This window comes from Clupea harengus, chromosome 6 (assembly GCF_900700415.2).
Source record: "Clupea harengus chromosome 6, Ch_v2.0.2, whole genome shotgun sequence".
Lineage (NCBI taxonomy): Eukaryota > Metazoa > Chordata > Actinopteri > Clupeiformes > Clupeidae > Clupea > Clupea harengus.
In genome coordinates this window covers 29,030,304-29,102,392 of record NC_045157.1, presented here as the reverse complement: position 1 = coordinate 29,102,392, position 72,089 = coordinate 29,030,304, and the positions used below count along the sequence as shown (strand labels likewise).

Sequence of the window (72,089 nt, the reverse complement as noted above, 5' to 3'; positions counted from 1 at the left end):
GACAGGTATATTGCAATGTGCACGTCCTTTCTCTTTAAACAGTCCTCACCTCAGTTCTCAGCTTTCATTTATCGTAACATTTGCAGCATTTGTTAGTTTTGGCAGTTATAGAAATAGAGTGGCAGAAAGTGCGGAATCATCTGGCACTATACCGACCTTATACACTGTGCCTGTGACTAACCGCAGAGGCCTAAGCTGTTTTTGTCAAATGTAATCCTCAACGGGTCTGATCTTCATGAGGTTAAAACACTCACAGCTTTCAATCAAATAGTCAGAACCGTGATTTATTATAAAAAACAATGTTTGGTGCATTCATTGGATCTTGTAATCCAAATGACTATATCAAGGGGGATACCGTGTGTTTGATCACATTTTAAATACTTCAATGGCTTTTATTGTTATGTGAGGATATCTGGTGTCATTAAATTATGCAGTTGTAATCAGGACTTGAAATACATGAAAAATGAAATGTTGGCACTGCGCAAATCTGGTCCTGGTGTGCTTGTTTTGTGAACATGTGTCATTTGGTGAGTGCTTGTGAGCATGCTGTGTGTATCTGGTGTGGAAATGGTGCCTAAGTATTTAGCCCCACGGATAGAGTGTTAGAATCCAGAGCTTAAGCCCTTACATTTCAGTCCACCTGCTGAGTCTGAGACAGGTGCCGCTGGATAGGTGCCGCTGCAATTTCATCTGATTGTTTCATTATAGTAATGGGCGAAGCGTATGCTAGTGTGTTAAAATGGTTTTAACACCAGTATGAGAGTATCTGTCCTAACATACAGGACAATTAGTGTCCCATTTAATCTCCCTGCCTGACGTCACTCATTAACAAAAGCCCTGCGATTTATATCTGTGATGCACCTCTATCTATGCATTTCCATTTGAGGGTTCTGATTAAATCTGCATTCTAAGATAGAAATGCAAATTATATTTGCCCCTATGTGTTCTGAGAGATTATCTATAAGCATCGTGCTTTTGTGACATGCTTTTCTTTTTTCAATGTCAGTCTGACCTGTACGGCGATTTTGTGAATCCACTATATTTTTACATTTAAAGGAGGCCTTAGTGCACCTGCCATCTGAGTCAGTGCACCTGCACACAGAGTGCTCTGGTTTCAGCGCTTGTTTTATGTTGGGCAACTTGTCATTTTCAACTGGGTCAACTGCATCTGTTAGACATCAGTCTTTGTCCAATTATCAATTATACACCCCCTCCTTTATTACAACACCAATGTTTTATTGTGAACTGTCACTAGCTCAGTAGATGTAATCACAATATGAAGTGTCTAGTCCAACAGTGATAAGTGATAATAGCCTTTTCACATTCATTACACTAAAAGCGTAGATACAATGATTTAGATAAATGCTTGAAGTTTTGAGAGTGTCAAGTATTTTGACCGGAGTAAATGCAAACTACTGTCCGTCGAGTTGTAGGGCTAAATCAACATGACTTCATGTGCTGCTGTTTTTACTGCTGTGTAGTACAAATGTACTGGGTGCAGTCTTATCTGATTTTGTGGAATATCCATCTGAACGAAATATCCGCTGTGGCCAAAGGCTCTCATTTAATCTGCTGCTAATGGGTTTAAAACCAACACCTGTGAGACCACACACTTCCTCTCTGGGGGAACATACCATGAAATTGCACAGAAAGCCCCAGTCTTTATGGCCTGATGTTAACTGCGAGGCATGACGTGTAAATATCCATCATTGAGGGGGAGCAGTGTGCTGTCTTTTTGGTGCACTGTTCATCCTGTTTTTGTTGGATCGGTTTTACTCAACAGCATGGATTTGATCGCAGTGTTTCATGAGGTGGAATGTCAAGCACAGGCTTGCTCCCAGCATGTTACCTAATCGTAATTCATTTGCAGTTAAAAGAGGAATGTGGGATTGTGAGAAACATCCAGCTATCAAACTACATTTCCCTCAGAACTAAATAATCTATATTGTAGCCTGCTCCTCTGATTCCTACAAAGTCTCACTGACTGAGTCAAAAGATCTGGGTGGATGCACTTAATGCAGAACAATGCTCTTTCTGGTGGCCAGTATTTCCTCCTGACTTGGAATCAGATTTCAGTGGCAGGGCTCTCGTTTCATGACATCATTGGGGTTTTTTCTGACCTCACTATTTACTTATTTGGACCCATAAAGAGTTTTATTGGTCTTCGACTGTGTTTGTGTAGTTGTTTATAGTAGCTGTAATATTATTGACTGACACATTTATTGCATTAACCCTTATTTTATTTTGTTTTCAGACTGTCTAATTCCAGAGATTTGGAGAGAGAGGAACAGCAGCTGATAAATTATGAATGTTGAACAAGATGACCTCTTACCATTGGAACCAGATGATGAGAGGTTCTAGATGGAAAGGAGCCTTGTCTGACCCCCTCTTCGTGCTGCTGTTGCTGCTCCAGTTGTTGGTGGTGGCCGGGTTGGTCAGAGCCCAGACCTGCCCTTCGGTGTGCTCCTGCAGCAACCAGTTCAGCAAGGTCATCTGCACACGCCGAGGATTGCGAGACGTGCCTGATGGCGTATCCACAAACACTCGTTACCTGAACCTCCAGGACAATCTCATCCAGGTCATCAAAGTGGACAGTTTCAAGCACTTGCGCCACCTCGAGGTCCTGCAGCTCAGCAAGAACCACATCCGAAGCATAGAGATAGGGGCTTTCAATGGACTCGCCAGTCTCAACACACTGGAGCTTTTCGACAATCGCCTTACTACTATTCCCAATGCAGCCTTTGAGTATCTGTCCAAGCTGAAGGAGCTGTGGCTGAGAAACAACCCCATCGAGAGCATCCATGCTTATGCCTTCAATCGACTCCCCTCCCTGCAGAGGCTGGACCTGGGCGAGCTCAAGCGGCTCTCCTACGTCTCTCAGGCGGCTTTTAAAGGCTTGAGCAATCTGCGCTATCTTAACCTGGGCATGTGTAACCTGAAGGAGATCCCCAACACCGTGCCCTTGGAGCGGCTGGAGGAGCTGGAGCTGTCGGGGAACCAGCTCTCGGTGCTCCAGCCAGGCTCCTTCCGGGGGCTCGCCAACCTGAAGAGGCTGTGGATGATGCACGCTCAGATTCAGACCATCGAGAGAAACTCCTTCGATGACCTGCAGTCGCTGATCGAGCTCAACCTGGCCCACAATAACCTCACCCTCCTCCCACACGAGCTCTTCAACCCCCTGCAGCGCTTAGAGCGGGTGCATTTACACCACAATCCTTGGAATTGCAACTGCGACATACTTTGGCTTAGCTGGTGGCTAAAGGAGGTGGCGCCGGCTAATGTTAGCTGCTGTGCCCGCTGCTACTCACCAGTCAACTACAGAGGACGATACATCGGAGACCTTGACCAGAGCTATTTTCAATGTCATGCTCCTATCATAGCAGAGCCACCCTCAGACCTTAATGTGACAGAGGGGATGCCTGCAGAACTTAGATGCGGAACAAATACATGGACCGCAATCACCTGGCAGACACCAAACGGTTCGATAATAAATGTTGGGGCCGTCCCCTCAAGAATCTCCATTCTCAATGACGGGACACTGGTCTTTTCCAATGTTTCACTGTGGGACATAGGGAGGTATACATGCCTAGTTGTCAATATGGCAGGCAACACGTCTGCCTCTGCTTTTCTAAATGTGACGTCCATAGAGAACAGTGGCGTCACCTACTTCACCACGGTCACTGTTGAAACTATCGAGTCACCAAATGATGAGGGCAGGACCCCAGTGCAGCCAGCCAATAGCTGGGCGTCATCCTCCACAACCAGGGGAACTCCAGTGGCGACAGAGAGAGCCTACACAATCCCTGTTACGGACATCGACGCTGAGAGTGTGGATGGCTTGGATGAGGTAATGAAGACTACCAAGATTATTATTGGCTGCTTTGTAGCGATCACTCTCATGGCTGCTGTCATGCTCATCATCTTCTATAAGATGCGGAAGCAGCATCACCTGCAGGATCCCGACGGCCCCACCCAGACCATAGAGATCATAAACGTGGACGATGAGCTAACGGGGATTCCCTCCTTAGAGAACCATCTGACACTGCCCCCTCTAGGGCATGACCACTACAATCATTACAATACCTATAAGACTCCTTATCACCATGGCCATACAATCAGTTCCTTGCATACTTCTGCGCATGAACCTTTACTAATCCAAGCCAGCTCAAAAGACAATGTCCAGGAGACACAAATCTAGTCTGTCTGAGTTGCAAATAAGGGGTGGTGTTGGACTGTGTGTGTTTGGAAGAGGTAGTGGAATCAAATGAAAACAATTACATTTGTAGAAAATTGGTGGTTTCATTTAGATGTCAAGGTGTGGTCCATCTTTAATGGATTACATGAATGTCATTTCAGAGGCGAGATTAGGATCATAAAATGTAGGAATAATCCAAACGATGGACAGAATCCTTCTGTGTGAAACAACAGGTGGACTTGTGATTTGGTGATACGGAGTGATAACATTTATCAATGTCATTGAGAGGATGTATGTACTCTTTAAACAAGTGTCTTTACAAAACGAAAGTTATTTATTTAAAATATATGTAGTGACTGAATCAAGAAAGAAAAAAAAAAACATTTTTCCTTCAGCACTTTCTTCTTTTCGTTTCTATGGGGAAAGAATGGTTTACCTTATATGTCTGCACATCAGTGTTAAACAATGTCACTTTTTAGAAATCAAAAATCATTACATCTGAAAACATGCTTTTCCAAATTTTCGAGACACTGACGCACGCTGCTATTTTTAATAGAAAAAAATGCTGCATCTGTGAAAAAAAATGCTACAAACCTAATAGCATAAATCATAATAACATAACCAGGTTATCACAATACCTCACAATTCTAGATATTTTTTACCTTTTAGAATTTAAGTTGTTCACAGTTTTTCATACAGTACATATACTGTAGTGTTATCTCAGATGAGTCATGTTCGTGCACAGCTGATGGCTGAACATGAAGAACTACCCTCGTCTTCAGGCCAGCTATACCATGACTGTGGGTGATATAAGGAAAAGACATCACTACCTACTCAGTCAGTCTAAATCCCAGCCACTGTATATGCCATAGGTAGTTGAAATTGAGTGCAGATTGAAGATGACACATGGGCATTCAGATGGTAAAACACATATAATTACATATCAGTGTACCGTTTTTTGTTGCAGGCAACCAATCACTTAGTTTTCATGCACTCCAGATATTCCAGCTACGTACCCTTGGATGTGTATTTAATTTGTTTTTACAAAGCCCATCTACTCCATTATGGGATAAAAGCCAGGCCTTCAAATTTAAATTCATCCCCCTCTGTCAAAATGAGTGGATGCTAAGGGATGGTCAAGAATTCAAATAAATGGCAAATTGTACATTTATAAGAGAGCAATACCAAACCAAACACCCATAGAAACAGGGCACGTAACCCTGCGTCTATGTCCAATGCGGTCTGATGTAAAGTTGAGACGGGGTGATAAAAGTCCAATGGTGGATTGCCTTAAATAGCAAGACTGTGTTGGCAATGACTTTCGGGTGAACGGGATAAACAGTCAAAGCTTTTTATCCAATCTAATTTTGTGTAGTTCTGTGTAGAAATGCAGCACTGAACGTTTGCACTGCATTGTAAAAAAACAAAACAAACAAACAAAATGATTCCAAAGCCTCGGTCCTTTAAACGTGTCCTCAGCCGACAGTCACTCCAAAGCCTCGGCCCTTTAAACGTGTCCTCAGCCGACAGTCACTACAAATTGTCCCTTTGCCCCATTTGAGTACTTCAATAATTCATATTTAACGCTTTTGCCCAGAGGGACAGTGTGGAGGCTGCTCTGTAAAAATGTCTCCACTTTGGTGAGGGAGAATATGAATACATATGAATATGACATATATGAATGTCCAATATGAATTTCAAAAAGCCTTGCTCACACGAACGTAGGAATTTTCAAAAACACTTGCTCCTTTTTTTTGGAAGGCCTACATACAATTGCACAGTGCACACTGATGGCTTGAAAAGGCCCAAAAGCAATAATGTAAGAACTCTGTTAATTTGAGTGGAACATGTTTTAAATTTAAAACTGACATGTTCTCCATTAAAATCAGTTCCTTTTGAAATTATTCATTTATTTTAAACAGCAGCATAATTTTAAACATCTGTAAATGGTGCCCTATAGAACAAAACTGGTGCTGAGTGCTCTGTAAATGTAGTGGTTGAGGTGGCTTTTGAGGTGGTCGTGGAGGGAGGTGAATAATGTAGGACTCCTTTAAGTTCTCTCTGAATCACATGCAGTTGATGAGGTCAAGGGGGACCCATTTATACACCAAATTGTCAGAGGTCCCTTTCAAGCCAGAGGAATAACAGTGTGAAATAACGTCTGATGTTAAAGATAAAAATGTTAAGGTAACCATGGAAACTAAACCTATCGTGGTTGGCAGACCTGTTCTAAAAACAGTTCACTGAAGAGAAAATTGAAGAACAATCATCAAATAAATAAATATTTAGAGAAAACAACATTATGTGACATATTTGTATGGCCTTTTTAAAACAATTATTATGCATCAGAAACCTATTTTTACATTCTAATTGAGCACCATTAATACTTTAAAAATATGAATTTTAAAATGACATTGGGCCATGATACTTAGTTGTGTATATTATTTATAATCTTGTATAATTTTAGTTTTTTACCTGATTTCAGCTTTCATGTTGTGTTGCTAACCACTTCCTCACTGTCCTCGCCCCATGAGTTGTCATGTTAACCACCGTGAGTTTTCAGTGTTAACCTGATCTGGTAGAATGTCTTTGTCCTCCTATACATCAGACAGAAGATGATTACATCGTTTTATAATTCGTCCTGTGACCAAGCATTATCATTCCAGACAAACAAACATCATGCCAGCATTAAGAGTTGTGTCAAAAAAGTCTATTTCTCCAACACTTGACCAAGTGGTCTGTAGCTCAAATGTAAACCATTGTTTCCCTTATTCTCTTTTTGATTTTATTTTATTTGTAAAAAATAGGGTATGGGAAGAAAAAATAGAAAACTATTGTTTCCTTTGGTAGTGTAAAATACAGTAGGGTTGGGTGGGTGTGGGTGTGGTTGTTTCCATTTTTTTTTACTTAAAATATGTTGAATGATTTGATACTGGAATCCTTGTCTTGTGTGTTGTTCTGAGGTACATGATCCAGGAACACCTCAGCCTGTCCTTCTCAACCTTGATAATTCATGGCTGTCTATCCAAAAAAAAAAAAAATGAACACTAGACTGCAACATTTATAGGATGAATTGAAAGTGGGGAAATTCAAGGCTGACTGACTAAACTGGCTTTTTAAGACAATGTACTTAACTTGACAGCTCATAAAATAATATTGCTATATCCATGTGCTTTACTGTCACCCTATGAATAATTGAGTCACCAGAGTGTTAAAAAGCTCAACCATGCCTTCTCAAGGCAGGAGCTATTGGGGGAACAATGTCCATTCCGTTAGGCTGCACATGCACCTCTGTTTCCATCTGGTAATTACTCCAGTGCCGAGTGCTTGTTCCGCTGCAACTAGAAGCATTGCTCCGAATGCCCACAGTTGCAGCGGTTATGTGGCATTACACTGACGTAGTTCTTTGCAATCACATGCGTGTATACATGCTATCTAATGACGAGTGTAATTCATCATTGCATCCTCTTTCTCATTTCTTCTTCTTTTGATCTGAAGGACAAGAGATTTCTTTAGTGGTGGACATTTATGGAGTCCTTTGCCCACACCAAATCTTTGTCAGTTTTGATGTCTCATGTGTAAGACCGTTGAATAACAATAAGGTCACTGCTGTGAAATTGTTTCCTTACATTTCCAAAAAAAAAAATCATTTATTAATTCAAGAGATTGTACTGAACTTCATACCCAAATAAAAAATGAATAAAAAAAATGTGTTTTTTACAACTTGTTCGTTCAGTCATTTAGTTGATCAAGACACAGAGGTAACCGAAGTATTGTTGAGGTGCAATCAGAATGGACATAAACCGATATTTCCAATCAGCACTGCTCTCACACTGACAGACAGACAGACAGACAGATAGACAGACAGACAGACAGACAGACAGACAGACAGACACACAGACACACAGACACACAGACACACACACATTCACACACACATTCACACAGACACTTGAATTGTTCAGAGTGTTTTAACATCACGGACACTGAGGAACACTGGTGAGCCAAGTCAAAGCTGCCCTGGAGAAATTCAGACGGGATGTGTGAAGGGAGTGGTTCAGGAAGCATAGGGAAATTTCTCTGTGGTACAATTGCAGGCCTGTTTAAATGAGCATCGCCATGGTGGCTGTTTTATGCTACACCTAATGGCCACTTCTCATATAAAAATATTGTGTTGTGAAGTCAGTTTATTGCATTTGAATGCTATTCAGCTTTAGTGGCTTTGAGCAGAACAGATTAGCTGCAATAAAGTGTGTGATTTCTGGTGGTAAAAAATCACTCAGCTCTCTGTTTCTCCCTGTAGCAAATACAAGTGTAATCCATCTCTGAACAATTCTCACTTGCTGCTTCTTGTATTAATGAACTTGTTTCTTCATTATTGTTTTCGTTCCGTTGAGTGACATCTAATATATATGGGACTTCAATGAAATAGTCAGTGTCACGGGTCACCTTCAAATAAGGTGCCGCATCTCTTAGTAAATTATGGACGTGGCTCTACAGTTGTCTCAGATGAGTTATGGGCAGTCTGACATCTAATTCATGAGATTTAAGCCAAAATCTTGTTCACCTCAGACACTTGTTGTCTTAATTTATGTTGCCAAGTCTCTGACAGAGGGGGGCTGCATCAGTTAATGAATTCTGCCCAGACAATGCTATGTTTCTGTGGAGCTCAAAGAGATGACCAGACACTGAATGATCTAATTCCCCACTGAGATGCATTTCATAATCAATATTGGGCCTATGCATGATAATACTGTAACTGCATGAGCCTGTTTCTCAATAGAATTTCCATAATGTGCCTCAATATTGCTTTCTGTCCCATTTCACAGGTTGGGTTTTCTGACATTGCAAGGACGAAGCCCTGCAAATAAGTTGCACATAAGTTTATGCCACAATGGCGACCTAAATATGAATATGTGGCAGTGCCTGATCATCTTCACCTGCAGGCAAGAGATGATTTACTGCACATCTGAATTAGACAGCTGAAGCACTGTGATCGGTCGAGGAAAAGAATCAATCTTCATAATCCAGCCAACACTGTAACATTTTCAAAACTTTTTTCATCTCCATGGATGAGCGCTAACTACAAACATCAATTTATCTGCTTCTGAACTGTAATTACACATCCCATTTCTCAAAGGGTTGTTCACAGTAATTAGATTCCCTCACGGGGCAATCTACGACATGTGATGCAAGTTCACACTTCTCTAATTATTAGCATGAAAAAAGATTCAGAACTACCGGGGGGGGGGGGGAGTGGGAGTGGTTTATGTGTATTTGTAAGGATATGTGTGTGTGTGTGTAGGTGGATGCATTTCATACGTCATGGTCATTGTATTTTCATAACTGAAATAACTGTGTGTATTTATGATCTATTATTTAATTATGAGTACTTTTAGAATCCCATTTGAAAAATAATCTGTGTATTGACAGGGAACTCTAATGCAATTAGTTGTTTTTCACAGATAACACACAACTTGGCTTTGCCAAACCACTCACACACTATGGGCCCTAGTTTCGTGGCAGAAACTCAGAGGGAAATATTGTAGGTTGGTAGGTTGTCTTACTTAAAAGCTAAATGGATTTTGTATATAGCTGTAGCTGTAGATGTAGTAGATGTAGCAACATATTCTTCTCTGACAAGGAACATTTGCATGAGCGAATCACAAACCATCACTGCCCAAATCTGATGTATCTATCTGGCAAAAAATATCATGTTTCCTTTATTGGATGAGTGGTGCATTATGCCTGTATATTTCTGTATTAGCAAAGAAAGCTGGAGCAAACCTGTGTTAATGCAATCAATCTATCTCAAATAACCTTGAAGAACACATATCTTTGCAGGCTTTAAAAAAGGAATAAAATAATTGTTTTAGATCTACTATGGTGGCCCTGATAGATCCACACACTGCAACTTAATAAAATACCATTCATTCATTTGAACTCAACACACTGCAGCTTAAGAGAACATCTTCAGCAATTTGAACACAGAAATGTTTCCCTAGGACACTTAAAAGCGATGAACACGTCCGGACGTGCTTGCAGTACGCTTGTTGTTGTTGGCATGTCTTGTCCACTGTTGGGAAATTAGCTCAAATGTAAGTGATTGTTTTCAAATTATGATCGCATGGTTCAGATGATTTTAACAGTAGATGTCTGCAATAACATCTGAATCATGCAATCTCAATGTTAAAGCTTCTTCTTCTTCATCTATTTATATGGCGGTTGGCAAACAATGACAAGTATGTCCAGATGTCTTCATCACTTTTAGGTGTCTCTGGGTGTGCTGGAGTGCAGTCACTACTACAGATGAGTATGTGCTCTGACTGCCATACCATCGACCCTGGCTCTTTGGCATTGCGGTCAGGTGCAGGTTTGGTACCTTGTAGACCCAGATTCAAGGCTGGGTGGGGGGACTGCTTTGCTAGATATGGTGGCAGTGGTGGGATCCAGTGTTCCACCAGGGTTGGCACTCAAGAGCGGCGGCAATGTCATAACTGGGACGAATACACTTCAAAGCATGAGGAGGACGACACCACATCCACACACACACAGTCAACAGCCCCAGACGACTGCATGTCTAGGCTGGAGTCTGCATTGACCTCCTTCTTTCAAGTCCAGCAGGACAGGGAGTAGAGAAGTGAGCGAGAGGCACAGCACCGAGACCAGAGATGGAAGCCACTGCAGCAGGAGTGAGCGTGGAGCATCGGGACTGCCGGTCTGCTGCTGGAACAGGAGTGCACCTCTCTGCCTGACCCTCGCCCAAGCACAAGGCAGACTGTGTCACATTCAGTCAGCCCTCTGTTCGAGAGACTACTGCCAGTGAGCTTCGCCCCACCAGTGCACTTCGGATGGAGTCCTCCTAAGTTGGCCCCCTATGTTGAGGATGAGGACATTGAGCACTACTTGACCACATGTGAACGAATCGCACACGCAAATTAGTGGCCAATGGAAAACTAGGCCTTGTATCGCATTCCCTTGTTGTCAGGGAAGGCCCGTGCTACCTATGTGACAATAGACATACTGGATGCCAGAGACTATGTAAAAGTTAAACAGGCCAGGCTGTCAGAATTTGCAGCGTGTTTCTGTAATGTGTAGTGTTGTCTGAATTTGCAGCACATTTGCTAAATGCAGCGCATGTGTTTTGAAATTGATGAAGATGTTTTCTTAAGGGTCTTAATTGTGTTTTGTCTATTTGCATGTGTTTTCTGGGCCACCGTATTAAACCCCTTGAAATACTCAAGTGTCTGGGAAGAGGTAATCTAATTGGTCCAACTTGAATTAAATGAGCAGTCAGCAGTAAACAAATGTTACATGTAAATACACAGTGATACATTTCTTGTTATTTCTGTTTATATAGTGCAGTCCAATTAGACAAAGCAGAAGACGGAATGCAGAAAGACATTGCATTGAGATAGGTCTGGATGATCAAATTCATCAACATAAACAAAGCTCTCAACCTCCCATATCTTATCCATTCCCCATTCATGAAGACTACTGGTCACAGTTGCTCTTGCATTTTACACATGATGAGATTATTTCCCTGTCTCCAGGGATATCCCATATCATCAGTATATAAACACACAGAGTACCTCGTGTCACGGAAAAATGAATACCTTTGCAAGTCCACTCTCTCCCGAAGATCCAGTGTTCAGCTGAACAGGCTTTCCCCCTTCTGTTCAGTTCTACTGGCGTTCTGGATGCATCAACTGCTCCAAAAAGGCTGCAGTTTGTGTTAAGAACGTTGTGATAATGTTGACTACCATAGATACCTTGTAACTATGCCCACTTAGTGCCTTTGCCTACACGTTTACCGGCCTCTCTGAAGCATGTCCTTTCTGTGCAGCAGCGGTGCGCATGTGCTGCTGTTTCTGCCAGCCATTTTCGCCCTCAGACTGGGGCCCTATGGGTTGTAAATCAAGTAGCAGCTGTCTCTGTGCTGACTGACAGAGGGTCTATTAAATCATTGCTGACATTGTTAAGAAGATATATGATTATATGAAGCTGATAAATAAGCAAAAATGTGGCAAGGACTATGTAATGTGTTCAAAAATGATAGTTATTTCACTAGCAAGGTATTTTGTTATGAAGACCGTAATGGGCTGTGTGCATTTCTCTATGCATTTCAGTGACATGTATTTTCTGGTGTAAACATGCTTCAGACATTCAGGATTTTTATTCAGAATAGAACTAAATAACATAGGCAAAATGTAATTGGGATCCATTACTTGAATTGCCATTGACTCTCTGCAATGTTAATGACAGACATGTAGTTTGTGAGGAAACAAACTTGTAGTTAATGAGACAGTTAGCTTTTAGCAAGTTCATACTGTAGCAACAATGAGCTTATCAGAACAAGTCTGTATTCTACATCAGGCAAAAGCAATGCTCTTGCATGTCGGTCAATAGGATCCTTTTGTTTAAAGCTGATGGTCCTTGGAAGAGTTCAGATACAGCATGGAGACGTCAAGTCTGGCCCAAGAAATTTAAGTCTGGCCCGAGAAATTGGCCAGCTAACATCATCACATTCAAGTTGCACCAGAGTTAGAAATAAATGCAAATAAATTACATGTAAGCAAATTTCACATTTATATGATTTTGTGAGAAGTATATGTATGGCTGAAAATTGCACCTGTTCAACTGATTCTATGCAATTATTATTCTGTGAATGTAGGCTACTCTCTCCAGATCACGGTAGCCAGGGACCAAAGAGCTGTGCGGTGAGTAAACTTCACTAGGGTGACCAGATTTGAGTTTTTGAAAAAGAGGACACTTCGTCGCGGGACCCCGCCCCCACACATATTTTTCACAATGCAGATGACCCCGCCCCCTCCCCCTCCCCCGCGTAACACCCAGGTATTTAGCCTCTTTGCTAGCATGCCTGACTCTCATGTTTGAGGCTGTGAAAGTGGCGTAACGTAGTTACGACGGGCCCAGGTGCAGGCTATTACGACGGGCCCTAGTCAGTGGCGTAAGGCAGTGGTTCCCAAACATTTTACAGTCCCCCCTTTTCCCATGTTTGTGAACGCCGTCACGCCCCCTCCCCCCGCGCACATATTCCGCCTTCAGACTATTTAGATTGACGTAGACATGTCTATGGCCCACGACTACGGGCCCCCAATACCCACGGGCCCAGGTGCAACCGCACCTGCTGCACCCCCTATAGTTACGCCCCTGGGCTGTGAGTTTCAGTCTGGTGTGGGACTGTGCTGTTATACAATGCAGATTACATGGGCACAACATAATTTCTGCCTGAGATAACCAAGGTATGATTATAAAGAAGCATCCATAGCAGTCCACAAACAAGTGTACACACTGTATCCTGTAGATTCTAATGAGTCAGTAGCTTCCTATTAAGTGTAGACCTTAGGCTAATTAGGGTTCAGTGACCCCTGCGCTGCAGTGGCACAAACCTGTAGTATTTACAAGATACGCCAGGCAAAGGTGTGCTGCCACATTCACTCCAGACTGAACTGGTAATTGGGTCAGAACAGGGAGGCTAGGTTTTATGAACCCTCCAGGTCCCACTGTAGACACTCAGGGCTTACTGGCAAGACATATATTTCCCTTCTAATAAATCGGCCTTAAGGATGAACAGTAGATACTTTCTTTTTATGAAAACGTGGATTTTGTCAATATTAACGCACTAACATTAATGTGCTTCATCAGAGTACAGTCATGCCATTCAGTTTGCAGACTAAAAACCGATTTAAGGGTGCAGTTAAAGTTTAACATTGACCATTACCATTCTCCTCCACGAGATGGGCGGCCCACCTCCCCCAACCCCTCCCATGAGTGTGAGTCTCATTTTCAATGGCTGATCGAGACTCATCATTCACAGGACTTTACATCCCCTCTCCACAGCCCACTTTTTGCCACTCAATTAGTTGAGTCACAAGAGGTACAGAGAAATGTTATATTCTGATTATTTCACAGCGGTTATGTTTTAAAGCACAAATAAACACGGCCACACATCCGCACACCCCACATACAGGAAGGAATTTGTGTGAATGCAGCCAAAACAGGCATCTTCCTGCCTACTAAACCTAGTCCACACATGCTAAATTAAATTATATTGGTGGGATTTTCAAAGTTTGAATCTGATTCAAATCGTATCCTATCATTTTCCCATTTTGCAGCTTAACCTAGTAACCCCCGTCCCCTAAATAGAATGATGAGCCAACTCTTAGAAAGGAACGTAGCCACACGATCCGGCTCCCTTCAAAGAGCCGTTATTCCGATCACTATTACACTTACAGTAATAGCACAACTGGAGGGGAGGTCACCATTCACACTGACAAACCCATTAACGGTGGCAGGCAGGCAGTATAGCACACAGACAAAATGATAAACAACCACAGACATACTACTATAAGACACAAAAGGCAGCGCAAACTGAATTACAGATGCGATGCAAGAAAATGTAAAGTGTGATTGCTCAACAACAGCAGAGGATCACTAACCCCTTGCCCAGCAAATGACTGATCATACAGCCCTAACACATGAGCATACAACAAACAGTAGGTGTTAAAAAGGCTGCTTCACCAGCTGCATCCAGCTGTGCACCCCCACTGTGCCGGCCACTCACGGGACCTGGGGTCCATGAAAGGTCAGCCTATCAGTTGATCCCAGAGTTCCGTGGGGCTCGTGCACAGTGGAATTTCACTGACCATTTGGCCACTTCAACAGTTTCTAAACGGTTTCAAGGCTCCCCTTCATCTACACTATATAAGGCCGACCCTCCTCCGGCCAAGTTGTGGGTCAAGTCGAGCGGTGTTGGAGAAGTCATCATCAAGGAGCACATCGGACAATATCACGATCAGAGACATTCACTTTCATTCTTGCCGTGCGTCATTGAGAATGTGAGTGTTTGTGATATGTGTCATCTGTATAATTTGTATTTCACTTGTTACCGTCACTTCAATCAGTAACTGTTATTACGGGATAAATGGAATGTTCACCGTTACGCGGCACGGTGTGAAAGGAACATATCCGTAGTTAATCATAGCCGTAATATTCATAGTGTATATACTGTTTCATTCTTGTCGTATTTGATTGTTAATATTTGTATATATTTGTTATATATTATTTTCATAGAAACCACGGATTCTATCAGTCAGTTCACGGATTCATGTGTGTTAGAAGTCCTTTACACGGATAATTCTTCCATTCATTTCACCGTTCAAATCACGGAGTCAGTTCACGGTTCAAACACGGATTCAAATGTGGATATAAGTCCCTTTACACGGGATAATTATATTCACAGGCATCATTCATTCATCAACCACTTCATGTCTTAACTGAGTGTGCGTGTGTGGAAATAAATCAATCATCATTGGAACATTGGCATCCGTTCTTGTTCTAACCGGACAGACCTGTGGCGATTGTCACCTATTTCACAACCAGTAATACAGTCCTTTTGGGTTTCATTCAACTCAACATCCCCCTATTTTATAGTAGGCTTTATGATTCATAAAACAGCATTCAAAAAGTGTCTTCATTTATTCTGTGCAATAAGCTACATAACTCAGATCAAGGCAAAACAATGTAACATCTGTCCATTTATTATGTTCAAGGTCAAAAGTGTAAGACAGCTAAAAGTCGACAGAAAAACACCAGGCTGGAAGGTTTAAGTGTGTCTGAACTTTATGGGACAGAACCATTAGAGTGGTAAATATTTCAGAAAATACGATTAATCTGTCTCCATGAAATTATTAAATGACCTCCAATATTACCAAGGAGTATATAAGCTAGTGGCACAGTATTGGCATGGCACACGAGGACTTAAATGGATGGTTATTGAATGAACAGTTTATTACTACAATAAATGGCAATATTAAATGTTACAAGTACCAATCAAACTGAATGTTGGCAAAAACCAAATTGAAATTCAACTGTAAATAATAACAATTGAATAAACAGGTTGGATGACTATTAAACCAAATACACTCGAATGACCAAATAAACCTGATAAACCATGAATGCGTCAAATGTAAAGAAATGAAACCCAACCTGAATGAGTGAATATGATAAAGAGGTAAGGAGAGATAGAGGGGAAATGAAGAGAAAGAGAGAGAGAGACAGACAGACAGACAGAAAGCATGAGCCACGTAAAGAGTAAAAGCAAGATTAAAAGAAGGGACAAAATACAGGCTAAGCAAGAGAGTAACAATACGAGAGAAAGAGAGTAAGAGGAGGACAGTCAGACAGTAAGATCTAAGCCTAAAATATCTTAAAATGGCTGGTTAAATGCCATAATCTCCATTTCCATACGTTTCCACAAACCAATCCAATGATATTGCTCAGTTTCCCAAGAGAATGACCCTTTGCCCAACTAACACCATGATTGGCTGTCTGGGGCTGTTAGGAAGGCTGATTAGTATGCAAAGCTAAAGTAGTAATACTTAAGATTGTAATGAAAACAGGATCAGACTGCTTCCCTCATCACAAGGATCAAATAATGACCAAACATTGATATACTACATTCACAGTTGTACAGTCACAGATACGGGGCATCCCAGAGCCGTAAAAAAAAAAAGTAATACAAAGTGATGTCATATGCATCATATATGTCATGTGACACTGTAGCATCCAAATGTTCACTTTGTGTTATGTGAGGGCTCCAGGTGAGTTGTGGAGATGACTGGTATAACTAGTGTGATTCCCTGTGAATACAAAAATTATATTATGCTGTAATCACATGAACCAATCTGTGCTAACTAGCTAGCTGGCTAACATCACAAGTTAACGTGGATGTTAGCTTTTTGTATTTATTTAAGAGAACTCTTGTTCACATAGAAGAATCACATATGTTTTATAAGGCTGATTTCAGTTTTGAAACTTTGAAGAGGATGCACAGTCATTTGAAAGCTGAAATGACTCATGGGTGTGTGGGTTGGGGGGAGGTTTATGTATGGCCACAAATAGGGTTTGCAGGCTGGATTACTTGAAGATGATAGGAAAGCTCACAAAAACTCCTATGGTTTGTCATACACAAGCCATATGAGTAGGCCTTGTTCTATTTTACACCATTCTGATGGGTGCTGATGGGCAACACCTAAAACCAGAAAGGGGAGGGGGGGTCAGATTAGACTAGTAACACCTCCTCAAAATGTCCAGGTGGCACCAGGTGGCATCTTTCTTCAGGACCAGGGGCTCAAGGGCTACTGTAGGGCTCGCTTTCTGTTCTGTACTGTTCTTCTGCATCTGTTTAGCAAAGGGCAGGCAACGGGGTGGAGGTGGAGGGTACACGCATTACCAGTGCAGTGCATGCAGTCCTCGTCCCTCGCTGCAAAGATGTCACTGAACAGCTCCAGCAGCTGGTGACGGTGTCGAGTACCACCCTTGGCTGGCGGCAGCCGTGTGGGAGCCCCCTGAGCTGGCCACGGTGTGGAGGACCACCCTAGCTGGCGGATATGGCGTTGCTGACCCTCTGGCTGGCAGCGGCGATGCAAAGGACCCCAGGGGAATGGTATGACGGACCCTGCTGCTGGCAGCACCACTGTAGAGGTCAGTCACAGGCCTTCTCTGCCAGCAGGGTGGAGTGCCACAGCCTCAGCACCTAGGTAGAGCATCGCTCTGGGCACCTCCACTGGGGCCTCCCACCTGGATAGCCTGGCGATGCAAGGGTCCTGTATGTTAGCCGACCAGAACTGATGGACAATGATGTGGCTGGTTAATCATTACCTGCAGTGATCTTCTCCCCCCACATCCTGGCGCGCTCACCAGAGATCGTGGTGATGCAGAGCGTAGTGGATCTCCAACCCTGTGGTCGCTGGCCACCCAACCCAGGCAGGGTTCCTGGGCACACCAGCGAAATGGTGGACCCTGTGTCCCACACACTCTCACTCCGAAGCAAGCCGGAAGTCTTGCTATCCCAACCCCAACATGGTACAATATGTTCACTAAGCCTTAAACTTGTGCGTCGCAAGTAGTAGATTATGGTACATGGAAGTCAATTATAAAACACAGCACCTCTAATGAAAATGAAAGTACTGTGTAGTATTTTGGGGGAGATTTACAGTTATGCTCAATAGAGAAGGTTGTAGTGATTATTTCCAACTTGGAAAAAGATACCTTTTCTGGTAGGCTCACTTTTGCTGTAGCTAAATTGTATATATTTGTTATGGCTGACCTATCCGTTTTTGACCAAATTAATCTGTACTTCAGGCAGCTGATTGGAGCCAGCATCAACATCAGTTCAAGTCAGTTATTGTCATGAAACTGTTTGTTGTGAGGATTATTTCTATTGATGGTTCTTGGACAGAGGGCACATGGTGTGTTAAATTGTAGTGTGGATAAAAAGGCTCTAACGCACATTAAATCAATAAAGCATCAGAACCTAACTGAGGACGTTTTTACAAAGTAAGACCAGTGTTTGAGCATACAAGTCATACAAGAATTTTAGAGAGAATACCTGTCTTTTGGAGATGCTACAAAGAAATCAAGGTTCAATGTGAAGATCTATGAGTGTGTGTTTTTTGCGTTTATTTATCTCCTTGCGTTTATTGACATCCGTATCTATATCCGCAAGACCACATCAGCCAGTACAGAAGAGAGGCCGGTCAGAGAGGATTAGTTAGCCATCCAACTTTATACCTGATTCACTGTGATGCCCAATTCGAACAGTCTTTACTTCCCTGCTCATAATCAGTCACTTGAATCAGGACAGCAAGGCAAAGAGTCCTGGCTGTGAAATGGGCTGACAGCAGCGCTGCTGCTGCTCCTGTCAGCTGCTGTGCTGCAGTGCCACCAGTGAAAGGGGTCGGAAGGCTTTTAAAGAGATGAGGAGACAGGTTGCTGTGACTTGAGTGAACACTCTGTCACAATACTGTGTACAAGGGAGGGTTTGACATCATGGTGGTCTTGTATTCTATGCTTGGGAAATCACGTTGTTGGTATATGGACTTGGCCTTGGCAGATGGTTGGTAGCTGTCAGCAATACATGGCTGTTGTATCATGATTTAGTTGTGGAAAAAGCATAAGACATTCAGGCCAGATGTTAATACTGTTTACTGATACTGTGTACTGTTTTGGGGTGGTGAGGTTCAGAATGGATTGAACAAAGGAGCCAACTGAGACTACATGTGATGAGAGAAAGGAAGGAACCAGCTGAAACCAGATGAAAAAATAAGTATAATAAGTAAGAAACAGGATGCTTATGTCGACATTTTCACTGGTAAAAGCCTTTATGGCTGCGTCTACACTTTTCGTATTAAATGAAGTTAATCCCATCATAATGATTGAGTGATCCAAATACAGTATGGTGAGATGACATGGACCTACACAAGTGTCCAGAGGTTAGAACTTCACTGTTAAGCCTGATAAGCCCATCCTTAATGGTTAAAGGCTATCTTTCTATATAAGTGATCATTTCAAAACTACAGTGTATGATAAGCAGGCAAAATAGCCCAAATTACTTTCAAGGTGGTTCATGTAGAGGACATCTACTCAGTGCTTTAGGTGATGAAGAAGTGGCATTTAATAAGGAATGTATTGGAGCCAGAATATTAGCAAGTGTCATTTCATTCAAAATGGTTGAGTCCTAGTTCAGAGCTATACAACTCCCAGGCCTCTGGTATGAGACCCAAGATTGAGCCACCAGTGTGTGTGTTGAACCTGTTTAAGGGTTAATGTCAGAAGCTCTCAGCACTCCCTGTAGTGATCCAGCCATGATTAATAGGTTGTATATTTCTTCAGGAAGCTTTAGATTAATGAAATACTCATCGCTGTGTATTTCTGACCTACTTAACATTTGCTTTTCACTTGAAAGCCGCATTCTTTGCCTGGTGACTCATGGCTGTACCTGTAGGCCCATGCTACACACACAGGGAAAATAATTATTGAGAATAACACCCAGCTGATATTTTTAAGTGCTTTGGTGTGCAATTTAACATAAAAGGTTTCTGTTGTATTTTGTGTCTTTTATCACATTTGTATCTCCATTTTTACTGACATGTTTGTTATTGACCACTGAACTTTAATGTTTTAGGGTATTTGGTCTCGTGTGAAATAGAGGCTCCACAGTGGCAACTCAATGCAACAAAAGTCAGTCCATTACTGAGATTCAAATCTTTCATTTATACTTCGTATCTCCACCTTTATTTGTAATGACTCAACCCTACTCAGCATGGAGGACACCACCATTGCACACATTTCTGGAAAGATGTTCTGCAATGTTCTTCAGAGACATTTTTTTTTCAGCTGCTCTTTGCTGGAGGCGTTGTGTTGCCCTACCTTTCTTTTTAAATACCCCAAAGGTGTTGTATTGGATTCATGTCAGATGACATATTTGGCTAGATCATAGTTTTCTTCTTTTTTCTTCAACTTATGTGATTTTGGCAGTGTGCTTTGGATTGTTATCAAGCAGGAATAGTCCTCTTCTGCCAAGCTTGGAGACTGGGAATAATCTCGTAAGCCAGTATTTTGGAATATCCACAGGTATTCATGAATCCACCCATAAAGGTCATCTTTTGCACTCACGCAGCCCCATATCAGCACACTCTCACCTCTGTGCTTCACTGTGTTCACTCCTGCCCAGGTTCGTGCCAAACATGCTTGACCCCCATCTGAGCTCAGCAAAGTTATCTTGGTCTCATCTGACCAAAAAATGTGCTCCCAACATTCATTAGTCTTGTTTTCATGTTCTTTAGCAAAGCTAAACCTTGCAGTTTTGTGCTGAAGGGCAAGCAAGGTGCTTTTCTCTTGGATGGCCTCCACAGAGGCTGACAATATCCTTCGCACCATCTGAGTGATCACAGAAACATCCTCCTGCGTGATCAAAAAAACATCCTCCTGCGTGATCACAGACACATCCATTTCCATCGATAACTTCACCATCTGAGTGATCACAGAAACATCCATTTCCATCGATAACTTCTGTGCCAAGGCAGAAGCACTTGTCTGTCTGTTTTTCAGAGCTAGATTGTGCAAGTAGTGCACTGTCCGTGGCGTCATTTTAGGAGGGCGGCCACTGCAGCTCTGATCAGTTGTATGGCTCGTTCTATACCTCCCGGTACCTCCTGTGTTTTGATTTTTTTGTTGGTCACCGATCTTTCTGTATCCTTTCCCATCTTTGTGGAGTCTCACAATCAGATTATTTTGTATTCCTCTGGCAACTGTTTTGCCATGATGCAGGCACGCAGCTGCACAGCCCATAGGTCCACAGTTGAGAAGGTTCTGGTGTTCACAGGTTATTCTATAACTTTCTTAATGCAATTTCATGCAATGGAAATCACAGTTGTACCTAATTTTGTTTCAGTGATCACATGTTTTCTATCTTGTGTGTCAGTGATCACAGGTATATTCACTTTTGTTGCACTGTTGTATGTTCAATATAGACTTTGTTTTTGACTTTTTTTGACTGTACATTTTCATACTGGTCATCTTGAGCAGCGTCTTGTTGAGAGGTGATGCAATTTTGAACACTTAAGTGATATTGCTCAGGGTTGACCTCACCTCTGTTGCATACTGTACATAGTCTTGACAAAATGGATCCTGTTTTATCATTCCTCGATCAATCCTTTTATCATTCCATGTTACATACAGTATGAACAGCAGTGTCATGAAACACTGGTATTGGATCAGCAAGTGGCTCATATCACAAATGCTAAGATCTTTTGCATTCTGCACTTCTGCATTTCCAACAGCGCTCGGGAGGAAGACATGGAGGCCTGACAGGCAGGGACTACTTTGGAGGCCGGGTTAGAGGTTGGTGCCCGAAGGCGCAATCCCTCCAGAGGCCGGACTGGATGCCTCTGTGGTGAACAGGCTTGGCGACGGTCAAACCTAGAGTGGGCTTGACGTCGACTGACTCAGGAGCCAACACAGGATCTGGAGCCAACACGGAATCTGGAGCCAACACAGAATCTGGAGCCAACACGGGATGGGTCCCCTCTTGCAGTCGAGTAGACTGGGAGTCAGTCAGGAGAACTGGAGACTGGGACAGAACAGGAACAGGAACTGTGGGAACAGGGACCTTCTGGGAAACAGGAACCACCGTGTGGGCAGATACCACCTTGTAGACAGGAACCATGGTAACAGGAACCTTCTCGGGGACAGGAACCACCTCAGCACAGGGCTGCGGAACCTCCATGGCGCAAGGCTGCAGAGGTGCCGAATCCAGCCCCATCGTCCCTGTGGTGGCTGGATCAGGAGCCGGTAGCCCCCCGTCAAAAATATCCTAGTCCCAGCGGTGAATAAGAGCTCTTTCATATCTGGCAGGGGGCTGGCCAACTCAGGCATAGTCTCAGGCACAGACTCGGGAACAGGTAGGGCGTCGGCAGCTGCGCTTGCAGTCTGGGAGGCTGACTTGGTGCCAGCAGACTAAGACCATGCGGCAGAACAGGAAGGGTGGCAGAGAAAGAAGTCGCATGGGTAACCGACTTGGTGCCCATATGGTCGGGAAAAACATTCCACCTTAAGAGGGCAACTTCCTGGACAAACTCTGGGTCTCGCTTCCACCTGGCAGCAAGCAAACACTGCTGTCTCCTCGCTTTTAGAAGTCTATTTACTCATGCAAAAACATGTCTATGAAAAGGGCAGGTGGTCCAGGAGCTTGTTGACAAGGTCCATTATGGGTCTGTCAATCTGTCACGCTCGCTATATGGCTACATGGACCCAAATGCACAACGCTTTAGACAAGATTTTTATAAAAAAAAGGATTCTTTACTTACAATGTGGGATTCATGCAAGAACAGGATACAAAGACTAGCATAACGACGTGAAACATGAAGACACAGGTGGGCAGTGAACAATGACAAAGACTTGGCAGCAAGGATAGGGGCGTGAACAGAGGCATGAGGGACAATGAAAACACATGGTAACATAAACAAAGGAGCACATGGTAGACAGGAAATAAATACAAGGAACAGATACACAAGACACGGCAAAATAAGAGTCTGACGACACCGAACACAGTGAAGAGGTGGAAAACTGTGACACAGGGGAACAAAGCATAACATATGTTACCTTATCAAAGGCCTTCGTGACTTCTCATGCTCACTCCTCCAAATTGATTTCCACAGAACACATAATAAAAATGGAACCAAATAGGCTATGTTTTTTTCAAAGTCCCTCAACAGCAGTCATATTGACATTTTTGCATTTCAAAGGCTAGTGTTATTTTTTATGATTTCAACAGCTTGGGGATACACAGTCTGGTTTAGATTCACCACATTCAGATAAATATGAATGAAACCCATTACAGTTCATAAAGTCTTAAAATAAACACAAAACCTCCAAGTGCTCTAGAATAATTTGATTTTATATTTAGGCAAATTGTTATAAATTGTTTTGTTTAAGTGAAATTTACCGTGTACCATTTTATGCTGTTGTTTCTTCTTTAAGTTCTATCCTAGCTGTTGTAGCCTGCAGCAATAGCCACAATATCCTGCTGTAACTAAGTAGTATACCTTTCAGTAATAAAGAATTAACCATATAATGGCAAAGGCCTGATTAATGCTGATTAAATTACATACACATTCAACTCTAATTTACATATAAGCAATTCATACCATGCCAGTAATGCTACTCTGACAACATTGATATAGAAGCTGTATTGTTCCCAGGGAGACCAGTCTGCATTCTACATTGATGTGAAACTAAACCAGTGTAGAGATTCCATCCATGATTTAAATGCAAACTGAACGTTTCATGAGCACTAAAAAGGTGGAATAGAGTATCATAGTAAAAATGTGATTTCAGTAAGTGATTTAGCAGACTTTTTTGAATGCTTTAAATGGTTTTGAGATAAATTCACCACAATACATTTTACCAACACAAAGCCATTAGGCTATAAGCTGTTTGATAGCTGGGTTAAGATGTTTATGATAAGAATCAAGAATCAACTGGTTTACTGAGCAAACTCACTGATGCAAAATATCATATATGTACCCCACAGACATGATTGAATCTAATTTTAACAGAACTGTAAATCAGAAACCAAGCTGATGTGTTTGGCCAAAACATTAATGTCCTTTTCCCTGGTGCCAAACATCAAAGACTTGCAAATGAAGGATTGGATTTGCAGACCTTTTAAATGCAAACCATATCTCCATATCTTGTGGAGAACTACTGCATCATCCGGAATAGAAGGTAATGTCCCTTGCGGTGTTATCTTTGAAAAAAATATTTCAGTAAAAAAGCTGGAATTATGAACAGAAAACCATACTCACTGCGTTTAGTTGTGTTGCAATGGTTATGAAATGGCCATGTTGCTTGTTGTAATACATTGTAGGTATGTCCTGTGATAGACGATGTTCTGAAGGAACCAATTTAAAATTAAAATAGTAAATGTAGATGAGCCATGCGTCTGTTAGGGACATGAAATAGACCATTTGTTAATGCAGGAAAGAGTGGCCTGGAGTGGTTTAGTGCCATGGCATTCAATTTCCTTTGCATCTTATCAGCTGACAATTCATCAAAGGTATTAGTCATCATGTCTATGTCAGGGCTGCTGTACACTGACCTGCCACAGTATTTTGGAGTCACATTGATTAAAAGTGCCTTGACTTCAAGCCTGTGTTTGGGTTCATATTCATTTTATAACTGACTGACATTTTGCAAATTTTGTAAATATTAAACATTTTGAACGGAGTACCATGGGGGGAAAAGCCTCTCAAGCCAAATGCCTTTCCATTTTGATCAGACTGTATTTCTCTCTGTGCTGACAAACGGGTTCCCATTTGACTAGGATCATATAACTTGCTGTGACATTCTAGCAAGAATTACATGATTTCACTGGCTTGGCTTCGGACTATTTTTAGAAATTCTGGTGATTCCTCTACAAATTACATCTGTAATAAGGGGATATTACAGAATTATTAACACGAGTGAAGTATCCTGGGTCTAAGCCATACAATTGCTGTGCTTGCAAGCAAAGGGTTTATTCTTGCTGAACACTCTCACATCATATCTCTTGTGAATGAAGACAGCATATTGAAATACTCTGACAGAAACTAAATCCTCGAAGGGAAACAAATGTTGAACGACACCAAGAGGGAAAACAGCTGGCTGCCTTTCTTATGTATTACTCTGTTACCCTGTCAGTTATTTAAAAAATGTAGACCTTCATCTGCTTGTCTAAGGACTAGAGCAAAAATGTCATTCATTTCAAAGCCCAGAATCACTTCTTTATTTTTTTATGATGTGCGCAATCCAAGCAGTCTTTTTGACTGCCATGACTCTGATGCCTCAGAGAAAGAAAGAATGAAAGGAAAATGTGGCCATGAGAAAAATGATGTTGGGAAATGCCAGCCAGTGAGTTTCAGTTGATGAGATGTCCACGTAGGGGTCAGAAGCTGTCAAGTCATAAGTGCCCTATGTCACAGTGACCCCTACTGGAATGATATGTGTGCTTAAAGGAAAGGTACCGTCATTCTGAAAATAGAGCCTAATCATTCTCCAATGTAGAGTAAGCCTATTTAATAAAGAAGAATGAAGGTCAGTGTATGGAAAGAGACTGGCTTTTTTAACCATATAACATTTCACTTGAAGCTCACTACAAACATTCTAAATTGTATTTGTTCAAGAATATATCCATCAGTAGCCATTGCTCTATACATTTGATGCACGGGCCCGAGCAGCTGGGAATCCGTTTCACTATGATGAGGCACTTCGGCCACACCATTACTGCACACATATACATTCACTGGCGAGGGCCAGCTCTCAGCAAACATCCAGGCGTCTCTGTATTCTCTGTGAGAAAGACAAGCTGCTCTCCGAAGGCTGCTGCAGGAGGCATTGATCTGATTGTTCTTCCCTAATTTAGCACACTCCTACAGGAGACCACCACTTTCTTTCTCTGGCAAGATCAAAAGCCAGCAATTATTCCAAGACAGAAGGACGATGTTGAGGGTGTGGGGGTGTGGGGGTGTGGGGGGGGGTTCTCATACCCTTTTGACTCTCTCAGATCTCTAACAGTCATGCCCACACTGTCACATTGATACGCTTTTCCAAAAATACCTCTGTCTGATACTACTTACGTCGATTCCTATATCTGCGACAAAAGAAGATGCCAGAGGTATGCCTTGTTTGTGGATGGAGAGAGAGTATAAAATGCAATGGAGCACAGAGTCCACACATTTAGCATTTCTTTATTTTTTTTTTAAAACAATGGCACTATCATTTGAGTGTCCAGATTGCCCTGTCCTCACAGGCTCTGTGTAAACAGTGTGGCTGCCTGCGTTCTGGTGAAAGGAGATCTTGGGAATGATGACAGCCATTTGGGAAGATGTGACAGTTTAATAGAAGCGCGTGAGGTGAGAGTGGGGCAGAGACAGCAATTGTGTGGAGAGACGAGGAGTGAAAACCCTCGGGTAGCACAGATTGTCGCTCTCCAGTCCGTTATAAATGTGATGACACTGAGGGGTGAAATTGCTGAAATGGTTGAGAGAAAAAGAGGGGGAAAACTACAATAGAACATGAACGATCAAAATTCATTTCAGAACAGGAGACAATTGCTGCAATTAGCCAATGATAAGCTCTTTCATGATAATGTCTTGGAGCTGCTCTTCCAGTTAAAGGATGGACTACGAACTAATGACCTAAAAGGGGAACTCCGTAATTTGTTTAACCTGGGCCCTGGGTTTTCCCATCTTTTTGGGTCAAAATTTTTACTAGGGACAAAAACAATTGAAATCAGTCCAGTATTGAGCTAAAACACGACATCCGGCAACCACAAAACGTGTTTATCTTTCTCTTCTTCCTGTCTCTTACTTAACACCCTATTCAGTAGCTGTAGCCAATTAGCACAACTCATTTTTTTTTTACTTTTAGATGACATTAAGCTATAGTTTATGTACTCCAACTCTGTATTGTTACTCCACTCTACCCCGGACGGCTAACTCCCACTCACATGTACCCTGGTGTCTTCCTGCAGCAACTCAACTCCCATGAGATTTCAGAGAGAGACTACCACTTATTTGTTAGACACAGGTCTATCTCTGTAGGGATCCTTTCCATGTTGTCAGACACTTATTAAAACATTATGAGCCTATCAGTGGAAAAAACAAGCAGTTTACTTTGATGCAGAAGCTTGCCACATGGGATTACATTGTAGACACGTTTTGCGGTTGCCAGTTATAGCATTCTCAATATTGGACCGATTCCGATAGCTTTTGTCCTTCGTAAAGATCTGGACCCAAAAAGGAGTTCCTCTTTAATGGTGGTTTTAGAAATGATTTAACCTTGTACCCACTTTCTGGCAGGTGCAAGGAACTTCATTTTGTATAGTTATTATTACCACATATTTGATCTGGTCATACAGTATATTCCTATTCACAGTTCCATCATTCCCAGTTCCCTGTGTACCTCTCCTGTCTTGGTTGAGGAGGGCTTTGCCTCTCATGATGCTTTTGACGCTGAGACCCAAGCCAATGTGGTGGCCATGTTATACATTCTGCTACCCAAGCCAATGTGGTGGCCATGTTATACATTCTGCTACCCAAGCCAATGTGGAGGCCATGTTAAACATTCTACCCAAGCCAATGTGGAGGCCATGTTAAACATTCTACCCAAGCCAATGTGGTGGCCATGTTATACATTCTGCTACCCAAGCCAATGTGGAGGCCATGTTAAACATTCTACCCAAGCCAATGTGGTGGCCATGTTATACATTCTGCTACCCAAGCCAATGTGGAGGCCATGTTATACATTCTACCCAAGCCAATGTGGTGGCCATGTTATACATTCTGCATTCTGCTACCCAAGCCAATGTGGAGGTCATGTTATACATTCTGCATTCTTCTACCCAAGCCAATGTGGTGGCCATGTTATACATTCTGCATTCGTATCCCACTTGTTCTGTTGCCCAGCAGGGGCTGGTATTGCAGCAGTGGGGACAACAATGTCAATCCTGCTTGCCTCTCAAACTCAGGTCCTTGTGCTGATGGGCTAGTATTGTGTGTGTAACGGGAGCAAATGTCATTCATTTGAACACATGTTTGGGGGCGGGACAGCCGATATCGTTCTGTATGTTTGCTGTGTCGGTGTTTGTGTGACATCTCTCTACAGGTGTTCCTTATCTGCGGGCTGATTTGACCACCTACGGGATTGGCTGGGTAAAGGCATAAGAACAAACCAAGATCTCCTCTCAAGGCTCGCACCCGACTACGGACGACAACGGTTTCTACACACGGAGGCGAGATCCGGAGCCGGCCGCCCTCTTCCCCGAGTCCTGGATGATCGGTCAGCACGGTGCCTCCAAGCCTCATCAGATTGTTCAACGCACTCAACACCACGCCATAAAGGGAAGTAGCCCCGCTATTGCTTCATGTGTGTAAGAACAACTTCAACCGTGATCATTACATTTTGTTGCGTTTGATTATACACCTCCTGCACTTCCCCAGCACACAGAAGAAGCAGACGCCATCCGCAGTGTGGACGACTACTCCGAGACGAACTATTGTTGGTGTGGATTATAGTTTCCTGCTTCCCCAGCCTGAGCTGGGCTGCTAACGCACGGGGGAACAACGTCAGTGCCTCGTAGGCGTGGCCGACAGGCTTGCATCTGTCCCTCAACCTCCTCCTGGACTTCGGTTGGCTAGGCCGTGGGTTGGGCCGTGAGTACTGTCGAACAGTGATTGGCCTTCGAATCCGTTCCCCCGTTAGAGTAGGGAATTGTGTATTTTAAATTGTGGTTAGACTTTCCACTGGCTGCCCGCAGTGTCACCATATTTATGTTGATTATCTTTCATACCTAGGGCTCTGTGTTATAATACTATGTGGTGATCTTACCTGTTGGCTCAGTTAGCCTCCAGCTGTTTGTATGTTGCACATGCTATTATAGTGCCAGATTGTTTGCATTTTTGCACGTACATTTGCAGTGTCATTGTTTACACGTTTGTACATACAGTTACAGTGTTGACCTTCCTTGTAATTTGCACATAATGACTGCCGTGTTGTAGTGTTTGCATGTTTTGCACAGACTTATCTCAGTGGGGATCACTGCTTAAAGTTTGCACATCTTGACGTTTACCACTATAGGGTTACCACATGGTCGGTTAGATTGCTATAGCCCTCTTTACAGGTTTGCAGATAATATCCATTCCCACTGTCGGCGCCTAGTCTAGCCACCCTGTTCAAATTGTGAATTGATGAGTTGTCTTTTTGTGTTGTTTCCTCTGCTAGTATTTTATAGGATGACAGTCCTGTTTTAAACGTTGTTAATACCAATAAAGCCTTTTCATAAATACATTGTTGGTATTGTTGTGTATTCAAGGGTCTAACGTTTCAACCTGTCCGGTTACATGTGCTCTGCCACTGAAACTAAATGCCTTGTAATGGGTAGTGCCCCTGATATATTGCTCTGCATAGTCAACTTCAGGGAATGATCTTGAACTCGGGGATGGTCTCTTATTGTGCCTGCACTGGGGGAAGGATTATGCAGTCAATTAAGGGGCCGTGCAAGCGTAATTCTCACATACTTGACTGATCCTGCTGTTTGAACCAGTGTGCATAACAAATATGTCTTCCCTTTGTCATTTCCCATTGGTTTCCACTGCTCTGATATCCTGTCTTTCCTCCGAGAAGGGACATATTTTATTGGGACTTAAAACTGTGAAGTTTGAGTTGAAGTTACTTTTAAAAGTAAAAGGCAAGTGATAGATTTATGAATTATGAGACTATGAAATCTGCAAGTTATGGGTATTCTTAGCAACAGTGCCATTTTGCAAAAAGAAGGGGTTTAGATCTCCCCAGCATCTTTGGGCCTGATGCCACCGTAAACCCACAATTTAAGCTCCACTCCAGCTCCTCTGGCTCGATCAATCCATTGTTTATGTTTAAACTGTTCCAGCTGCTCTGCCTTGTAGTTTAGTTCCACTCAAAACTGAATAAACCATCACCATCACCCATTATGCTTGTTAGCATGCAGGCCAAGAAAAGAATGTCTCCACAGAAACAACTAATTATTGGTTCTTTTTCTCAGAAAAGCCAATGAAGAAATTATATCAACAGGCACTCCTATTAGCAGATGATGTAAAAGGTTTGCTATGGAAACAGAGCTGCAGATATGGACACATTCATCTGCTGCAGTAATTAGACCATGGAAACTCTCTGAATCAAGTACAATCACATTCCTATATGATGAAGTGGCTCTGAGGAGGAAGAACCTGTCCACATTCTTCATCACATCACATTATCGGCTTATGAGACATGTCACTTTGTCAAAACACACCACTGCCAATTGCTGAGCTAATTTGTTCCCCACATTTTCAGCCTCTCTTCTCTTCGTCCATGTTGCATTTATAGGAATGATTTCATTCATTAAACCTAACACCATTGGTGTAGTTTCCTATAGCACACAGGGGGAATGTGTGGGCAGAGAAGGAGAATGTGCACCTAGCCATTGTAATTTGCATTGAAATTGCTATAACCCATGACCCCCCCCCCCCACCATCTTATTAGGCTGGTGGTCCACCAAGTGTCTCCTCAGCGACTCTAGCACAGAATAGAGGAGCGCTTGGAAGACCTGATCGCTCAGGCGCTTAGCAAGCCCTTTGGTGACTGCATATGCTCTCAGAGGTGGGGGGCGGTCGTATGTGAAGCCTGTTCTCTGACACTCATCCATATGTGCTTTGGCAATGTCTTCGCTTGAATAATGATCACAACCATTTGAAATGTTGAGGAATATATTTCCCTGTCAGCAATTCAATAAATAAGAGAAATCTTCATAACACTTATTTCGGACATCACTGGAGAAAACTCCACCTTCTCAGGCCATTTGTCAAAAACTCAGATATGTCTGACATTTACAAACAAGTTCATTTTCTGCGAGTCAGCTCCTGTTGTCAAATAAATCATTTTCTCATCAGATTACCTCAAGTATTTCTAAAAAAGATTATTAATTACTGAGACAAAACCATGTTGGCTTGCAGAAGCCAAAGAGAGATCTAGTAAAGTCTGCTAAATGTGTATGTTCCCGAAAGACACAGACAGAATATACTAGCTTGAGTCAACGGCAAATTCTCAAAAGCAGTTTATTTGTGCTTGAATAATTAATTTCTTTTCTTCATCTCTAAAATATACTAAAAGCATTGAGAGAGAACTGATGTGAAGAGGTTATTCAAGGCTCTGTATCCAAACTGATGTATGCATGGGCTTTCCTCCAAAGCCTTTCAATAAAGACAGCTTGAATATTTAAATGGAGTATTTGTCGATAATAGATTACAAGGGAGATTTGAGGTAACCACGAAACCTGACAAATGTAGTTTACTGTTGGCCCAGACCGTATATGTTCCAGGCAGTAGGAGCGAATCAGTGATGACCGAAGTTTCATGTCGAAAACAACAAACCTTTTGACGCTACCTACACTACACACAATAAGAATGAGGCTGCATGTCAACATATTATTTTCGTTCCTTTTTTCCTTTTGTACTTGTTTCCATGACCTCCATCATGTAGGTATGAAACAATGCCTCTCTTGTTGCCATAGAAACACCTTTTGGCTTTCCATCCCACGCATGAATGTATGATGTACGTTTCTGATACAATCTCCCATGCATGTTCTTATACGTACATAGGGTTTGCAGTGTGCTTACGGCTTTGTTGATCAATTACACTGAGCCACGGCACTGTTCTGATGTGTCGCAATCCTTACGGCCATTGGTGTAATGCTGTTCCTGAATATATGCTACCGTTTCAGGGAAACCAAAATCTGCCTTGTGAGGATACAAAGCGAGGGGGCCGATATTACCAAAGTGGCGAGATTCCCTGCCAGCCTGGAGCTTAGCAGAGCAGCTGAAAATGTGGGCTAAATGGCAGATGGGTGGGTGGTTGAAGAACTGGCAGATAAAATCTATGCGTGTGTCTGTATGTGTGTGTGCATGTGTGGGTGTGTGTGTGTGTATGTGGGTGTGGGTGTGTGTGTGTGTGTGTGTGTGTGTGTGGACCCAGTACTTGGCACATTAACAAACAAAACTGGAGAGCACTGAATTTGAGTTGGTTTAAATTAGCACAGCCTTTCATCACACATGCTGTTAAATTATGCGGTGATGATGTCTACTTTGGTCATTTGAACCTGCTTCAAATATGAGTCATCATCAAGGTTGTCTGAAATGGAAAGATGGCCGTCTCAAAATATCCTAATGTTTTAGTTTGTACACATTTGTAGATACACTTAAAGACAAAACGCCTAATGTTTACTTTCAAATACCACTTTTGTTAGACCTCCATGAGCTGTTTGTGAGAGAAATATACAGAAATGTTATTGTTGTTGTTATATATTGTTAATGTTATTGCCATTCTTCATAATTTAAGAATACAAGTTGGATACATCCCGTTGACCAAGACACAACAACACACCAGTGATTATGTTTTGCTAAAAGAATAAATATTTATGACTTTTAATATGAATATTTCACCTACACATCATTGTAGGTGAGAGACGATCAATTATCAATAATTGGCTGATTCCATTTGTCCATAGAGAAAGATGGTCATAATATTCAACAAGCAGGCTAATGGCGGATTATTCTATCACTCAGCTAATGAAACTCTGTCCAGCTCCAAGCAGTGTTGAGAGAGGCTTGAAGGTTGTCCATGTCAATCAAATGCGCCACTGTCTTGTAAGCGATAATTTTGACATGACAGGGCATGGCTATGAAATCCACCTTCTGCTGAACATTTTCTCTGGCTAGAATGAGTGTGTGACAGGCCCTGTGATGTCTTCCATTATCACGCACACTGATATCAGAGCTCTCAGCTCAGTGCTTGCTTATCTGCCACTTGCCTGTCTTCTCTCTAATTATCAGTGGCAAGGAAAGGTCATTTTGCGAGTACATTACCTGCTCCGTATTTGATTATCATTTCTACCTCACGAGTGTGTCAGGAGACTTGCACTTCATTTGGAAATGAATAGTTTTGGAGAGAAACTTACTTAAGCAGTTAGACTGAATGAAGGCGTGAATTTGGATGGCGCACACGTCAGATCGAAATGGGCGGGCAAGCTTAAAACAAGATTGTATTTTGGGGTTTTGCTATGGTTGGTATGACATTCAAATGACATAGAATCCATCTTGCATCAAACATGAAAGTGGGGGGTATCTGAACATGGTAGTTAATGCAATAAATGTTTCACTCTGTGGGTTTTTCTTTCAGCTGATTCACTCTCCTGAGGCCTATATGCCTTACGCTCCAGGTTTTGTGGTTTCATCTTCCAAAGACAGATTTAAGATGATCTATGTGATACAAACTTTAAAAAAGACAGAAATCCGCATCAGGCACTTCAACATGAATAGTCAATCATTTATATTATCTTATTTTGAAACCTTCATACAATAACAGCCCTTTATTTTAAAGCCACCTATTTTATGGTACTAGCCCAACAGGTTATTTTATACCTATACATCATTTTTGTACTAAATCTGTGTGGAAACTATTAGCCAATTGTTATTTATTGTGTAGGCCTACTAGATTGGAACACCTCTCTTCTTGCCCTTGGCCAGGTCATCATCACTTTGAAAATCATCTGTGTCTGAACAACACATCCCACCTGCTATGATAAACCTAAGCAGTTTAGTCATTTTGGCATGCATTTTAAAAATCACACACCAAATGTTCCTTTTCAGTAGCACTTACACAGTGTATCTCTGCCCAGTGGCATGGCACACAGAAGCAGTCCTGTTTACCCAAATTAGAAAGTGTTCATGTTCCCAACATATTTTGTGTTCTACTGAGGTTATAGTGGGTTACAACATCTAGACCAGATTTGTATCTACAATATGGAGAAAATGCACAAATGCACACTGCAGCCTGCTGGGCCTGGGCTAAAGGAACATGTGGAAGAGAGATCTCCCAGCATGCCATGGGGCAACGGGCTGTGTTGTTGTTCAGCCCGTTGTCGTCCGTTTGGGTTTTTCCTTTTTGTGTCTGATAGTGTGTGTGGTTGTTTGTCATTTCATTTGAGTAAGTCTACACCCACCATAAGCGTGACTATCAGTGCGAACGGTTTCTTGTCTTCCTGCCGTCGACATGCTTAAGAATAAAAGGTATTCTGTCAAATCAAGCTGTGCTACTGCCATCATTTCTTGAAAACCCAGATCGCTACAACACCTTGATTAATGACAAAGGGCTCCTTGACTAATTGACTGGCATTGTTGCCTGTACCCATGGTACAAAAACTCTTTTGTCCACTCAAGATAATGAGCTGGCAGGCAATGCATTGCAGCAAAGACAGGGGGGAAGTTTCCCAAATCTAATTGCATGCTATAAGATGTTCACTTATGAAGGTAAAGATGCTATAAGAGATATATTTCTAAAGACTTGACAGTCTGACAGCTATCACGGAAAATTGATGCTGTGAGGAAAATTGTGTCTTCACTCCTGGGCTCTGTAATCAGCAGCTACATTTTCCAAATGTTCTGCCCATATTAACCAATTAGGAAACTCCCAAACAGATGGTATTCTTGCCTGCCAATTGCTTTGCATGGGTGCTACACACTGAAAGGAGGGGTTGGACTCCTTGTTTTGGAAAAGTCTGACAGAAATAAGCAAGGCATGCTAACGTCAGTTATATCACGTTTAATGTTCAAACGATCTGCTTATACAACAAACCACAGAATTAGTCCCCATTAGTAAAACCTCAAAATCAGACTCCTGGGGATTCGAAAACATGGATTACAAAGGGTTAGATGAGAAGTCGATGTGTTTTGACAACTCTTTACTACAAATGATTTGCACTGGAGAAAATACATATAGATCTCACAAAGTTGTCATGTCAAATATGTCTGAATATATCTGGAGCTGTACTCACCATTTCAGATAAAAAATTCAGTGGGTAATTAGCTCATGACCATCAATCTGGAACTAACACTTGTCTAACTTAACATTTTAGTTGAAAGTATGTTGGTTCAGGGCCTGTTGAATAAATAGCAGACATGCGCTTGGGGGACAGCTTTTACTATTTATGAGTGCAGCCTTTTGAGTGTTCTCACCGCCTCTGCAAGATTTATTGATTGCGTCAGAACTAGCCACATACCCTAAATATATCTCTGAAATAAGGCCAAACTTTCCGTTTTTCAGGTTTGACATCACTGCTCAAGATATGTATGTTTTTTTCCCCTAGTGTTTTTAGAGGTTGAAATAAAAGGTGGCTGAAAATTGCATTTGCTCTCATTAGCTGTATCCATCTCTGCTTTGCCATTAAGTTAATGTGTATGCCCCTCCTATTTAGGCAAACTGGATTTGGGCTCCATTAGCTGATTAGGCGTGAAATGACATTATCTCCCACAATGTGAACTTAATGTCAGTAATTTGAAGATGGATTACCCTTTGAGGACTCCATCAGTCACTTCTCATCTAGCCACATGGAGCTTTTCTGCAGACAGAACAATTGGACTTGTGATTCTCCTTTCTTGTGACAAGGTACTGCATGATACTGGTGTTGTGGAATGCACAAAATCTCAAAGTCAAAAATAAAATACAAATATATATCCCAAAAATGTTGGAAATATAATATAATATATTCCACATCCACAATGACTTTAATTTACCCCATGTGATGAGTGTTTTCGAATAAAGGTGTTTTTACTGACAAAGCTATTGTGTCGCTGGTGTCTTACTTACCAAACAGGTGGTGACAGAGTTACTTATGAAATGTTTTTGTAGTAGCAAAACGATACTTGAATGTCAGACGTGTTAACAGCTGACAACAAAGAGACTGTAGTAGCCTACAGACTTACAGGCTGGAACAATGAATATGTGTCTCATTTTCTTTCTTTAAACTGACCACACCATTCATGTCATAGTGTAGTAAATAAATAAACAAATGGAAATCTGTGTGTTGTGTGCACTACAGCCCTCCATTCCAATGCAATACAAACCCTGATACAGTGACAAGTTGGATAGCATGCTTGTTAATAAACTCTAGGGGCATTATTAAATATATGTCTGGGGGCATTAGTTAATATAAGTCTGCGGGCATTAGTAAATATATGTCTGGGGGCATTAGTAAATATATGTCTGAGGGCATTAGTAAATATAAGTCTGGGGGCATAAGTAAATATATGTCTGTGGGCATTAGTTAATATAAGTCTGGGGGCATTAGTTAATATAAGTCTGGGGGCATTAGTAAATATAAGTCTGGGGGCAGTAGGCACACACTGCACCTACAGCTCTTCAGCCACACACATTTATTGTAATATATTCCTCAACAACTTCCCCTTAAGTCACTCTTAAATGGGATGCAAAGTCATTCATTATGTGACGAGGCTGCCTGTCAGTCTGGCCACCCATCTAATTATTGAGATAGTGACATCTAGTCGTTAAGTTCTTCTGAGGGAGAGCGTGGGCTTTGTTATTTGTGTTAGTAAAGTCTTTAAATCAAACAATCTTGTTTGCAATATGCTCGGTTTGTTTGCTATGTTCCGGAGGGCTAATTTATTTGTGCTAATGAATGTAGATGCATGTATTTCTTATTTTGTTGCTTTTCCCAGTAGTGTAAGAAGTCATCACGCTGTGGCTTCATGATTTCATTGTGTGTGGGGAAATTCTAATGGGAGCTGACTGGATAATCATGGAGAATAATGAAAGGAGAAGAACGAAGACTTCTTGTCTGCCTGTGCACAGTGCTACCGTGACAGAACCTCTGGAATGTATTGCTGTAGACCGGAGATTTCAAATGTGCTAACCTGAATGTCACATTAACATTTTATATTGAACAGTCCACCTAAACCTGAATAGGCTGATCACTCTGAGAAAAAAAGTCTGTAAATTCAAATGCATAATTTCCTCTCTCCCTTCCCCACTGTGTATTAGACTACATCTAATGTGCACTTCCAGGTAATGGAACTGCCATTCACTGTTACTTGGGTTGTTGAGTTAATAAAGAACTTTGTGAACAATAGCATCAATCCCTCTGCATAGAACCGGGCTGGAACTAATAAAGAGCCAGTGCATAGGTGTCATTGATGTTCTATCAGTGAGAAGTATTCAGAGTGACCATAGGCAATATGAGCATGGGCCTGTGACATTTATGGCATGTACTAATATCTTTCTTTCGGATGGAAATTTTATAAGTGAATTATTACTTGTAATCATATTGATCTACAATTCCCAATAAAGATTGTTATGACTGCTTGTGATGGGCAATGCATAATGAATGAAGTAGATTATGAATGCTCCTTCTGTCCTGGAGAACAGGGCTCAGGAGAATATCAAGTCAATGAGACATTTCAACCAATATGACTGGGGGAGAGACCTTCCAAAAAAGCAAGAAGAAACTCTCCGATTAACACACCGATTTGTCAAACTGTTCTGTTAGGTGGATTGGTAAAAGCGCCATCTTTGTGAAAGGCATACAAGACTCTTCAATAAATGGAGCTTAATGTCCAACTGGACACATCAATGAGCACTTTGAAAACTCAAATGCTGCATTGTGTTTGACTAGTGTAAGCTTGAGGTGAGCATGGGAAAGATACCTGCGGGGGAGGCATAGGCAGACGTCCAAGAAAAGAACTACATTCGTTTCTTTTTCACGGCACAGCAGAACAAATGAAGGTGGAGTCCAGAGCGCCAGGCGGCCAGCACAAAGAGCAGCCAAATGAACTCCAAGGGCCACTAACACTCTTACTGGAATGCCATGGCAAAGAGCAAAATGAAGTGTGAACACCATCCAAAACTGAATCCTCAAAGACATCGAGAATATCTGGAGCATCTCAAATGATTTGATTGGATATGTGCTTCCAAGACTGCCACTGAGGGATTGTTTCATGCCTAAAGCACCTGAACACATGCCCATGCCAGTCTGAACACATGCCCATGTCAGTCTGAACACATGCCCATGCCAGTCTGAACACATGCCCATGCCAGTCTGAACACATGCCCATGCCAGTCTGAACACATGCCCATGCCAGTCTGAACACATGCCCATGTCAGTCTGAACACATGCCCATGTCAGTCTGAACACATGCCCATGCCAGTCTGAACACATGCCCATGCCAGTCTGAACACATGCCCATGTCAGTCTGAACACATGCCCATGTCAGTCTGAACATGTGTGTATTTGCCAAGGTTACAAAAATGAATCGGTCGGGGGGAAAAAAGCTTCCTTCAGTAGTTTAGTAGTCGCGAGTCAAATTGATTAATACCTTTAAGATGCAATCACCTTCAAATACTGCAGTGGAGCCACCAGACTGGAAAGGAAAGGAATGACTAATCACGGACAGCCTGAAAAACAGAAAGGTGTTTGTCTTCGCCTCGTGTGCCATATCAATTTCATATTTTCAGCAAACACAATCCTGTCACAGTGGGAAAATGATTACCTTGTATTGTATTAAAAACAGAGGAACTTCATTTTGAATCATTAAGGACCAGCTCTCACAACAAAATGGCACAGGCCTCCTGTTTCCTCATTAATAACAATGGCATCACGTGACACAAAAATGATTCATCTATAACCAGTAGTTTTCTGACTCGGAATTGGCCTACATTGCCCTGTTTCTCAGGCCTCTTGAACCATCTGGAATTTGTCAAGTCTTATATTCATTGGCTAACAGCAGGTACAGTATATGCTACTCCTAAGAAGACATCCTTGCAGACACACTAAATACTTACCTTCACAGAATTCAATCTGCTTGTCAGGCAATATGACTTGAAAATGGCGCTCTCCAATAACTACAGATCTTTCAGCGCAATGGCTGCATCGTTCCTGGCAAAAGTGCTGATATCTTTGTGGTCCCTTAGGGCTGCGAGGCTGTTTTGTGAGCAGCTTAAAGTCAGCCCACAGACAGGGTGTAAGAGCAGTGGCAGGAGCAGCCATATTTCACAGCCAGAGATTTGAGCGCAGGAGACGCTGACGTGCACAAACTGTTTTCTGTCACAGCGGTGCACTGGGCCCTACCTGACTTTCACTCCCAAAGCGAGGCCTCGTCACAGCAATGCAACAGTGACACCACATGGAGCAGTGCTCATGAGAACTCACAAGGCCTGGATACAACCTTTCATAGAATAGATAATGCATGAAAGAGCATCAAAAAATGATAAGAAAAGTACAACGATATAATCAATGTGAGTTTGTATAATTCAAAAGTGTGATCACTGAAAAAAAAAAAAAAAAACATTTTGGCAAGGCAAGTTCCATGATTGCACGATAGTGGCTCATCCTTGAAGCAACAATATAATCATCTGCAACATGATAATCAAGTCTATATATAATGAGACAGCGAGAGAGGATGTCTTGGGGTTTAAAAGGAATCAGAGATCAGAGAGAAAGACCAAGGCAAGCAGAGGTTTTCAGAAGTTAAAAGTCAGTCATTGGAGCTCGGACTTTAAGAAGAATTTGTCAACAGTAAAGAGAATGCAATACGAGGTCAAGGTCTGTATTCAAAAAGCATCTTGCAGTCTAAACTGTCATGAGATCCCACTAGAAAGCTTCTTATCTTCACCTGCAGTGTTCTGTGAAAAAACTCCACTCTAAATCAAACACTTTATGAACACGGGCTCGGGTCCAAACTCTGAGCTCTAAAAGGAGAGGCCAAAGCTTTTGACCAGGAGACTACATTTAATATTACCTTTGTCAGCTATATCTAATATATCAGACAATTCTGTCTCTAGGAAGCATGCCATGGAGAATAGATGGTTTTCAAGGATATAGTGTGCCAAGATGATTTTATGCAATTGGCAGCGCTTCTAAATTTGATTCAGCTGGAGGTAAATATTTGTTAGCCTTCCCCATTTCATGTCAGTGTTGAATGAGATGATCGCATTGATCTCATAAGTAATGCTTTACATGTGTTGCATCCCTTTACACTTGATAATGGCTTTTTAAATCAGGCTTTTGGTTGTAAGACCAAGCATTTATATGGGGTTCCTGGACGTAGATGAAAACATCCGAACTGAAAATGAAAGTAGTAAATGATTGCGTGAAGATTGTCTCTGTATGCTCCTTTGATAAGGCACGGCACTGTGAGCACGGCCTCTCTCAAAGGTCTCGGGAATGTCACCATCAAATGATCAGAGAATTGGCTAAGACATTTGTTCGGTGGCCAAGTCTGTCTCAGAGGATCTGGAAAACAAACAACCTCCGTATGCTTTCTGACTGATACTCAGGAAGGACACACAATATTGAGATTAAAAGGAATCCGTGAATGCATTTGTTTTCTTTAGATTTATTTTTTATTCAAACACTAAAAGACAAAAGAGATTGATTGTTAAAAAAAAATCCTAAAGCAGTTTGCATGCCAGAAATTGCAAACAATATTTTTGATCAAAAGCAATGTGTGACATTCAGTATTTGGCAAGATATAAATCATCACATCAAAATATGTAATGCTGCATAACATTTTCCCTCTCAAAAACAGGCTTCAATGGCAGTGTTTTAGTATATGCACAGAGGAACTACTCTACGCCGAGAATGGCTGCGTAGACCAGACCAGACCAGACCAGAGCAGAGCAGAACTCCCGCTCCGGAGGTCTGGCTTGGCGTTTGAAGCAGGTGCATGAGTGGTGCGTTCCCATATGGCAGCTCCCGCTAAACTGAGTCTGAGTCGCTGGAGTCCAGGCTGACCTGTGTAGGTGTGCGGCCACCGAACTGGCACTCCTGCCAGTAGCGCCACTGCGTGCCCCTGCACAGGCTCACCAGGCTCTGCTGGAAGGAGCGGCGCGCTCTCCCCTCCTCCAGGTTAGAAACCCCCCCCCCCCTCCTCCTCCTCCTCCTCCTCCTCCTCAGGTATGCCGGCGCAGGTGAAGTGGGTCTCCTGGTGCCAATTAAAGGCCTTGGGCACGAGCGAGCGCTGGGGGAATTCCTCCATGGCTAGAGCCGTCAGGCGAGCAGGCAGCGCGTTTAACCTGGCCGTCGCCATCGATGATGAATAGATCCTGAAGTGTTTTAACCTAGATTTTTTTGGGGGGTTCTCCAGAGGGGCAAGATGCACCGAAACCCCAATTTCTCCCTCTCCCAGAAGATTAAAAGCAGAAACAAGGAGGTGGTCCCCTAGGTCCAGTTGCAGTCCTCGCTGTGTCTGATCCTCCCGCCAGAAAGTGCTCTTACAGCTGCTGTCTCTCCAGCACAGGAGGTCTGTAGGTCTTTTCAGGTCTGTAGTAGCTGCTCTTTCTCTTTTGCATGCACTCACAGTTCTTTGTCAGGAGCAGCGAGTGCTTTTCGAAGTGCTCTACTCTAGCCTGGATTTATATAGGCCTCAGCTTCCCACTCAGCCTCGCTGCCATTGGCAGGCTCCTCCTCTCAACACACTGTCACAGTTCCGGCTTCCATTCTCATCCTCCGGAATCGGGGCCCGGAAATAGACATGCATGGACCAGGCGAAAAGCAGGGGGATGCGCTGGGGAGCTTTCTTGGCAACAGCAGAAACTATGGAGCTGGATTAGAAAACACAGAAGCGCTCTAACAAAGAGAAGAGAGGCATCACAGGGCTTCCTGAGATGATAATGAGAATGATGCGTCTGATTCTTATAAAACAAGAGGAACCAACATCCCCCGCCCACACAGACACAAACATGCACATTTGCCCAAACAGCCGGGGGGCCATGTGTGGGTGATCTGTAGATCCAGTCCTATTTTGGAGCCATGGTACAGATGGCCCCTGGCTGCAGGGGGGAGGGAAGGCTGTCACGGAGTAACAGCAGTGAGAGGATGGTTAGGAAAAAATGAGGAGGAACAATTATGGAAACTCTCATGTAATGCAATAAGGCATCGAATTAAGGGAGTCCTGGCAACTATGTGCACAAGGAGGATTTCCCATTGTCAGTACATCTACTGTAATGGACAGACCACCACGGAGCACTGAGACACTGACCTCAGGTCAGGAGAGATGAAACAGTGCTGTGTTTCAATAAGTAAATATGTAGGTCAGAAAAATCTATGAACAAGCTTAAGGCGGTGCTTTAAAGTGAAGTAACCAAAGTATTTGTGTACACTTGGCTCAGATGAGCTTCCTGCAGGGTCTCCATATGCCAATTACAGAGAAGTGCACACGCAGCATTTCAGCTGTCTCCCTGGGACAGTGGTTGTGAAGCAGGATTCTTTGAATCGGTGCCAGCAACAGAAGAAACACTTGAAGCAGAGGGAGAGGATGATGATGCATGCTACTGTGGTTCTATGACATGTTGGAGGACCAGCAGGTGGCGCTCTAGATGCTTGGAGATGGGGGCTCTCTAGTCCCTTCTTCCCAGGGACCACGGATATCAAATTCTGCCTCTTCATGAGCACCTGACATGGATGAGGTGTCTACGCTCGCTGATGTACAGCACACACACTGAGGCAGACCTGAGTGATCAGACGACAAGGCGGCCCTCCCACACGTCACACAGCAAATGTTGAAATGTTGAACTATCACTAGAACTTTCCCCTGATCTGTTTTCCTGTCAACAGAATGATAGACTTGCGGTTTTAAAGACAAATTCCAAATTTCTCACAAAGTCCACAAACCAGAGAAGTGGGGTAGTGCCATCTAGCTTCAGGTACAGAGGTGGTCTAGTTACATGGAATCAGGGCATGACTACTTCATGTGAGCCCCAGTCCCAACAAAACTACAAGCAATGCCATCAGATAACATGACATTTCACTGGGGCTATGCAATGAAAGTGTGAAACTGAAAAACGTCAAAATCAGTAGACCGTAGCTTTGAGAAGTATTTCCACTTGATGGCCCAGAGAAGCAGTCGCATTCTACACCCTAAATTATGGGTTGTCAGTAGTGACGGCAAGTATAACAGACCTTATTTCGGATACAGAATACATTGTGCTACAAAATGCATTGTAAATATTTTATATTTCAAAACCATGTAACACCAAAATGCATTTTGTCCATAAAAAACACAAATATGTCCTTCATGCACAGAAAAAAAATGATACATGTTGTGGACTAAAATGACTGTTGCCAATGGATGTTCATTTTGTCCACTTATTAATGGAAGTATGATGTGCACGAAATAAATTTGGTCCAATACAGAAAGCAGTCCGTCCACAAAAGCAAAGGCTGCTTGAACTTTCGTAGATGTCATTGTTTTGTTAAGTTCAAAATGAATTATGTCCATAAGTGGACAAAATGAACATGTGATAGCACAGAATGCTAATAGTGTAGCACTGTGTGCATTCCCAATGGATTAAGGGTCAAGACAGGCACAAGCCAATAGAATCTGTGGCTGCCATTGGAAAAAATAAATGGTAAAAATGCCATATGACCAGGGTGGGACGTGTTCTCTATTTCCAAGTCTCACTGCACTCCTGTTCAGCTGAGGAGACAGAGTTTGCATTTTGTGGCCAATTTTAGTTACAGGAAAATACAATTATCTGCCAGAGCAACGTGTTGGAGCAGCTTTTACAATTATTGCCACTGGTTTTGGGTCACGGAATTAGAAAACAGGTATAGGCCTGCGGTGTTTAAAACATTGAGACTGTTTAACCATAAGGGCAAATGATAAGCACAGAACGGTGTAATTGTGCAATATCAATAGGCTGCTTAGCCATAAAAATACATAACAATCTCGAGTATAGAACAGTTTTCTGTGTTAGCCAAGTCGTGTTCTTTTTCATGAACCTGAAACCCAGCATATGTAAATCTCAGAGAAAGCATCAACCTCTCGGGGGGCTTCTGTTCCATCAGTTCCACCCATGGAATGGTGCTCTGTGGCTTTCACCGTGGAGAAAACCCCTTGGCAAAACTTTGAATCTTCAATGCTTGAAATGTTTCAATCTGGGAGCTACCTCAAGGGTCCCCCCCCAGCCTTGGGTCCTTGGCCCTTAGGGTGACAGGCAGAAGAATGCAGGCAACCTTTCATGAAAAACCTGCGACGGTGATTTGGTTTGGTGCACATTGTATTATTCTCTTCAAACAATGGACCAGCCAGTACCACATACATCATCTTATGAAGCAGCAGTTCCACAGAGGTCAACTAAATGTCAGACATTTCCTTACGTTGGGCTCTGACTCAAGTGCATTGTTTACCTTATGTCAGCAATTCATTACATGACTGCACTGCATAACAATCACAATATGTGCATACATAATGCGTACACACTTTCTATTGCTTGCAACATAGATTTGCATGCATATCAAATTCTGACACTCCCAATAAATGGCACATGAAACAGACATTACTTTCAAAGCATTTTAATCACCATTATAAATGCATGAGCAATGGGTTCTGTTATGGTCTAGAAAAATTCTCTAATTGACTCCACAATTGACACAGTATAGAAGCATCATATGGATGAAACTCCATATCCGAAAGTCGGTTTCAAGCAAAATACGTATTTGTCTACCCGTCACCCGTGCTGCAGCAACATGCTGCTGTAGTCCTGGAGCTTATAAATGGTGGTGCTGCTCAAAGGAAGCCCTTACTAATGGCCATCCATTGTGACTCATTTGAGCCATTACAGTGTTTCCATTGGACAGTTTTGGAATGAATGGGCATCTGTCAACTGTTCACGGGGAAAATTGTTGTCCCTATTATATTACAAATGTGCCTCACCACTTGGGAAAACACTACAATCATACTTTAACTGACAGAACAAATACAAGACTCAAATTTCTGTGAAATACACCAGCATCCCTTTTAAACACATGTAGTGGGAACTCAGATAAGTATATGTCTCTATGAGAACAATCAGTTCAAACTGGGACTGATAACACCATGTGGTGATAAAATGTCCTGCATATAACAGCAGGAGAGTGTATTATGCAATCCGACTGGAGACTGAAATATTTAAAACCTCACATTATAGCATTCCAAACTTAACAAAGAAACCTATATGACGTCTTCCAAACTGTACGAATATGCTGGGGGGAAAAGGCATGTTTTGGAATATACTTCAAAGACAGATGGAAGACATTTTGATTTTATTTTTTAACAGCCGAATGCCCATTTGCAGGTATTTAAGTGTCAAGTCAATTTGAGTTGCTGTCATTCAAATACTTTTCTGTTTCCATCTACATGAATTTAACACTGAACCGTCTTCACATTCTAACAAAAAAATGCTAAACCAAAAGTGAACTCTCACTGACCGAACAAAACAAAACACGCTCAACACATTCAATGGACAGTATATATTTTTACACAGATTTCTAAGACATCTGCTTATTGACAGAGGAGTCGTTTTAGTTTTTTTCACCGACTCATGTGCTCACGCATTAAGAAGTAACTTGCTTACAGCAAATGTTTTCTGCAGTTTAGTTTGCCTGGTAATGGGAACACACATATTTTTTCCCTAGTATAGTAAGTCAAGCAAGCAACCAAATAAGTGCTATCCCTTCTGTGAAGCAAAAGGGTCGGCTGCCAAGCATTAATTCTTTTAGCAGTAGTCATTTCTTTAAAAAAAAAAATGTAAATTTATTTAGTGCATTAACTGATGCAAACCTCATGACAAAAACAAATACTGATAAACCCTCAGGAATGCAGGAATCACATTTCAATGACACGTTCACACAAACCTCATATGATCCCGGACTTTAGTAAGACTGATATGGACATGCCTGTCCTTGGTCCCTCTAGGGAGAGAGGAGGAGAGAAGGGGGAAGTGTGGAGGTGATGGTGATGGTGATGGTGTTCCTTCCCTTCCCCAGGGTGCAGTAGACTCTCCTCCCTCAGCTTGCCTTGCCTCTGTGGGCTCTAGCCTTGCTTCTGCTTCTTGAGGTAGCGTGCGCGCTGGGACAGGCCCATGCTCATCACGTGGTGGTTGAGCAGTTTGGCAGGGAGCAGCGAGGTGGTTACCCAGCCCTGGGGCAGGCAAGAGAGAACAAACACACAGTCACATCAACACACTGCTGGCTGCAAGCAGCCCTACAGTAAATAAAGCTGACTCTAAGTCATTTCACCAGTCCCAGGAGAGTTGTTCATTTTTCATTAACACACACAGACATGTAGGTCTACAAATATGCGTACGTGTGTACACACACACACACACACACACATACACACACACTGACCTACGCACGCACACACACACACACACACACACAAACATACTCAAACACACACACTGACCTACACACACACACACACACACACACAAACACACAAACACACTCAAACACACACACTGACCTACACACACACACAAACACACACACACACACACTCAAACACACACACTGACCTACACACACACACACACAAACACACAAACACAAACACACTCAAACACACACACTGACCTACACACACACACACACACACACACACACAAACACACAAACACACAAACACACTCAAACACACACACTGACCTACACACACACACACACACACACACACACACACACACACACACACACACACACACACACAAACACACTCAAACACACACACTGACCTACACACACACACACACACACACACACACACACACACACACACTTCTTTCAAGGTGTAAAGCGGTTCTCATCACTCACCATGATGGCGTGGGGCAGGTAGCCATTGGTCTGATTCTCCAGGCCTACAGTACCGAGCTCGGCAGCCACATAGCGCTCAGGAGTGGGCTTGTCCAGGGTAGCTCTCCTGATCTTACTCAACTTGGTCGCCACAAAGAACGGCAGCACACTCTGAGGAGGACCAGACACCAGGCACAAACGGATGATACGGTACTAAAATGGCCCATCAGTACGACTCTATACTATGCATCAGGCAGAACATCTCTAGGGGTGACAGAGATACGTTTTCACATTACAGTGTATGAGAGTATAAAAGGTCAAACCAAGGTCACTCTATTTGAATTCATGAAAAGCTAGATGGGACACACCACTGTGACTTCCCCACTCTGAGAGACTGACACACACGTTTTTGGAAGTTTCTTTGAAATTCATTATTATTGTTACACTGTGTATGTCATACTCACTCTGGTCAACTCTTTGTCTGAGCATGCTGTTTAAAGGTCTTAAGCTAAACCTCTGGAGTATACTACACTGCCTTAACTGAGTCTACTAAACCTCTGGGATATACTACACTGCCTTAACTGAGTCTCACTGCGCCTGTCTCTGTATCTGTGGTGTGTGTACAAGGCACTGCTACGGAGTACCACCTTAGGAAACACAGAGTCACCTAACGGCCCCTGACATGCAGATCAAGGTTATTTTCAATCTGCAACACCAGAGATTTACAAATTGTAATTTACAAATAAGAGATTACGATACACCTATTGTAGAGGGCATGTATCATTTCAGAAGTGTCCAAGTACACCGAGAAGCAACTCTATGTAAATCTTCCTTGAGGGGAAGAGAGACTGTAGCACAGCATATGTCTGACATGCTGACACGAGGTAGAGCCAGCGCATCACTCAGTTTAATACTACTGTATTAAAGACGTACAGTATGCGAAAGGTCATCGTGCTGTCAGTTTGATCCATCAGGGCTCAAAGAAGACGCCTGCATTTATCCTACCTGAATGATGATGCCTTTCTTCTTATACTCAGCATCAAGCCCACGAGAGAAGTAATCCACAAAGGCCTAAGAGAGACAGGAGGCATCTTAGAGGAGATCAACAGCATCTTCACATATTACGTAAATAGCAGCCGAGGACAGTCAGGCGGAGTGGGCAGTTTGCTTTGTCATGAGCTCAACACAATTCTATGCTTGAATGCATAGAAAAGGTCCCTGATGCGCTAAAAGGTCAGACAATTATAATTTTGTTGCTGATGACATCTGCAACATTTCAAATATCCAAATACTTAGTTTTCCCTCAGAAAACCAATAATATGACAAATCTTCTATGTGTGAGACATGTTTATGATCTTGGTTTTGTGCTGTTCTGTGTCTGGATACCTACAAAGAAGCCAGGGTTACTTCCCCTGCCAATCCCTCAACCCTGTTTGGGATTGTGTCCCCAGCACCCAACCCCATCCCTTGTGAGGCCAGTAACCATGGGGAGGTGTGACTCACGTTTAGATGGCAGCTAAAGCACTGACATACTCTGACCAGTGCCAAACCCTGAGTGTCTTCTCTTCAAGGAACAATATGTCAGTCTGGCTAGCTGTCAGCTAGTAAGCCAAATGATTGTGGGCTTATGCCTTGACAGCACCCTTGCTTTAACTTTCTGTTTTCGCTACAGAGACTCTTAAGGTATTAAGGTATTTCTTCACATTCTACTGCTATTCCTAGCTCATTTGAATTTGAATGTTTTAAACTAAATTTCTTACATATAGTACCTTCAAGGTATAGGTGTAAGTAGATTAAGTGTAAGCAGCATCTTAACCTCTTATCTTATTGTGTATTATTTAAGAATATTGGTCATTAAAACATTACTACACACATACACTTACGTGAAAGGTCTCGGATCATGAATTATTGCTATCCTACCCCAAACCCTTTCCCTTGGTCTCCAGTCTAAACCCTTCCCCTAGTCCAGGCCTGGTCTCCAGTCTAAACCCTTCCCCTAGTCCAGGCCTGATCTCCAGTCTAAACCCTTCCCCTAGTCCAGGCCTGATCTCCAGTCTAAACCCTCCCCCTAGTCCAGGCCTGGTCTCCAGTCTAAACCCTTCCCCTAGTCCAGGCCTGGTCTCCAGTCTAAACCCTTCCCCTAGTCCAGGCCTGGTCTCCAGTCTAAACCCTTCCCCTAGTCCAGGCCTGTCCTGTCCTGTCCTCCTGAACAACCCAATCAAAATCATCACAGGCAAACAAGTCTCACACGGTACTACTTTGTTGAAACGTACCTTGGTTGCAGAGTAAATAGTGAGAAGTGGGACAGGGTACATGCCACTGGCTGATGAGATATTTAAAACCACCCCTCTCGACCTGGAAAACAGCCAAAGACCACATTAGAGGTTATTTCCATGTAAAAACATCCCCACAAATTTCCCCTTGAAAGTTCTGTCTTCCTGCAAATTGGGAACGTCAATAGGATTCACTCATTATTTAATAGAAAACAGGAACAAATATAATTTCTGCATCGTGGCGGAACAAATGATCCAGTGTGAGTTTAGAACACAGTGTCCCCAGATAACATGAGGATGTGTATAGTGTCTGCAGAGCTTCCTTAAGCTTTCTCTCTTGCCAGGTGAACATCATCTCTGAACATAAATATAGAAGGAGCTATTACAAGCTTCTACTATACCTGTTGCCATGGAAGCTCAAACTAAGCATCCACAGAACGGTGGAATCTGACTATGACTTTTGCCCTATCACATGAAGCTGCACCAATCGTGTCTTACACTGTGGAACAGTAACTACAGTTAAGTGTGTGGAGCATAACAGTTTAAAAGAGGATACGTATTTACACACATACTTATATACTGTTAATGATAAGTGACAGCAAGTACACGAGAGGACCAACATCAGCAGAACTGAAGACAGATTTACAAATGGCAACTTGTCTTGTCTTGGGAGCTAACCTAACGGTCACTTAGACAGGAAACTATGCATCTCTACAAGCGCGCGCGCGCACACACACACACACACACACACACACACACACACACACACACACACACACACACTTTTGTGTATGCTCCTGTAACTAACAGGTGAAGCATAGCACTAGCAGTTACAAGTTAGAGAACTACAAGCTAAGCAAGCTAAGCTACAAGCACATCTCACCTTTCTACCATCACGGGCAGCACGATCCGAGTCATCTAGAAAGCAAAACAGAGCTTTAAAGTCAGGTCAAGTACACATGACATGCATAAACTTCAGCATGTAGAGTATTGGTTGTACAAAGAGTGCTTCTTTTTGTACTTGGGAGTTTTGTGGTTTACAAAAATAGCAGGGCAGAGAGTCACAACAACAGGGTTTTTTTTTGCAGGGTTTACTCTTTTCATTGAAATTCGCTAGCTTTTTACAATCTCCTCAGTCATACAATCTTGCTCTTACATACCAATAAAGGTGTTTTCCAGCTAACTACCTTGTATCTGTCCTTGTTAAGGACTGAACACATATAAATTATGTTCAGATCTTTGTGTGGTGAATGGGAGGGTTGGGACAGGGTGCAGGGTGCACTGTTGAGAGAGAGAGAGAGAGAGAGAGCAAATGCCTCCCTCACCTCACCTCACTTTACACCAAATACAGCACTCCCCCTACTGGTTCAACAAGACTTCTTCTTTCAAATCAGTTTGATGGACAGAATGAGGGAAAGATGGAGGCTTGGCTTCAGAAAAAATGCTGGGATTAGAATGCAGACTGAAACGATTATCCCCAAATTACTTTTTGTCAGTTTCTGCGTGTAACAACCAGCCCTAAAATACGGTTTAGGTTGAGTAAGGGGAGAAGCACTCCAGAGTAAAACGGTGGCCACAGGGTGATGTAGAGTGGCTCAGGCCTTCTAGTTCTCTAATTCACTGAATGACCATCAGCAACAAAGCAATTCAAAGACGGGTAAATTAGCAAGGTGGATACTGGAACCATAAATATAAATAGACTGAGAGAAGAGAAGAGGAGAGGAGACAGGAGGCGGAGGTATGGAAGCTGTGGGGATCAAAGGCAGTAGACTGTGGGGGCGTAGAACTGGGTTGTTTTGGGAAACACTGATAAAGTTGTTTTAATCCAGAGAATTCACACTTTCTAAAAGTGCTGTACCTGTGCTGTTCTTCATAAATATAGAAATTAAATAAGGTTTTGATGTCAATCTAGTCATCATTTTATTTTGTATTAAGATTTGTCATAGATACATACAATATTAGTCTTCCTACCTCAGCCAAAGCAGGTGGATTGATGTGGTTTTAAGAAAGATAAGATATAGAACTCTCAAATGGTTTAGCACGCCTTTGCCGTGACTTCCGATTGCCTTCTCAAAACTCCTTCAGACAACTGAAAGACCTTTGTAAATGGGTCATATCTAAAACATGCTATGTTCAATGGCAGACTACTAGTTATACATCGCACTTACTATACAAACAAACTATAATTTTATATCAATAAAATGTTTTTTTTTTTCTTAAAGACAACACGTAACAAACAAACTAATAGTACATAATCTCAATTTTCATAAATTTCCATGATTTATCAAAAAAGTACTTTAAGAGGTTATTAGGTGTGCATTAATCCTCTGGATTAAAACAACTTCATCAGTGTTTTACCAGTTGGCATCAACTTGTGAACAAATCAGTGTTACATTTACCTCATATTATAGGGTGTGAATCATGTACTTACTAAAAATAAGCTGTTCTAGCAGCTGGTCAAGATGACAAATGATAGCACAGTTTTAGGAACAACATAATTGTCAAATTTCATTTATTTCACTATATGTCAAGGATGAGTGAAAATCTACTACGTTTTTTTCTGGTTTTCAAGTAGTCCACCTGAGACTGTATGTTTATGGTAGGAGTCCACCTGAGACTGTATGTGTAAGGTAGGTGGACTGTGTGCTGGATCTAGGGCACTGTGGCATAAGAGGAGAGCAGCCACCCAACCTGGCCTCTCATATGGATCTCTGGGCTGACAGCCATGCACTCTCACCACCTCACCAAAAAGCCATACTGGTGTGGGGTGGGTTGGCTGCTACCTGCTTTCGCCACTGGCATTTACAAAATTAAATAAAGGCAGAATGTTTCTTTCTTTCTCGTGTTTCCTCTCCAGTTAAACTGTTCTATATTCTATATTACAAGAGGCCAAGAAAAACAACATTGACTGCTGAGTGCATTATCACATTGTATGCATGGTCACCTGTCAATAGGTTCTCTGAAGCAAGACCATACACAATAGACTGAGCCTCCAACAGACAATACAACAGAACTGAAAAATGTAAGAATCAATTTGGTTTATACATCTATGGGCTAGCTCAGTGCTAATTGTGTCCTTACACCTGCAATATACTGTAGTAATCCTCCCTGTTTAAGGCTTCAAATCTGCTCATCTAAATCTACGACCTTGACATGGTCCTGGACATCAGAGACACGTCTTTGCCTTCAGCTTTGGGTTGACCACTATTTTTGTTTCTACGCGTGTGTGCAATGGAAAGAATGTCCGAGCGGATGGGGGACAGAGATGAACAGTTACCATTAGAGGTGGTCATTTTATTTTCCTTTTGGGCTACCGGCAGGTTGACACAAACAAGCACTACCAAACGACCAAACCCAAAAATACTGTGCAAACTAGCCCAACCAAACAAATGGGACCATGCCCATTCTAAGCTAGGCCCTGTCGGAGCAACACTCACATTAACTCCTCTTACTTCAGAGACGTCTCCTCGGCTGAACTGTGAATCTTCAATATGAAGCGCTGGCCTCAACCATTTCACGGTCACAAATCCATTAACGCATTTAGACAATACTTTATCCATATCAAAGCATTGGCACAACACATGACTTATAAACATTCATGTGCTACTATAAAAATGACTACCCAATGTCTCCACAATGCATAAAGAATTTCACCCTCAAAAACCAATGCCCCAAGGAGCTCTTTCCCATGGAAGCGCACAGTGAGGGCTGAAAACTTCTGTCCCAAAAGACAACAGGTAAAGATGACACGTTTCATTTCAACAAAGCATAACTTAACGATACAGCTTAGTAAGAGTTGCATCTTCCCTTCTGAGCCAGTTTTCACAAAGCATTCAAACATATTCAAAGCATTATGTCAGTTCTTAAAGTTAGGAGTCAGTCACCCAAAAAACCCAATATTACAAACAACAATATTCTAACAATGTCCATATTATTTTGAGTGTCCTTTCCCATTGTTTATGGAAAGGCAGGAAAACCCGCCATTCCCAGTGACAGACGCACTGCAGTCTGACGCATTACTACCCCGCCGCCCCCTTAAGAGTTTTCATCCACAAAGACTCTATCGAGGTCACCTTCCGTCACATGTCCTTGACCTGCCCTGGAACAGCAATGCTGTACGGCTGCAAGGACAAGTACCACCTGGTCACCTGAGAGTTTGTGTCTTTATACAGTCAAGCCACTGAAAGGCCCAATGGGCAGTTTCTAGAGCAAACATCCTTTCCCACCAGATAGTACTTTAGTGAGTCCAGGGCCCATTTGATGGCAAGGCACTTTTCTTTACTAACTCCACTCCCTTGGGAACCACATCCTGCTGAGGAAAGCCACTGGCCTTTGCTCCCCCTGTAGCAAGACAGTCCCCAGACCAACCTCTGTTGTATCTGTCTGTACCATAAAGACCAGACCAACCTCTGTTGTATCTGTCTGTACCATAAAGACCAGACCAACCTCTGATGTATCTGTCTGTACCATAAAAGCTTGTGTGAAGTCTGGACTCGAAGGACTTGCTTGACAAAAGGCCCAATTCTGTAAAGGCCTCAACACACTGTTTCTCTCCACTACACCCAACCCAGTTGGGACTAGACTTCTGGGTGAGGTCAATCAGTGCTGCTACCCTGCTGGAAAACTGAGTTATGAAACGCCTGTACCATCCCACCACACCCAGAAAAGAGTGGAGTTGGCGCTTGGTGGTCGGCTCGGTGCCTCCAGAATGGCACTGACCTTCCCCAGCTATGGTATGATGGCTCTATCCCCGATCACATGGCGCAGGCTGTGCCCCTCCAACTGGGCCATGGCACACTTCTCAGTCGCCCCAAAACATCTTACGCAAACCAGGCGCTGCTCCCAGGTTAAGCTGTAGACGACCACATCATCAATATAGGCTGATGAGTAGTGCCGTGCCCCCACTGCACCTGATCAAGGAGGTGCTGCAATGTGGTTGGTGCGCCCTGCAGACCATGTAAGAAAGCTGGTCAAATCTAAATTATGTCCAAAATGCTAGATGCTAATGCTAAAAACTACTTTAAGTCATCGGTCATGGGCATCTGCCTGTGACCCCTGCTAAGGTCAAGTGTGTCAGATATCTGCCACTGCCCAGGTGATCCATTAGGCTATGCACTCTGGGCATTGGATAAGGGTCAAAGGAGGAGATTGAATTCAGCCTCCTAAAGTCCATTCAGAATCTCAGTGTCCCATCTTTCTTGGGGATGAGAAGGTGTGGACCACTCCCTGGTGGACGGCTCGATGACGCCCATCACCTACATAGCATCAATCTCCTGCTTGATCTTGAGTAGAAACTGAGCTGGAATGCAGTGACTTTGGAGCATCACTGGCCGAGGAGATTTCCAGTTGATTCGGTGGTCCACCACTAGTAAGCTAGGCCCTGTCCGAGCAGCACTCACATTATGTCCTCTCAATTCAGAGGCGTCTCCTCGACTGAACTGTGAATCTTCACGCAGTGGCCGCTGAAAAGTTCTCGCGCCTTGCTCATTCCAACCCGGATAAGAACAAGTAAAGATGACGCATTTCATTTAAAAAAAGCCTGACTTAAAGACACATCACAACAAGAGTTCTAGTGCCCTTATTTCATAGGACAACAAGCACCGCGAACAGGCTTTGTGCCTCAGCAACCGAGCAGTGAGAATAGGTGGGATACCTAAATTGACTAGTTTAATTGACACAAAGCCGGGTGCAATCAAGCATAAATGAGTTGAGAATTTAGTGGATGTGGCAATGAGGTCATTCTTTATCAGCCAATCACGATTCAACCATACCTTATTAAGGTAATTCTTCTACAACAAATTTCCGGTCACGAAAGGAGTGTTTCATATCAGAGGAGACGGAGGTTCTTGTGCGGGAGGTCGGCCCGACATGAAATGATTTAGAAGTTTGTGTTGCTTTGATGGAACTGTTTTACACAACTCCCACGTCTGTGTGCGGACACACCCCAGCATTGCGCTGACCCACCCATGTGTGAAGCCCTTTTTCATGCCAAATAATTTTGCCAAGTTATAAAATTAACTTTAGGTCATGCGCCATCAATGAGGTTGCCCATCAATGAAATTGTTCCCCAATGTTAAAGTTGTGCACACATGATACCCTGCAGACATTATGTACAAATAGACATCTTTGATCCCGATGTCCGTGTATTGAGTCTTCCTTTCCGAGACAGTTTTCTCAAAGCATTCATCAGTATTCTTACAGTGTTCATTTTTGTTTATTGTTTGTGTATCTATTCCCATTGTTTATATGTATGAACACCATTCCCAGTGAGACACACTGTGCTCTGTCACTGCTTAGAGCACAGGCCGCGCAGGCCATGCCTATTTTGTTAGTGCCCACAATGTTAATTATTGACTCAATGACATTTAAATGTTCTTGTTTTTGCCAAAACAATGTAACATCTGCTCTTACTAATTACATTTCTGATTCATTCAGTTAAGATGGGATTCATCAACATTTTGGCAAGGGTACCAACGAATCTTGTGCAACAGGTACAGGTGATGCATCTAATACAGGATCAAATCATTTCGTTCACAACACTGTTCAATAACACTGATGAATGTAGCCAATTGTAATTATGAAACTAAAAACAATACCATTAAGGTGATACAACAGGTAATAAAAACAAGTAATAAAACAGCAATATGAATCTGACAATAACAGCTTTGGCTCCAATAAATAGACCTGTAAGTGAAATATGAATGGCCTATTTTGGTCTATGGTTATTGAGAACTTGTTGGGCAGACTTCACATTCAATAACAAGAACACAATTACTTTCAAAGAACAAACCTGACAGACGGAGGTGATGTTGACATTTATCATTGTGTCGATAAACTGCAAAAGAGAGAAAAATAAGTTTAATGTCAGGTCAATGGTCTAACAATGCTGTTTGATTTATGACTCCACACTGCAGTATAATAAACTGCTTCAATGTGACTGACACATTCTGCGTCTTGATAAATAATAATAATAATAATAATTTATTTTATTTGTAATGCACTCTTCATTCAAAAGAATCTCAGAGTGCCAGTGATATACTTACTTGGTCCAGATTGGGGATGTTGAGGAAGAACTCTGGGTACGAGTAGGAAATCCCCACATTGTTTACTGTGGAGAGACAAGGAAATTGTTAAATTTGCTAGCATTTAACCAGTTATTACCATACTACAGAGTCTCAGTTTACACTGCTCAAAGAGAGAGGTGGTCAGCACAACAGAGAAAATAACGATGAGTTTGATTGTGTGTTGCATTTAATGAAACAGCTCCAAACTACTAAATCACAAGAGAATGCCAATGTATACACATGCAATCCATTCTTTACTGATGAAACAAGCCTATGGTGGATGAGCAAAGGACAAGCTAGGCCTAACACTGGCTTCATTGTGAAGGAAGAGCTCTGGGCCAAGAATGGCCGTGTGTGTGTGTGTGGGCTTAACTGAGGGCCCATGGAACATTAGTTTGGATTTGCCTTGGCCTCATGTGTTTGGTGGGGACAATCATGAACTCCAGCCAATTCTAAAATGAATTTAGAATCTATAACCTATAAGGTACAATAAGAATGCAGACGTGAATTCTGAAGTATTGGCAAAAAGAGTTTGTGTATGATAATATTTAAATCAAGTAGCCACACACTTCTGTATTTCCCCATCTGACTGTCAAGCCTCACTTTCCGCCAGAAGGTGGCAGCAAAGTCTTTAGAAAGGAAGTACTCTGCAATGGAATCAGCCAATGCCAACCTCACCTACTCTGCCTCAGTACAGTATGTTCACAGTATGTATGTGTAAAACACCACTTACCTAACACCCCAATCTCAAGTCCAGCTAGTCCAGCCTCAATGTTTGGGTAGATGCCAGTAGATCCAAAATCTGCAGCAATGGTTTTGGTCTCGACACCATATTTACTTTCTAAAAATGAGAAGTACGAGGAATCATGCTAGAGCACAAAAGGATATAAATCAACACAAAATAGAATATTTATGCCACTTCAGGGAGAAATCTATTCAACACTGTGCCACACACATTCTAGTGTGTACTCTTTATGAAGCATACTAGGCAGTACATACAGTACATATCTTAGTTTGGAGTGATGGAGAAGTACAGTAAAGAAAAGAAGAGTGAAAGGCGCTCTGATCATCCCCCGGCTACATACACACAGAGTGCTATTTTTCTACATGTAGCTGGGAATAACCCATTCCTTTTGCATTCAGAGAGTCACTCGGACAAAAGTGAACTGGCCTCTGTTATTAAAGGCAATGCTCCCTACTGTACTGGGTAGAGGCCTTCAAACCCATTTGACACGGTCTTATCCTTATTTTAGCAGCACTGAGTCAAAGCAGCAGTCACGCTGCCCTAATCTGCTTCTCCATCAGTGAACACCAAAGAGAAAGTGTGTGTGTATGTGTGTATGTGTGTGTGTGTGTGTGTGTGTGTGAGAGAGAGGGAGGGAGTATGTGTGGTTGTGGTTGTGAGCTAGAGGAGCCAGAGTGGATGTGAGTGCATGTGAGAAACAGAGAGAGAGTGTGTGTGTGAGTGTGTGAGTGTGTGTGTGTGAGAAAGACCAAGAGAGTGAGATAGACCATTTGCTGGCACTGTGTGCCATTCACAATTTTCTCTCAGCACCTACCCATTCCCTTCACTGAGAAATATATTTGAGCGGTTTAACAACCCTCGGCAAAATGGCTCTTGTCTCCAGCTCACAAAAGAGAAAGGGTAAAAAAAAAAGAATTCTAGTTCAAGAGCTCAAAACCTGATCTAACCTATCGAACATCTTCATGTTAACCACTCACCACAGCAATGATTATTCTCATGCCTTTCACACCTATGGGACAATATTTAGAGTAGTATTAGAGATTATTAGAGTGATACATTTAATGTGTTCCTTCAAAAATTCTTTCAAAAACACACATCACAAATATATACAAATGTTTACAGTTCCAATGTTTCTTTCTAAGAGCAGGGATGGAACCATGTGTCCTTGCACCCTATCAAGCGCTCTATTTATCATCCTATCAAGCGCTCTACACTGCAGACTGCAAACAATCTACCTGCACCATTGCCGAAGCTCACGACCATTTTAACCAGCCTGCCAACATCTGGCTGGAGGGGTGTGCCAGGGCTCCGGAGCGGAGAGCACGCTGGTGTCCATCTCCTACCGCCCCTCCTTCACGTCACGGCACGTCACATGCTCCCGAGTTCGCCTCCATCTGCTCTGCGCAGCCCTGCTCTGCCCTGCTCTGCTCTGCTCTGCTCTGCTCTGCTCTGCTCTGCTCTGCTCTGCCCTGCTCTGCTCTGCTCTGCTCTGCTCTGCTCTGCTCTGCTCTGCCCTGCCCTGCTCTGCTCTGCTCTGCTCTGCTCTGCTCTGCCCTGCCCTGCTCTGCTCTGCTCTGCTCTGCTCTGCTCTGCTCTGCGCAGCCCTGCCCTGCTCTGCTCTGCTCTGCTCTGCTCTGCTCTGCTCTGCTCTGCTCTGCGCAGCCCTGCTCTGCTCTGCTCTGCTCTGCCCTGCCCTGCTCTGCTCTGCCCTGCTCTGCCCTGCTCTGCTCTGCTCTGCTCTGCTCTGCTCTGCGCAGCCCTGCTCTGCCCTGCTCTGCTCTGCGCAGCCCTGCTCTGCTCTGCTCTGCTCTGCCCTGCCCTGCTCTGCTCTGCTCTGCTCTGCTCTGCTCTGCCCTGCCCTGCCCTGCCCTGCCCTGCTCTGCTCTGCCCTGCTCTGCTCTGCTCTGCTCTGCCCTGCCCTGCTCTGCTCTGTCGCAGCAGCCAGGCCTCTCGGCTGGCAGAGTGCCGGCCCCTAAAAATAGCCCTGGTGCTCATTAACATCGGCCTGACTGACATTCATTCAGGAGAGAAACGTACCCGCTCCATCTCACTCTCACACACACACACACACACACACACACACACACACACACACACACACACACACACTCGCAGAGCAGAGACTGCCTCACTAGACAGCCAACCACACTCCTAAACGCCCCATTCATTTAAAGCACCTCTACAAAATCAACAAAGGTCGTATGTGTTTAACAGAAGCACTAGCATGGCATACCCTTACCCATTCACAAACAACTGCATTTCCTATAGAATGTAGGTGTACACATTAAACATGCTCTGCATTTACCTGCAGAGATCTCTAAGCTACCTCAAAGTGAGCTCACAATTGAGGTGTGTGTGTGTGTGTGTTGTACAGACTGTGTGGAGTACCCACCAATGCCTTTGGAAACATCATCCAGCTTCTCTTGCGAGCGGCTGACCAGCGCGATGGCAAAGCCTCGTCTTGCAAGCTGAGAGAGAAGACACACAAACAATCAACAGCAAATACATCTTCACTTACAAGTGCACTGAAATGGAAATATGACATTATCTTGTGACAACTTCATTTGTAAAAAAAAGACACATTAACAATATTATATGAATAACATTAAATGTTCTTAGCGACATACGACAGACTGTTGTACTTGAGACAAAGAAGTGAATTTCAAAAAATAAATCCAGGTTTCAAACCGTATCTCTAAAACAAGCTGTTCCTTTAGAAGCACTGAGAGATCAATTCATATTTAGCTTTACCCTCTACCAACTCTACTGACTCAACCCATTACAGTAATAAACTCCCGGCATGGTCGATGCTATTCACTATCATTTTTGTAATCTGCTATTAAGTCCTTCTGACAGAGTTGCAGTCCGAGCGCTGGTAGTTGTGAATAGACGTGGGGTCTTGAAGTGGACATGCAGCCCTCCAGTAGATGCCTGTGAATGCACCGAGGCACGGAGAGGCCTCCCCAGTCCTCTGGGTAAAAACCTCTCCTCTGATGACTCATCGTGATTTCCATCAAAAAAAAAAAAAAAAAGAGTGGAACCCCGGGAATCTTACCTCCTCCGCATAGGCCTTCCCGATCCCATCTGTGGCTCCAGTTACAACTAATGGGAGAGGGGGGGGGAAAAAAAAGGATGCAGGAAGGATTATGTTGGGCTAATACAAAGAGGGAAGAGGACCCTAGCTTTTCCTTTCATAGATGACCTATGGCTATTGTGTAAGGATATAGAATCCATGAAAATGAATGAAATGAAATGGTTTGAGCATTACAACTGCGGTCGGAGTGCTTTGCCATAGCTGCAGAGATGACACGGGGCCACAGCAGGGCAGGGTGTGTGTTCTTCTGCTTCTCTCTCTTTGCCTTTCTTGCTTTACCGATATAGCAATGTTATTTTTAGCCGCTTGGTACATTGCCTCTCTTTCAGCTCGTGGGCTAAAAATAGCATGTGGAGGGAAGCAAAAAGGCAGGCAGCCTAGAGCCAACTGTGTGCATTTTCAGCAACAGGAGAGACACCCTAAGAAAAGAAAAAAAAAGACAAAACAAAAACCCTGACGGCTTGACTAAGGACATGGGGCTCTCTCTCTCTCCCTCCTCTCCTCGTCTCCGTCCAGGACAGCCCCAAGGACAGCCCTCTCATCCCCGCCCTTGACCTTTGCATCTTCAGTGTCAGAAAACCCTTGGCTGATTAAACATTAATATGTGCAGCCGGCTTCCATTGGAAAATACAAAGGAGAGAGGAAAGGATGGAGGGAGGCAGGCAGGCAGGCAGGCAGGCAGGCAGGCAGGCAGGCAGGCAGGCAGGCAGAGAGGGAGGGGTGGATGACGAACAATAAGACAAAGAGGGAGGGGAGAGTGAGGACAGATCCTAGGGGCAGCTAAAAATAGAAAGAGGCAAGCGAAAGGCAAGCGGCGAACGGAGAGCATGAGGAGGCACGGGAGATTCATGCAGTCAGGCATCTCTACAATGCACTGCCGCACACAAATGTCAACGGGCGCGCAGCACAAAGGCTCATTCTGTTAGAGACGCACTGCTCTTAGAGACGCACTGCTTTTGGACATTTCTCCTACATCAACCGTGCTACAGAAACCAGGAGTAACCCAAATAAACATTTACTCCAAAATTGAACAGATCTGACAATGACAATTTAGTCGTAAATGACATTTCATTTTTTCGTCTCACAGGTAAAATGGCCAAAAAATTATCAGTTTTCATTATCGGTTTTAATTATCAGCCATAACATCGATTCTTGATCAAAAGGTTTTATTTGAAAAATTGTCCAATCAAGGATCAAGAACCTTTCCTTGAAAACATGGCAAAATTGACACTGGAGGTTGCTGGCTCTAACACAGGCCCCAGTAGCATCAAAGTCAATGTGATTAAAGTCGTCTTAATCTCATTAAAGCATGCTGTAAAGTACTCCATTCATAAAAGGCTGCTCCAGACACAAAGGATCTGTGGCTAATATCTCTCAGACCTGGGTGGACTTCATGCTATACCTGTACCTGCCTTTTTCTGCTGCTCTCTAAGGGCAAAATAATGTGGAGTAAAATGTGGAAAGACAGATAGAAAGAGGTGAAGACCTATACTATACTGTTTTGAAACCCAAAAGGGACTACTGTTGATTCCTAAAGAGATACACAGAACCACCAAGGTCAGTGAATGTGGTTGTACCACTGGAACATGTGTAAACCATTCATATTCCTCACAATATTAATGGCACAGGACACTCAACAGAAAATAGAAACTCAACATGGATTGTAAATAGCAACAAAATAATTCTTCAAATAAAATAAAACAAAGATAGTTCATTACTTATATGCAAGCTGATGCAGGCGAGAGAATAGAAATTCGGTCAAGTGAAATGCGATCTTACAAAAACAAAAGACACCCCCTCACACCGATGCTAATACTGCTGCCACTGCTGCTGCTGCTGCTAAATATTCCACGGGCTAAAAAAAGAACTGAAGATTAAAAATACCACGCAGCCACTGCAGCCTTGTCTGGAACAGCCGCAGCACTTGAATACCAACGAGATGCTACTCTCAGCAGCCCCCAGCATCTCTCTCACTCGCGCACACACACACACACGCACACACGCACACACGCACACACGCACACACACACACACACACACACACACACACACACACACACACACACACACACACACACACACACACACACACCAACACTCCACTCTTCCTTCCAGGGTACAGTGCAGCGCACTAAGGCTGTGTGTGCATCTGCACATTGCCAGAGTGGAGGCCTGCCTGCCTTCCTGCATGAGTGGCGGCAAAAGCCATTTAGTGTTGTCGCTCTAGAAGCACATGTCCTTCCCGTGCACATGAATGGGACATTCAGGATTTCACAGGCACATTCTATTCTATTTTTCTATTTTTAGAATTTGCAAGACATGTCAAAGCCATTCATTCAGATGCTTAAAATCATTTCAAATGGGGTAAAGCGATGGTGGTTTGGGTAGGGTAGGGTGGGGTGGGGTGGGGGGTTGTCATCTCTTGTTCCTTTCCTTTGGATGTTCGCTGTGTATACAGAGTTATGTAACCACGCACCCAGCTCTGCCTAGGCACTGGGATCCTCCCACTTCATTGGATGCTGCAGCAGAGACTTCAAAGGGCCCCCTGGGTCCCCGCTCACAGAAACATGCCTCTCTAAATAGCATGGGATGCCACGTGCCGCACGATGGCCTTATAGGCTTCACATCAGGGCTGCGTGCAAAAAAAAGGGGGAGGATATAAAATTGGCTACTCTAAAAATAGTTCATAGATGTATTTAGTATCCCTCAGGCTGAATGTAAGGGAGGATAGGGGGCATGAATGTGTCTCTGCATTGCTCCAATGTACATTAATTCATAAAGACGCATTAATGAGCCATTCTTAAGCTCTCCATACACCTAGAGAATCCTTCTCAGCGTTTCTGATGACTAAGCTACACTCCGAAAAGATTAAATGCCCAAATTGATTAGATAAACTGCAAAATCTGCATGCACTGAATAAGGCACAATATCATGGCTAACATCATAACTTATGCCCTATTATTAAGATACTGGAGACTATTTTGGCAGTGGTGGTACAGGCATTCATTGGATTAAACATTGGATTGTTAAGAGTAACTGCAATCCAAAATATGCATATTTAATGAACCAGAAGAGGTTTTTGACTGTTTGGGTCTGCAGAAGGATGCTGCATATGACATAACTTTCCTTGTGTGTGTGTGTGTGTGTGTGTGTGTGTGTGTGTGTGTGTGTGTGTGTGTGTGTGTGTGTGTGTGTGTGTGGATGAGGACTTCCATGCAGGGGGAGAGAGAGGCATGGGCAGTGGGCTGAATGGGAGGAGGCATGGGCAGTGGGCTGAATGGGAGGAGGCATGGGCAGTGGGCTGAATGGGAGGAGGCATGAGCAGGGGGCTGAATGGGAGGAGGCAAGAATGGAAAAGGAAGAGCAGCAGCACGTGTCTCAGAGGGTGCCCATCACGAGAAGACTCTATTCACAGAGAAACGCACACGAAACCATCATCCAATCACAAGGTTGATGCTCAGGGAAGCCATAACAAGGAGGCTCCTTTGGCCATGTTGTGACAAAAGCATCCATTCACAGGGTACAGGGAGGTACTTTCCCACTGAAATGGCATATATGCTTGCATATTCCATAGCAGCAGTAGCATCGAATCCAACCGTACCAACAGAGAAATGTCCAAATAACCTTCATGCAAATTACTTGTTTTTTCCATCCCATATGGCATTAAAGGTGAACTCCTGTATTTTTTTTAACCTGGGCCCTATTTTCCCATCTTTTTGGGTCCAAATTTTTTTTTAGGTTTACCAAGTGTCCCTTTTTGGTTACCTTTGGTTAAGTAGCTAAGTCAGATCTTTTCCGTTCTGTAATGAAAATGAGGATAAATATAAATAAAAAAACATTGCTTTGTCTTCCTGCCTTATATAGCCATCCACCTGTAGCCTGCCATCGTGAATAAGAACAATCTACTTTGTCTTTTGCTTATAACAGTTGAAGTTTAGCTATCCTGTTTGCATGTAGGCAAAGTAAATGTTAAGATACAAAAAAGAAACATTGCATGACATGTGCAAATGACACCTGTAATACACTGGAAGTTAGTCCAGTTGACCAAGTTTTTCCACGGTAACATGTTAAAACATAATTTGTATTACTCTTACATATCCAAATATGTGACTATATAGTTTGAAAATGCATATGCTGAGATGTAAAGGTCAAGGTGATTTGACAATGAGATACATAACTACCAATGTCAGACAGATAAGGGTCCAAGCAAGTCTACATTTGAGGGGGGGGGGGGGGGGGGGAGGCGACGTTTCTTTTAAAACACCCACCTTCTATACTTTTCTGTTCCCAAAATATTTTCCTTTGACTAATGAACAAGCTGGAGTATCACCCTTCTCACAGCCTTAGGAGAGAATTTTGTCTAAAATTAGCAACCTAACTAGGTAAGAGCCAACAGGTTTGTCTTGAAACTACAAACAACAGCAAAGTTGGTACTACAGAATGCTATCTAGCATGCTAACAGATCTTTTTCTGCAATTTGTCAAGTGTCATAAAAGCTGTTCTTACATTTTCTGTGTGGTTTCCATTCCATTCCGACCCAGAGCACAAAACCACAGTAGGTGAACAGCCTGGGCGTCCAGGGGAAGACAGCTGTGTTTATAGATTCTTGGGATAACTGACCAATTGGTCTTATGTGGTTAATAAGACACACTTTCAAAAGGTATCTTGAAGTACACAAAATATGTATTAAAGATGAGCTTGTTATTGTCTTATAGTTAGCCTGGAAAGGATATTGTGCATTTTGCTTACATGCCCCTGACCAATTTACAACATAAAGTCCCAAACTCTTCTCCCAAGCTCAGTGTATTCCCTGCCTCAGTAGGAGTCATCTTTAGTGAAATGTCAACTAAGTGAGCCCATACTCCTGCGACTTCATGCGTCATAGCAGGGCTCCCAGGAACCCGATCATCCGGTGGGAGTGGGGGCTCTACAGATCTAATATAGCTCAGTGATGCCCACAAAGAGCGTACTTCCTGGGCTTCACACACCAGCGGGCAGCTCCAGCAGGTACTCATTCATGCAGTTGAGCCCCATCCTTGGATGAAGTGAAGCGCCACTAAGACATGTGCTTAAATATCTGCTCTGCAACCAAACCTCACAAATACAACATTTTGATTAAGGTACTTAATAGGACTTAATACATTACTTATTCCACAACACTGCCAGTCTGCAGGCCTTCACTTTGACTCTTTTGTCTCTGGCCCTGAACAGGCATACAGAGGTTAAAGGGTGAATGTTTGGTGTTGGCTAAACTGTCCTTCACCCTTACAGTGCTCTTGAACTGGCAACAGAGGAGGTCTAGGCAAACCCGAGCATACAGATAACAGACTCAAATCAATGCCGAAACAAGCTTCACCTTATCCTTAGGAGGGAAACAAATAGACAGAGATGAGACAAATGGTCTTTCATATGAAAGAACATAACAATGGCGCTGAAGCAAAGCAGCAGGTACCCTGTGCTGTTAATGATTTACGTGACCTGTCTGGGTAAGTCTGCATACTGGAAGAACAGAATTGGGCACCTGCATAGACCAACAACCACGTCACTGTCAGGCAATCTCCACAGTTGCACACATGCAGTCAAACAGGTTGTGTCACTACAATGCAATGCAATGTTTACTCATACGGTAATGCCAAGATAGTAAGCATATATTGCTCCATTGGTGGATTTTGGTCGGCACCCAATTGGTGGTGTGACACTTCTGGTCCGCTCTCGTACCATCATCATCTTTAGTTTAACCGGGCGTGGATATTAAGAAAATAACATAATATCTTAGCAAACCTTGGAATCATATCCTTGGTAGAGTCCATTTGAAATATCCACTAAACAGAAGACGTTTATGGTACTAGAAGGCTCTCAAGGTGAAAAATAACTTGGTCAATTAAAGACTTATGTTACACACTGGCTATCTATAAAAATGGACAGGATAGGTTAAGGAGTGGTGACCATTAGTGAAGAAGTATAATTGAATATAGAATAAAATGTTTTTAAAGCAAGTGGCAAAACGGTGGGCTGTGGGCAGAAAACCGATGAGTAAAAGTAGACTGACAGTGGTCCACTGGCCTTTTGCTATCTGGAGGGGTAGGAATACTACATATAATCCGTTTGTCGGTCTCAGAAAACAGTGTAATTTATCAGGGAATCTAGGCCTAGATCATTTTAATCATCATTTCTGATTACCTTGATAAGTGGCCTTTGACCTAACACTGTTTCACCCAATACTTCTTTTTGGGTACCTTCAGTAGTTTGATTTATTACTAAAAACTGTCAAGTTGCTCAAAGTCTGATAGCTATGTAAGTGAATACGCCAATTGTGAATTTTCAACAATATAAACTTTTCAGAAGAAGGAACTGCAGTTCTAAGAAATGAAAACAACAGGACAACTTGTGAACACACCCAGAAAAGTCTGGCAAATTTGGCCATCTCCTAGCCTATTTGTATTTCAGCTGTCAGAAGAAAGGCAGACGATGTCCGACTTTTAGTTGATGGGTTCCACATTCCTGTACAGTGGCATTTTGGATAGGCAGCCTTATTGTTCCAGCAATTCTGGAACTGACTGCTAGTTAGTAGTGGTTATATTCAGGGCAGGCTCTCTCCAGTGAGCGTATGACAAAGACGTCTAGTACCTAAAATGTCGAACAAATCCACAGAAGACTTTATTCCTGGTTAGCTAGGCGGTTAGCACATGGTCGTGTTATCCGATTTACCGGCTTACTGTACAGGCAACAATTTCAGCAAGGCAGCGAACCTCAGGAAATGAACGTTAGCTTGAACATTCTTGTTTACAAACATCATTATGTGCCATTATACTGACCTGCCCATTTTCCAAGTTTAGTGGGTGAAACCAGCGTTCCATTACCCAGTATCCATGTCCTCAGACCGTTTAAGAGCCGATATATGGAGCAGACAGAGAACCAGGCCGCAGTTACAGCACCTAGCCAAAACAGTGGTGGTTCCACGAGCTCAAGAATGGATCTCTGGGTTAGTGACTCCATAGTTAAATTCAAAACGTTACGTGCATATATTTCTTGCTATTTAAATGCAACCAATGTTTGGCTCAATCGGCGCTGCATACAGTTGCTTTGTATGCACTTGCTACTGATGCATGTAACCGGTCCGCGAGTTGTGCACTTTCCTGTCAGTGAGATTGCTTCCGCATGTCTACAGAGACTTCCGTTTGACGTTTCAGCTACTCGGAAACCGATTGGTGGATTTCCACGCCCAACAGCAAACACCTTAATTTCTCTCCCCGTTTTGCACTAGCCTTTTGGTCTCTAACATTGCACAATTCCTTCACCAGGTCATGCATTTGAAGGTGTGTGTTTTAGTTTCAGTTGTTAAAATTAAAGAAGCTTTCTACATCTCCAACAATGGTCATTTTGAAGGAACTCTGGAAGTTAATGTTTCCCAATATTCCTGTGCACCTTGATACTGTGTTTCAGTATTTTATATGAAGTTGATGGTTTACATTTTTAGGGCCTGACAAGCATAGAATGGCAATGTTTTTTTTTTTTTTTTTTTAAATGATGCCTTTAGAATTACATGGTCATCCTCCATGTAAAAGTGTTTTTATCCAACAGGAACAATATACTGCACCTTTATGCCTCCATAGTTTTTTGCACTGTGGCACATCTGATCCCAAACATACAAACATCAAGCTATACAGTCACCCCACAGAAAAGGGAATTCATGTAAGTGCAACAAAGGAATTTCACCATCTATTTCCAAACCGAACCATAGACCATAGACCTTTTTTTATATATATGGTAATGGCTCATGAACATCACTTCTACACTCTAAATAAAACTAGACTAGAGTCTGCTAATGCCACATATAACGTTACAGCTACGACGTTAAACTCTCAAGACTGGAATTAATCCATTTGAACTCATTGCACTAATTTTCTTTAAACTTTCCACACAATGAAATTTGTACTGCATTGTAAAAATACTGGATCTTTCAGATTTGTATGGGGTTCATCATCCTAATGCTGTTGACAAGTAATGGAAGATGACGTTCATTGCTTTCTGATAGCCCCAATCTCATTTTCATGGAACTGCTAATTTGCTGAAATTCATAGATCCACTGCTGTTATTTTTTTGTTGCATCAGCCCAAACTAAATAGAAACATTGCAAGGTTTTTGTTGGTCAATATACTGTTTCTGTTTAATTTTGCTTTGCTAACTGGCGATATGCCTTGCCCTAGGCTGATCCCTTGGGGTGAATAACACACCACCATTGTCCCAAGTTCAAACGACATCACCAGACAAGCAATCACAGAATTACAAAGTCAAAAGACAACAGCAACACAAAACAAAACCTGGCTGAGAGGCATAAAGACAAGTCATCACCTGCCACAAACCTCACCACCCACAGCAGAATTGTGGGGCTTTTAACCACTGCTTAGGTTCAGGGGTAGCACACCTGGGCAGATTTACACGAACAAGTAACAAACAGCACATAGGGAACACACACAGCCGTACCATCTGGCTTGTAAGATTTGCTACATTTAAAAACAATTGCTTTCTGCTCAGCTTGTGTTCAGTCAGTCATCACTGGAAGATCCACACCCAAAGTAGAAAAGTATGTACTGTTACACCCACAAATGTATAACTTCCCATAAATGTAATAAACCCCAAACGTCATACAAATCTGCACTTTTTATTGTATTAATCCCACAAACAGAATAACTGTTGCCTATGACAAATTTAATAATTAATTGCCCACAAGGAGTTATTATTTTTTGTGGGAAGGTAACAAATGCAATAAATGAAAATCTACCTGTTATATCAGGTGCAAAAGTATGTCTCATAGTTGTCTCAAAGCTTCACCATCTAATGAAATGTCCTCAAGATAGAACCCTTAGAAACCACTTAATGTTTAGATTGATTGAGTGATGTGTGTACTACATCAGGTTATAGTTTGGGGCCAAGTAGAAAAGTCACCTATTGTTATTGTTATTGTCAGTTTTGTCAAAATTGTAATAACTGATGAACACAGTACATCACAACATGATGTACACCTTATCCAGAATGGACTTAATATCTGAATTCATTCGTTGTCTAATAATCGTACAGACAGTTTCCTCTGCCATGTGTTGGCTTTGTGTCTTCACCAGCCTAACTGGACTTGGGGAATCCATCACTATTGGGACTGGGGTGTTTGGCTTTAGTGAGATTGGACAGGCTACCACCAGCATAAGGGAGTTCAGCCTGGCCAGCACTGGACAGGTTGGCAGTATAATATTCTCTCAGATTACTAGTACTGGATCATTTTTTGACCATGCCCTACATCCACAAAATGTTTGCTCGCCATAAACCTTTGTATCAATCTGATCTCTTTTGTCAAAACTAAATTATATTTTAGTCTAGCCACTCTCAAAACAGATCCTATAGCACACTGAACTTTTTCACTAATACTGATTGTACAAATGGAAAGATGAGAAAGTCAATTTGATATATCAATTTGATATTTCTTAAGAGGTGAATTTACACAACAATGTAACATTTTCCATGAAATACACAAATCCAGTGAGGAGGATCTCACACACACACACACACACACACACACACACACACACACACACACACACACACACACACACACACACATGAAGAAATGTACATTCAAATGTAGAAACAATGCCAAAAAAAAGCTACGCAACAGCTGACGTACATACGTTTTTGCATGAAAAATTGAAATGATTGATTAAATTAAATTGATAATGTTAGCTGTTAAAAAGTAGAAATAATGTTTATGAAAAGCTATGTAAGAGCTAATGGGCATCTATTAATTAAAATACCAAGTAATAGGCTGTAAGAGCATTTCAGTTGTTGCAGCATCGGGTAGTCTCACTGCCAAAGGGAGGCCTGCCATGAAAATGGTTATGTTCCATATTTTGATTGGCTATTTTGAGAGGCGTATTGCCTTTACTTATGGGAGTATTAGTTTGTTTACCTCTGGCTGAAATTATGTGACAAAGTTTTGTTTTATTTTTTAACAATATATATTTAACACAGCTTTGAAATGTTGTGGCACTGTATCACTAAAAGAATTCTAAATGGTTTCAAGCGTACATGTAACAGTACAACATGCTTTCAAACTTAAGTGGCAATAACCAAACATGTTTTATGTTGTTGTTCAAAGGCCTTGTTGGATTTGTTGAATATATAAGGAACTTTGATTTACAATACATTACCTCAAAAATACAGCCAAAAATAAATTCAAGAGGCCAACATTTTTATATACAGAAGCCTACATTTTTAGAAATAAGTATAAAAATCTTCACTGAAAATTACCGAGGTGGCTTCTATGCACAGAACACAGGCCAAGTGATCTGTGAGTCAAAGAAGCACAGCCCTGTTGTATCTCAGAGACGAGTGACCATGTTTTTCACACGATAGGATTGGTTTGTTATGACAGCCAAGGTTAAAATGATTCATAACTGAAACTGAATGGATTCGAAGAAATAAACATTGTTCAGAAAATCCCCTCTGCATATTATTGTCTTTTAAAGGATACATATTAGCAGGTGTATTTATTTGTCTTTTAAAGGATACATATTAGCAGGTGTATTTATTTGTCTTTTAAAGGATACATATTAGCAGGTGTATTGTATCCCTTGGATAAACAAACATGACATAACGACAGTGAATAATTGCATTGTATGCATACACAGTGCTGTTTTTCATAACAATAGAAACAGTCAGTACTTTATCGTTGCCAGTATTTCAGTGATTATACATTGGTAATATGATTCATATTCAATGCAACAAAGCCTTGTGAGTTGTGAGACCCTTACAGTTCATGATTCATATATAGCGGGTAAAATAAGTATTGAACACGTCACCATTCTTCTCAGTAAATATATTTCCAAAGGTGCTATTGAAATCTTCACCAGTTGTTGGTAACAACCCAAGTAATCCATACATACAAAGAAACCAAAACAAATTCAGAAATTAAGTTATGTGTAATGTGAAATGAAACAGGGAAAAAGTATTGAACACGCTTACGGATATTTATTTGTACAAAAGCCTTTGTTGGTAATGACAGCTTTGAGACACCTCCTGTATGGAGAAACTAGTCGTTTGCATTGCTCAGGTGTGATTTTGGCAGATCTTGAAGATTCTGTGGGCCTCTTCTATGAACTCTGATCTTCAGTACTTCCCATAGATTTTCAATTGGATTCTACTCTAGCAGCTTTATTTCTTTCTCTGAAACCAATTCAGAGTTCCCTTGGTTGTGTGTTTGGGATCATTGTCTTGCTGAAATGTCCACCCTCGTTTCATCTTCATTATCCTGGTAGTTGGCAACAGATTTTTATCAAGAATGTCTCGGTACATTTTTTTATGTGAAATTTGCCAGTACCGTATGCTGAAAAGCAACCCCACACCATGATGTCCCCACCTCCAAACTTCACTGTTGGTATGGTGTTTTTAGGTTTAGGTTTTAGCAGTGCCATTTGTCCTCCAAACATGGTGTGTATTATGGCATCCAAAGAGTTTCATTTAACCCTAACCCTGACCCGAGTTTCATCTGACCAGACTATACTCTCCCAGTATTTCACAGGCTTGTCCAAATCTTGTGCAGCAAACTTTAAACGAGCTTCAACATGCTTTTTCTTCAGCAATGGAGTCTTGCGTGGTGAGCGTGCATACAGGCCATGACGGTTGAGTGCATTACTTATTGTTTTATTTGAAACAATTGTACCTGCTAATTCCAGGTCTTTCTGAAGCTCTCCGCAAGTGGTCCTTGGCTCTTGGACAAATCTGATAATTCTTTTCACTCCTCTGTCAGAAATCTTGCGAGGAGCACTTGGTCATGGGCAGTTTATGGTGAAATGATGTTCTTTCCACTTCCGGATTATGATATTAATTTGCACTGACAAGGGGCCGGATTGCTTTCTAATTACTGATAGATTTCAGCTGATTTCAACTTTCCATGCCTTTTTGCACCTCCCTTTCTTCATGTGTTCAATACTTTTTCCCTGTCATTTCAAATTATTACTGTAATATAATTTCTGAATTTATTTGTTTTGGTTTCTTTGTATGTATGGATTAATTGGGTTGTTACCAACAACTGGTGAAGATTTCAATAGCACCTTTGGAAATATATTTACTGAGAAAAATGGTGACGTGTTCAATACTTATTTTACCCACTGTATAGTGGATAAATATGAACATGAAATTATGTTGGAATAATTGGCATACTGATTCAGGTTGTGAAACATTAATACATTCCTGCACATTCACAAAATTCTGCACTATTATATGTATACTTTTGCTGATGAAATCCCAACAACAACTGTTGTCCATAGAAGTAATGATTTCTTAATAACATGTTTATTGATGTGCATTGCACCTTTGAAGTAAAATGTTTTAAACACACAGAGCCCA

At 42.4% G+C, this 72,089-nt stretch overlaps 2 protein-coding genes across 2 annotated transcripts in view; one reads left to right on the top strand and one right to left on the bottom strand.

The window, feature by feature from the left end:
• The window catches only part of lrrc4cb (leucine rich repeat containing 4C, genome duplicate b), a 22,126-nt gene extending 14,211 nt beyond the window's left edge, over positions 1 to 7,915 (top strand). Inside the window, exon 2 of the mRNA XM_031569678.2 lies at positions 2,255 to 7,915. Within this exon, the coding sequence (XP_031425538.1) occupies positions 2,309 to 4,198 (1,890 nt within the window). The 5' untranslated portion in view covers positions 2,255 to 2,308 and the 3' untranslated portion in view covers positions 4,199 to 7,915. The remainder of the gene's footprint in view (positions 1 to 2,254) is intronic.
• A 36,327-nt stretch (positions 7,916 to 44,242) lies between these two features.
• Positions 44,243 to 66,859, bottom strand: hsd17b12b (hydroxysteroid (17-beta) dehydrogenase 12b). Its single transcript, XM_012814965.2, has 11 exons — positions 66,509 to 66,859; positions 59,655 to 59,701; positions 58,992 to 59,067; positions 56,588 to 56,695; positions 55,834 to 55,898; positions 55,581 to 55,625; positions 49,674 to 49,708; positions 48,791 to 48,872; positions 47,523 to 47,588; positions 46,539 to 46,688; positions 44,243 to 45,864 (listed from the first exon to the last, which is right to left on the bottom strand). Exons 1-11 carry the CDS (start codon positions 66,687 to 66,689, stop codon positions 45,757 to 45,759), a joined length of 963 nt encoding a protein of 320 aa, XP_012670419.2. The 5' UTR covers positions 66,690 to 66,859; the 3' UTR covers positions 44,243 to 45,756.
• Between the last annotated feature and the right edge of the window lie 5,230 nt (positions 66,860 to 72,089).

Excerpts from the sequence above, each read along its gene's own strand:
- hsd17b12b (XM_012814965.2), bottom strand. The coding sequence starts at position 66,689 with ATGGAGTCACTAACCCAGAGATCCATTCTTGAGCTCGTGGAACCACCA. Across the intron at positions 59,702-66,508 it reads TAAACTTGGAAAATGGGCAG|TTGTAACTGGAGCCACAGAT; the intron begins GTCAGTATAATG and ends CTCTCCCATTAG. Across the intron at positions 46,689-47,522 it reads AGAAAGGCATCATCATTCAG|AGTGTGCTGCCGTTCTTTGT; the intron begins GTAGGATAAATG and ends GGTCCTCCTCAG.